Below are 71,222 nucleotides of genomic sequence, written 5' to 3' on the forward strand. Positions count from 1 at the left end.
AATATCTCTCTTTTGCAAAGAGCTGCGCATTGGAAAATTCAGGGCTATGTCGTGTAGATGATGGCCTAACAGGAGGCTTTAAAATGTTCTTTCTAGTGTCCTTCGTTTGGGAGAAAAATGCAATGGTACAAGACAGCTTTTCCTTGCCAATATCTCTCTTTTGCAAAGAGCTGCGCATTGGAAAATTCAGGGCTATGTCGTGTAGATGATGGCCTAACAGGAGGCTTTAAAATTTTCTTTCTAGTGACCTTCGTTTGGGAGAAAAATGCAAAGGTACAAGACAGCTTTTCCTTGCCAATATCTCTCTTTTGCAAAGAGCTGCGCATTGGAAAATTCAGGGCTATGTCGTGTAGATGATGGCCTAACAGGAGGCTTTAAAATGTTTTTTCTAGTGTCCTTCGTTTGGGAGAAAAATGCAATGGTACAAGACAGCTTTTCCTTGCCAATATCTCTCTTTTGCAAAGAGCTGCGCATTGGAAAATTCAGGGCTATGTCGTGTAGATGATGGCCTAACAGGAGGCTTTAAAATTTTCTTTCTAGTGTCCTTCGTTTGGGAGAAAAATGCAAAGGTACAAGACAGCTTTTCCTTGCCAATATCTCTCTTTTGCAAAGAGCTGCGCATTGGAAAATTCAGGGCTATGTCGTGTAGATGATGGCCTAACAGGAGGCTTTAAAATTTTCTTTCTAGTGTCCTTCGTTTGGGAGAAAAATGCAAAGGTACAAGACAGATTTTCCTTGCCAATATCTCTCTTTTGCAAAGAGCTACGCATTGGAAAATTCAGGGCTATGTCGTGTAGATGATGGCCTAACAGGAGGCTTTAAAATTTTCTTTCTAGTGTCCTTCGTTTGGGAGAAAAATGCAAAGGTACAAGACAGCTTTTCCTTGCCAATATCTCTCTTTTGCAAAGAGCTACGCATTGGAAAATTCAGGGCTATGTCGTGTAGATGATGGCCTAACAGGAGGCTTTAAAATTTTCTTTCTAGTGACCTTCGTTTGGGAGAAAAATGCAAAGGTACAAGACAGCTTTTCCTTGCCAATATCTCTCTTTTGCAAAGAGCTGCGCATTGGAAAATTCAGGGCTATGTCGTGTAGATGATGGCCTAACAGGAGGCTTTAAAATTTTCTTTCTAGTGTCCTTCGTTTGGGAGAAAAATGCAAAGGTACAAGACAGCTTTTCCTTGCCAATATCTCTCTTTTGCAAAGAGCTACGCATTGGAAAATTCAGGGCTATGTCGTGTAGATGATGGCCTAACAGGAGGCTTTAAAATTTTCTTTCTAGTGACCTTCGTTTGGGAGAAAAATGCAAAGGTACAAGACAGCTATTCCTTGCCAATATCTCTCTTTTGCAAAGAGCTGCGCATTGGAAAATTCAGGGCTATGTCGTGTAGATGATGGCCTAACAGGAGGCTTTAAAATTTTCTTTCTAGTGTCCTTCGTTTGGGAGAAAAATGCAATGGTACAAGACAGCTTTTCCTTGCCAATATCTCTCTTTTGCAAAGAGCTGCGCATTGGAAAATTCAGGGCTATGTCGTGTAGATGATGGCCTAACAGGAGGCTTTAAAATGTTCTTTCTAGTGTCCTTCGTTTGGGAGAAAAATGCAATGGTACAAGACAGCTTTTCCTTGCCAATATCTCTCTTTTGCAAAGAGCTGCGCATTGGAAAATTCAGGGCTATGTCGTGTAGATGATGGCCTAACAGGAGGCTTTAAAATGTTCTTTCTAGTGTCCTTCGTTTGGGAGAAAAATGCAATGGTACAAGACAGCTTTTCCTTGCCAATATCTCTCTTTTGCAAAGAGCTGCGCATTGGAAAATTCAGGGCTATGTCGTGTAGATGATGGCCTAACAGGAGGCTTTAAAATGTTCTTTCTAGTGTCCTTCGTTTGGGAGAAAAATGCAATGGTACAAGACAGCTTTTCCTTGCCAATATCTCTCTTTTGCAAAGAGCTGCGCATTGGAAAATTCAGGGCTATGTCGTGTAGATGATGGCCTAACAGGAGGCTTTAAAATGTTCTTTCTAGTGTCCTTCGTTTGGGAGAAAAATGCAATGGTACAAGACAGCTTTTCCTTGCCAATATCTCTCTTTTGCAAAGAGCTGCGCATTGGAAAATTCAGGGCTATGTCGTGTAGATGATGGCCTAACAGGAGGCTTTAAAATTTTCTTTCTAGTGACCTTCGTTTGGGAGAAAAATGCAAAGGTACAAGACAGCTTTTCCTTGCCAATATCTCTCTTTTGCAAAGAGCTGCGCATTGGAAAATTCAGGGCTATGTCGTGTAGATGATGGCCTAACAGGAGGCTTTAAAATGTTCTTTCTAGTGTCCTTCGTTTGGGAGAAAAATGCAATGGTACAAGACAGCTTTTCCTTGCCAATATCTCTCTTTTGCAAAGAGCTGCGCATTGGAAAATTCAGGGCTATGTCGTGTAGATGATGGCCTAACAGGAGGCTTTAAAATGTTCTTTCTAGTGTCCTTCGTTTGGGAGAAAAATGCAATGGTACAAGACAGATTTTCCTTGCCAATATCTCTCTTTTGCAAAGAGCTGCGCATTGGAAAATTCAGGGCTATGTCGTGTAGATGATGGCCTAACAGGAGGCTTTAAAATTTTCTTTCTAGTGACCTTCGTTTGGGAGAAAAATGCAAAGGTACAAGACAGCTTTTCCTTGCCAATATCTCTCTTTTGCAAAGAGCTGCGCATTGGAAAATTCAGGGCTATGTCGTGTAGATGATGGCCTAACAGGAGGCTTTAAAATTTTCTTTCTAGTGTCCTTCGTTTGGGAGAAAAATGCAAAGGTACAAGACAGCTTTTCCTTGCCAATATCTCTCTTTTGCAAAGAGCTACGCATTGGAAAATTCAGGGCTATGTCGTGTAGATGATGGCCTAACAGGAGGCTTTAAAATTTTCTTTCTAGTGACCTTCGTTTGGGAGAAAAATGCAAAGGTACAAGACAGCTATTCCTTGCCAATATCTCTCTTTTGCAAAGAGCTGCGCATTGGAAAATTCAGGGCTATGTCGTGTAGATGATGGCCTAACAGGAGGCTTTAAAATTTTCTTTCTAGTGTCCTTCGTTTGGGAGAAAAATGCAATGGTACAAGACAGCTTTTCCTTGCCAATATCTCTCTTTTGCAAAGAGCTGCGCATTGGAAAATTCAGGGCTATGTCGTGTAGATGATGGCCTAACAGGAGGCTTTAAAATGTTCTTTCTAGTGTCCTTCGTTTGGGAGAAAAATGCAATGGTACAAGACAGCTTTTCCTTGCCAATATCTCTCTTTTGCAAAGAGCTGCGCATTGGAAAATTCAGGGCTATGTCGTGTAGATGATGGCCTAACAGGAGGCTTTAAAATGTTCTTTCTAGTGTCCTTCGTTTGGGAGAAAAATGCAATGGTACAAGACAGCTTTTCCTTGCCAATATCTCTCTTTTGCAAAGAGCTGCGCATTGGAAAATTCAGGGCTATGTCGTGTAGATGATGGCCTAACAGGAGGCTTTAAAATGTTCTTTCTAGTGTCCTTCGTTTGGGAGAAAAATGCAATGGTACAAGACAGCTTTTCCTTGCCAATATCTCTCTTTTGCAAAGAGCTGCGCATTGGAAAATTCAGGGCTATGTCGTGTAGATGATGGCCTAACAGGAGGCTTTAAAATGTTCTTTCTAGTGTCCTTCGTTTGGGAGAAAAATGCAATGGTACAAGACAGCTTTTCCTTGCCAATATCTCTCTTTTGCAAAGAGCTGCGCATTGGAAAATTCAGGGCTATGTCGTGTAGATGATGGCCTAACAGGAGGCTTTAAAATGTTCTTTCTAGTGTCCTTCGTTTGGGAGAAAAATGCAATGGTACAAGACAGCTTTTCCTTGCCAATATCTCTCTTTTGCAAAGAGCTGCGCATTGGAAAATTCAGGGCTATGTCGTGTAGATGATGGCCTAACAGGAGGCTTTAAAATTTTCTTTCTAGTGACCTTCGTTTGGGAGAAAAATGCAAAGGTACAAGACAGCTTTTCCTTGCCAATATCTCTCTTTTGCAAAGAGCTGCGCATTGGAAAATTCAGGACTATGTCGTGTAGATGATGGCCTAACAGGAGGCTTTAAAATGTTCTTTCTAGTGTCCTTCGTTTGGGAGAAAAATGCAATGGTACAAGACAGCTTTTCCTTGCCAATATCTCTCTTTTGCAAAGAGCTGCGCATTGGAAAATTCAGGGCTATGTCGTGTAGATGATGGCCTAACAGGAGGCTTTAAAATGTTCTTTCTAGTGTCCTTCGTTTGGGAGAAAAATGCAATGGTACAAGACAGATTTTCCTTGCCAATATCTCTCTTTTGCAAAGAGCTGCGCATTGGAAAATTCAGGGCTATGTCGTGTAGATGATGGCCTAACAGGAGGCTTTAAAATTTTCTTTCTAGTGACCTTCGTTTGGGAGAAAAATGCAAAGGTACAAGACAGCTTTTCCTTGCCAATATCTCTCTTTTGCAAAGAGCTGCGCATTGGAAAATTCAGGGCTATGTCGTGTAGATGATGGCCTAACAGGAGGCTTTAAAATGTTTTTTCTAGTGTCCTTCGTTTGGGAGAAAAATGCAATGGTACAAGACAGCTTTTCCTTGCCAATATCTCTCTTTTGCAAAGAGCTGCGCATTGGAAAATTCAGGGCTATGTCGTGTAGATGATGGCCTAACAGGAGGCTTTAAAATTTTCTTTCTAGTGTCCTTCGTTTGGGAGAAAAATGCAAAGGTACAAGACAGCTTTTCCTTGCCAATATCTCTCTTTTGCAAAGAGCTGCGCATTGGAAAATTCAGGGCTATGTCGTGTAGATGATGGCCTAACAGGAGGCTTTAAAATTTTCTTTCTAGTGTCCTTCGTTTGGGAGAAAAATGCAAAGGTACAAGACAGATTTTCCTTGCCAATATCTCTCTTTTGCAAAGAGCTACGCATTGGAAAATTCAGGGCTATGTCGTGTAGATGATGGCCTAACAGGAGGCTTTAAAATTTTCTTTCTAGTGTCCTTCGTTTGGGAGAAAAATGCAAAGGTACAAGACAGCTTTTCCTTGCCAATATCTCTCTTTTGCAAAGAGCTACGCATTGGAAAATTCAGGGCTATGTCGTGTAGATGATGGCCTAACAGGAGGCTTTAAAATTTTCTTTCTAGTGACCTTCGTTTGGGAGAAAAATGCAAAGGTACAAGACAGCTTTTCCTTGCCAATATCTCTCTTTTGCAAAGAGCTGCGCATTGGAAAATTCAGGGCTATGTCGTGTAGATGATGGCCTAACAGGAGGCTTTAAAATTTTCTTTCTAGTGTCCTTCGTTTGGGAGAAAAATGCAAAGGTACAAGACAGCTTTTCCTTGCCAATATCTTCTCTTTGCAAAGAGCTACGCATTGGAAAATTCAGGGCTATGTCGTGTAGATGATGGCCTAACAGGAGGCTTTAAAATTTTCTTTCTAGTGACCTTCGTTTGGGAGAAAAATGCAAAGGTACAAGACAGCTATTCCTTGCCAATATCTCTCTTTTGCAAAGAGCTGCGCATTGGAAAATTCAGGGCTATGTCGTGTAGATGATGGCCTAACAGGAGGCTTTAAAATTTTCTTTCTAGTGTCCTTCGTTTGGGAGAAAAATGCAAAGGTACAAGACAGCTTTTCCTTGCCAATATCTCTCTTTTGCAAAGAGCTACGCATTGGAAAATTCAGGGCTATGTCGTGTAGATGATGGCCTAACAGGAGGCTTTAAAATTTTCTTTCTAGTGTCCTTCGTTTGGGAGAAAAATGCAATGGTACAAGACAGCTTTTCCTTGCCAATATCTCTCTTTTGCAAAGAGCTGCGCATTGGAAAATTCAGGGCTATGTCGTGTAGATGATGGCCTAACAGGAGGCTTTAAAATTTTCTTTCTAGTGTCCTTCGTTTGGGAGAAAAATGCAAAGGTACAAGACAGCTTTTCCTTGCCAATATCTCTCTTTTGCAAAGAGCTGTGCATTGGAAAATTCAGGGCTATGTCGTGTAGATGATGGCCTAACAGGAGGCTTTAAAATTTTCTTTCTAGTGTCCTTCGTTTGGGAGAAAAATGCAATGGTACAAGACAGCTTTTCCTTGCCAATATCTCTCTTTTGCAAAGAGCTGCGCATTGGAAAATTCAGGGCTATGTCGTGTAGATGATGGCCTAACAGGAGGCTTTAAAATGTTCTTTCTAGTGTCCTTCGTTTGGGAGAAAAATGCAATGGTACAAGACAGCTTTTCCTTGCCAATATCTCTCTTTTGCAAAGAGCTGCGCATTGGAAAATTCAGGGCTATGTCGTGTAGATGATGGCCTAACAGGAGGCTTTAAAATGTTCTTTCTAGTGTCCTTCGTTTGGGAGAAAAATGCAATGGTACAAGACAGCTTTTCCTTGCCAATATCTCTCTTTTGCAAAGAGCTGCGCATTGGAAAATTCAGGGCTATGTCGTGTAGATGATGGCCTAACAGGAGGCTTTAAAATTTTCTTTCTAGTGACCTTCGTTTGGGAGAAAAATGCAAAGGTACAAGACAGCTTTTCCTTGCCAATATCTCTCTTTTGCAAAGAGCTGCGCATTGGAAAATTCAGGGCTATGTCGTGTAGATGATGGCCTAACAGGAGGCTTTAAAATGTTCTTTCTAGTGTCCTTCGTTTGGGAGAAAAATGCAATGGTACAAGACAGCTTTTCCTTGCCAATATCTCTCTTTTGCAAAGAGCTGCGCATTGGAAAATTCAGGGCTATGTCGTGTAGATGATGGCCTAACAGGAGGCTTTAAAATGTTCTTTCTAGTGTCCTTCGTTTGGGAGAAAAATGCAATGGTACAAGACAGATTTTCCTTGCCAATATCTCTCTTTTGCAAAGAGCTGCGCATTGGAAAATTCAGGGCTATGTCGTGTAGATGATGGCCTAACAGGAGGCTTTAAAATGTTCTTTCTAGTGTCCTTCGTTTGGGAGAAAAATGCAATGGTACAAGACAGCTTTTCCTTGCCAATATCTCTCTTTTGCAAAGAGCTGCGCATTGGAAAATTCAGGGCTATGTCGTGTAGATGATGGCCTAACAGGAGGCTTTAAAATTTTCTTTCTAGTGACCTTCGTTTGGGAGAAAAATGCAAAGGTACAAGACAGCTTTTCCTTGCCAATATCTCTCTTTTGCAAAGAGCTGCGCATTGGAAAATTCAGGGCTATGTCGTGTAGATGATGGCCTAACAGGAGGCTTTAAAATGTTTTTTCTAGTGTCCTTCGTTTGGGAGAAAAATGCAATGGTACAAGACAGCTTTTCCTTGCCAATATCTCTCTTTTGCAAAGAGCTGCGCATTGGAAAATTCAGGGCTATGTCGTGTAGATGATGGCCTAACAGGAGGCTTTAAAATTTTCTTTCTAGTGTCCTTCGTTTGGGAGAAAAATGCAAAGGTACAAGACAGCTTTTCCTTGCCAATATCTCTCTTTTGCAAAGAGCTGCGCATTGGAAAATTCAGGGCTATGTCGTGTAGATGATGGCCTAACAGGAGGCTTTAAAATTTTCTTTCTAGTGTCCTTCGTTTGGGAGAAAAATGCAAAGGTACAAGACAGATTTTCCTTGCCAATATCTCTCTTTTGCAAAGAGCTACGCATTGGAAAATTCAGGGCTATGTCGTGTAGATGATGGCCTAACAGGAGGCTTTAAAATTTTCTTTCTAGTGTCCTTCGTTTGGGAGAAAAATGCAAAGGTACAAGACAGCTTTTCCTTGCCAATATCTCTCTTTTGCAAAGAGCTACGCATTGGAAAATTCAGGGCTATGTCGTGTAGATGATGGCCTAACAGGAGGCTTTAAAATTTTCTTTCTAGTGACCTTCGTTTGGGAGAAAAATGCAAAGGTACAAGACAGCTTTTCCTTGCCAATATCTCTCTTTTGCAAAGAGCTGCGCATTGGAAAATTCAGGGCTATGTCGTGTAGATGATGGCCTAACAGGAGGCTTTAAAATTTTCTTTCTAGTGTCCTTCGTTTGGGAGAAAAATGCAAAGGTACAAGACAGCTTTTCCTTGCCAATATCTCTCTTTTGCAAAGAGCTACGCATTGGAAAATTCAGGGCTATGTCGTGTAGATGATGGCCTAACAGGAGGCTTTAAAATTTTCTTTCTAGTGACCTTCGTTTGGGAGAAAAATGCAAAGGTACAAGACAGCTATTCCTTGCCAATATCTCTCTTTTGCAAAGAGCTGCGCATTGGAAAATTCAGGGCTATGTCGTGTAGATGATGGCCTAACAGGAGGCTTTAAAATTTTCTTTCTAGTGTCCTTCGTTTGGGAGAAAAATGCAAAGGTACAAGACAGCTTTTCCTTGCCAATATCTCTCTTTTGCAAAGAGCTACGCATTGGAAAATTCAGGGCTATGTCGTGTAGATGATGGCCTAACAGGAGGCTTTAAAATTTTCTTTCTAGTGTCCTTCGTTTGGGAGAAAAATGCAATGGTACAAGACAGCTTTTCCTTGCCAATATCTCTCTTTTGCAAAGAGCTGCGCATTGGAAAATTCAGGGCTATGTCGTGTAGATGATGGCCTAACAGGAGGCTTTAAAATTTTCTTTCTAGTGTCCTTCGTTTGGGAGAAAAATGCAAAGGTACAAGACAGCTTTTCCTTGCCAATATCTCTCTTTTGCAAAGAGCTGTGCATTGGAAAATTCAGGGCTATGTCGTGTAGATGATGGCCTAACAGGAGGCTTTAAAATTTTCTTTCTAGTGTCCTTCGTTTGGGAGAAAAATGCAATGGTACAAGACAGCTTTTCCTTGCCAATATCTCTCTTTTGCAAAGAGCTGCGCATTGGAAAATTCAGGGCTATGTCGTGTAGATGATGGCCTAACAGGAGGCTTTAAAATGTTCTTTCTAGTGTCCTTCGTTTGGGAGAAAAATGCAATGGTACAAGACAGCTTTTCCTTGCCAATATCTCTCTTTTGCAAAGAGCTGCGCATTGGAAAATTCAGGGCTATGTCGTGTAGATGATGGCCTAACAGGAGGCTTTAAAATGTTCTTTCTAGTGTCCTTCGTTTGGGAGAAAAATGCAATGGTACAAGACAGCTTTTCCTTGCCAATATCTCTCTTTTGCAAAGAGCTGCGCATTGGAAAATTCAGGGCTATGTCGTGTAGATGATGGCCTAACAGGAGGCTTTAAAATTTTCTTTCTAGTGACCTTCGTTTGGGAGAAAAATGCAAAGGTACAAGACAGCTTTTCCTTGCCAATATCTCTCTTTTGCAAAGAGCTGCGCATTGGAAAATTCAGGGCTATGTCGTGTAGATGATGGCCTAACAGGAGGCTTTAAAATGTTCTTTCTAGTGTCCTTCGTTTGGGAGAAAAATGCAATGGTACAAGACAGCTTTTCCTTGCCAATATCTCTCTTTTGCAAAGAGCTGCGCATTGGAAAATTCAGGGCTATGTCGTGTAGATGATGGCCTAACAGGAGGCTTTAAAATGTTCTTTCTAGTGTCCTTCGTTTGGGAGAAAAATGCAATGGTACAAGACAGATTTTCCTTGCCAATATCTCTCTTTTGCAAAGAGCTGCGCATTGGAAAATTCAGGGCTATGTCGTGTAGATGATGGCCTAACAGGAGGCTTTAAAATGTTCTTTCTAGTGTCCTTCGTTTGGGAGAAAAATGCAAAGGTACAAGACAGCTTTTCCTTGCCAATATCTCTCTTTTGCAAAGAGCTGCGCATTGGAAAATTCAGGGCTATGTCGTGTAGATGATGGCCTAACAGGAGGCTTTAAAATTTTCTTTCTAGTGTCCTTCGTTTGGGAGAAAAATGCAAAGGTACAAGACAGATTTTCCTTGCCAATATCTCTCTTTTGCAAAGAGCTACGCATTGGAAAATTCAGGGCTATGTCGTGTAGATGATGGCCTAACAGGAGGCTTTAAAATTTTCTTTCTAGTGTCCTTCGTTTGGGAGAAAAATGCAAAGGTACAAGACAGCTTTTCCTTGCCAATATCTCTCTTTTGCAAAGAGCTACGCATTGGAAAATTCAGGGCTATGTCGTGTAGATGATGGCCTAACAGGAGGCTTTAAAATTTTCTTTCTAGTGACCTTCGTTTGGGAGAAAAATGCAAAGGTACAAGACAGCTTTTCCTTGCCAATATCTCTCTTTTGCAAAGAGCTGCGCATTGGAAAATTCAGGGCTATGTCGTGTAGATGATGGCCTAACAGGAGGCTTTAAAATTTTCTTTCTAGTGTCCTTCGTTTGGGAGAAAAATGCAAAGGTACAAGACAGCTTTTCCTTGCCAATATCTCTCTTTTGCAAAGAGCTACGCATTGGAAAATTCAGGGCTATGTCGTGTAGATGATGGCCTAACAGGAGGCTTTAAAATTTTCTTTCTAGTGACCTTCGTTTGGGAGAAAAATGCAAAGGTACAAGACAGCTATTCCTTGCCAATATCTCTCTTTTGCAAAGAGCTGCGCATTGGAAAATTCAGGGCTATGTCGTGTAGATGATGGCCTAACAGGAGGCTTTAAAATTTTCTTTCTAGTGTCCTTCGTTTGGGAGAAAAATGCAAAGGTACAAGACAGCTTTTCCTTGCCAATATCTCTCTTTTGCAAAGAGCTACGCATTGGAAAATTCAGGGCTATGTCGTGTAGATGATGGCCTAACAGGAGGCTTTAAAATTTTCTTTCTAGTGTCCTTCGTTTGGGAGAAAAATGCAATGGTACAAGACAGCTTTTCCTTGCCAATATCTCTCTTTTGCAAAGAGCTGCGCATTGGAAAATTCAGGGCTATGTCGTGTAGATGATGGCCTAACAGGAGGCTTTAAAATTTTCTTTCTAGTGTCCTTCGTTTGGGAGAAAAATGCAAAGGTACAAGACAGCTTTTCCTTGCCAATATCTCTCTTTTGCAAAGAGCTGTGCATTGGAAAATTCAGGGCTATGTCGTGTAGATGATGGCCTAACAGGAGGCTTTAAAATTTTCTTTCTAGTGTCCTTCGTTTGGGAGAAAAATGCAATGGTACAAGACAGCTTTTCCTTGCCAATATCTCTCTTTTGCAAAGAGCTGCGCATTGGAAAATTCAGGGCTATGTCGTGTAGATGATGGCCTAACAGGAGGCTTTAAAATGTTCTTTCTAGTGTCCTTCGTTTGGGAGAAAAATGCAATGGTACAAGACAGCTTTTCCTTGCCAATATCTCTCTTTTGCAAAGAGCTGCGCATTGGAAAATTCAGGGCTATGTCGTGTAGATGATGGCCTAACAGGAGGCTTTAAAATGTTCTTTCTAGTGTCCTTCGTTTGGGAGAAAAATGCAATGGTACAAGACAGCTTTTCCTTGCCAATATCTCTCTTTTGCAAAGAGCTGCGCATTGGAAAATTCAGGGCTATGTCGTGTAGATGATGGCCTAACAGGAGGCTTTAAAATTTTCTTTCTAGTGTCCTTCGTTTGGGAGAAAAATGCAATGGTACAAGACAGCTTTTCCTTGCCAATATCTCTCTTTTGCAAAGAGCTGCGCATTGGAAAATTCAGGGCTATGTCGTGTAGATGATGGCCTAACAGGAGGCTTTAAAATTTTCTTTCTAGTGACCTTCGTTTGGGAGAAAAATGCAATGGTACAAGACAGCTTTTCCTTGCCAATATCTCTCTTTTGCAAAGAGCTGCGCATTGGAAAATTCAGGGCTATGTCGTGTAGATGATGGCCTAACAGGAGGCTTTAAAATTTTCTTTCTAGTGTCTTTCGTTTGGGAGAAAAATGCAAAGGTACAAGACAGCTTTTCCTTGCCAATATCTCTCTTTTGCAAAGAGCTACGCATTGGAAAATTCAGGGCTATGTCGTGTAGATGATGGCCTAACAGGAGGCTTTAAAATTTTCTTTCTAGTGTCCTTCGTTTGGGAGAAAAATGCAAAGGTACAAGACAGCTTTTCCTTGCCAATATCTCTCTTTTGCAAAGAGCTGCGCATTGGAAAATTCAGGGCTATGTCGTGTAGATGATGGCCTAACAGGAGGCTTTAAAATTTTCTTTCTAGTGTCCTTCGTTTGGGAGAAAAATGCAATGGTACAAGACAGCTTTTCCTTGCCAATATCTCTCTTTTGCAAAGAGCTGCGCATTGGAAAATTCAGGGCTATGTCGTGTAGATGATGGCCTAACAGGAGGCTTTAAAATGTTCTTTCTAGTGTCCTTCGTTTGGGAGAAAAATGCAATGGTACAAGACAGCTTTTCCTTGCCAATATCTCTCTTTTGCAAAGAGCTGCGCATTGGAAAATTCAGGGCTATGTCGTGTAGATGATGGCCTAACAGGAGGCTTTAAAATTTTCTTTCTAGTGACCTTCGTTTGGGAGAAAAATGCAATGGTACAAGACAGCTTTTCCTTGCCAATATCTCTCTTTTGCAAAGAGCTGCGCATTGGAAAATTCAGGGCTATGTCGTGTAGATGATGGCCTAACAGGAGGCTTTAAAATTTTCTTTCTAGTGTCTTTCGTTTGGGAGAAAAATGCAAAGGTACAAGACAGCTTTTCCTTGCCAATATCTCTCTTTTGCAAAGAGCTACGCATTGGAAAATTCAGGGAAATGTCGTGTAGATGATGGCCTAACAGGAGGCTTTAAAATTTTCTATCTAGTGTCCTTCGTTTGGGAGAAAAATGCAAAGGTACAAGACAGCTTTTCCTTGCCAATATCTCTCTTTTGCAAAGAGCTGCGCATTGGAAAATTCAGGGCTATGTCGTGTAGATGATGGCCTAACAGGAGGCTTTAAAATTTTCTTTCTAGTGTCCTTCGTTTGGGAGAAAAATGCAATGGTACAAGACAGCTTTTCCTTGCCAATATCTCTCTTTTGCAAAGAGCTGCGCATTGGAAAATTCAGGGCTATGTCGTGTAGATGATGGCCTAACAGTAGGCTTTAAAATGTTCTTTCTAGTGTCCTTCGTTTGGGAGAAAAATGCAATGGTACAAGACAGCTTTTCCTTGCCAATATCTCTCTTTTGCAAAGAGCTGCGCATTGGAAAATTCAGGGCTATGTCGTGTAGATGATGGCCTAACAGGAGGCTTTAAAATTTTCTTTCTAGTGTCCTTCGTTTGGGAGAAAAATGCAAAGGTACAAGACAGCTTTTCCTTGCCAATATCTCTCTTTTGCAAAGAGCTGTGCATTGGAAAATTCAGGGCTATGTCGTGTAGATGATGGCCTAACAGGAGGCTTTAAAATTTTCTTTCTAGTGTCCTTCGTTTGGGAGAAAAATGCAATGGTACAAGACAGCTTTTCCTTGCCAATATCTCTCTTTTGCAAAGAGCTGCGCATTGGAAAATTCAGGGCTATGTCGTGTAGATGATGGCCTAACAGGAGGCTTTAAAATGTTCTTTCTAGTGTCCTTCGTTTGGGAGAAAAATGCAATGGTACAAGACAGCTTTTCCTTGCCAATATCTCTCTTTTGCAAAGAGCTGCGCATTGGAAAATTCAGGGCTATGTCGTGTAGATGATGGCCTAACAGGAGGCTTTAAAATGTTCTTTCTAGTGTCCTTCGTTTGGGAGAAAAATGCAATGGTACAAGACAGCTTTTCCTTGCCAATATCTCTCTTTTGCAAAGAGCTGCGCATTGGAAAATTCAGGGCTATGTCGTGTAGATGATGGCCTAACAGGAGGCTTTAAAATTTTCTTTCTAGTGTCCTTCGTTTGGGAGAAAAATGCAATGGTACAAGACAGCTTTTCCTTGCCAATATCTCTCTTTTGCAAAGAGCTGCGCATTGGAAAATTCAGGGCTATGTCGTGTAGATGATGGCCTAACAGGAGGCTTTAAAATTTTCTTTCTAGTGACCTTCGTTTGGGAGAAAAATGCAATGGTACAAGACAGCTTTTCCTTGCCAATATCTCTCTTTTGCAAAGAGCTGCGCATTGGAAAATTCAGGGCTATGTCGTGTAGATGATGGCCTAACAGGAGGCTTTAAAATTTTCTTTCTAGTGTCTTTCGTTTGGGAGAAAAATGCAAAGGTACAAGACAGCTTTTCCTTGCCAATATCTCTCTTTTGCAAAGAGCTACGCATTGGAAAATTCAGGGCTATGTCGTGTAGATGATGGCCTAACAGGAGGCTTTAAAATTTTCTTTCTAGTGTCCTTCGTTTGGGAGAAAAATGCAAAGGTACAAGACAGCTTTTCCTTGCCAATATCTCTCTTTTGCAAAGAGCTGCGCATTGGAAAATTCAGGGCTATGTCGTGTAGATGATGGCCTAACAGGAGGCTTTAAAATTTTCTTTCTAGTGTCCTTCGTTTGGGAGAAAAATGCAATGGTACAAGACAGCTTTTCCTTGCCAATATCTCTCTTTTGCAAAGAGCTGCGCATTGGAAAATTCAGGGCTATGTCGTGTAGATGATGGCCTAACAGGAGGCTTTAAAATGTTCTTTCTAGTGTCCTTCGTTTGGGAGAAAAATGCAATGGTACAAGACAGCTTTTCCTTGCCAATATCTCTCTTTTGCAAAGAGCTGCGCATTGGAAAATTCAGGGCTATGTCGTGTAGATGATGGCCTAACAGGAGGCTTTAAAATTTTCTTTCTAGTGACCTTCGTTTGGGAGAAAAATGCAATGGTACAAGACAGCTTTTCCTTGCCAATATCTCTCTTTTGCAAAGAGCTGCGCATTGGAAAATTCAGGGCTATGTCGTGTAGATGATGGCCTAACAGGAGGCTTTAAAATTTTCTTTCTAGTGTCTTTCGTTTGGGAGAAAAATGCAAAGGTACAAGACAGCTTTTCCTTGCCAATATCTCTCTTTTGCAAAGAGCTACGCATTGGAAAATTCAGGGAAATGTCGTGTAGATGATGGCCTAACAGGAGGCTTTAAAATTTTCTTTCTAGTGTCCTTCGTTTGGGAGAAAAATGCAAAGGTACAAGACAGCTTTTCCTTGCCAATATCTCTCTTTTGCAAAGAGCTGCGCATTGGAAAATTCAGGGCTATGTCGTGTAGATGATGGCCTAACAGGAGGCTTTAAAATTTTCTTTCTAGTGTCCTTCGTTTGGGAGAAAAATGCAATGGTACAAGACAGCTTTTCCTTGCCAATATCTCTCTTTTGCAAAGAGCTGCGCATTGGAAAATTCAGGGCTATGTCGTGTAGATGATGGCCTAACAGTAGGCTTTAAAATGTTCTTTCTAGTGTCCTTCGTTTGGGAGAAAAATGCAATGGTACAAGACAGCTTTTCCTTGCCAATATCTCTCTTTTGCAAAGAGCTGCGCATTGGAAAATTCAGGGCTATGTCGTGTAGATGATGGCCTAACAGGAGGCTTTAAAATGTTCTTTCTAGTGTCCTTCGTTTGGGAGAAAAATGCAATGGTACAAGACAGCTTTTCCTTGCCAATATCTCTCTTTTGCAAAGAGCTGCGCATTGGAAAATTCAGGGCTATGTCGTGTAGATGATGGCCTAACAGGAGGCTTTAAAATTTTCTTTCTAGTGTCCTTCGTTTGGGAGAAAAATGCAATGGTACAAGACAGCTTTTCCTTGCCAATATCTCTCTTTTGCAAAGAGCTGCGCATTGGAAAATTCAGGGCTATGTCGTGTAGATGATGGCCTAACAGGAGGCTTTAAAATTTTCTTTCTAGTGACCTTCGTTTGGGAGAAAAATGCAATGGTACAAGACAGCTTTTCCTTGCCAATATCTCTCTTTTGCAAAGAGCTGCGCATTGGAAAATTCAGGGCTATGTCGTGTAGATGATGGCCTAACAGGAGGCTTTAAAATTTTCTTTCTAGTGTCCTTCGTTTGGGAGAAAAATGCAAAGGTACAAGACAGCTTTTCCTTGCCAATATCTCTCTTTTGCAAAGAGCTGCGCATTGGAAAATTCAGGGCTATGTCGTGTAGATGATGGCCTAACAGGAGGCTTTAAAATTTTCTTTCTAGTGTCCTTCGTTTGGGAGAAAAATGCAATGGTACAAGACAGCTTTTCCTTGCCAATATCTCTCTTTTGCAAAGAGCTGCGCATTGGAAAATTCAGGGCTATGTCGTGTAGATGATGGCCTAACAGGAGGCTTTAAAATGTTCTTTCTAGTGTCCTTCGTTTGGGAGAAAAATGCAATGGTACAAGACAGCTTTTCCTTGCCAATATCTCTCTTTTGCAAAGAGCTGCGCATTGGAAAATTCAGGGCTATGTCGTGTAGATGATGGCCTAACAGGAGGCTTTAAAATTTTCTTTCTAGTGTCCTTCGTTTGGGAGAAAAATGCAAAGGTACAAGACAGCTTTTCCTTGCCAATATCTCTCTTTTGCAAAGAGCTGCGCATTGGAAAATTCAGGGCTATGTCGTGTAGATGATGGCCTAACAGGAGGCTTTAAAATTTTCTTTCTAGTGTCCTTCGTTTGGGAGAAAAATGCAATGGTACAAGACAGCTTTTCCTTGCCAATATCTCTCTTTTGCAAAGAGCTGCGCATTGGAAAATTCAGGGCTATGTCGTGTAGATGATGGCCTAACAGGAGGCTTTAAAATGTTCTTTCTAGTGTCCTTCGTTTGGGAGAAAAATGCAATGGTACAAGACAGCTTTTCCTTGCCAATATCTCTCTTTTGCAAAGAGCTGCGCATTGGAAAATGCAGGGCTATGTCGTGTAGATGATGGCCTAACAGGAGGCTTTAAAATTTTCTTTCTAGTGACCTTCGTTTGGGAGAAAAATGCAATGGTACAAGACAGCTTTTCCTTGCCAATATCTCTCTTTTGCAAAGAGCTGCGCATTGGAAAATTCAGGGCTATGTCGTGTAGATGATGGCCTAACAGGAGGCTTTAAAATTTTCTTTCTAGTGTCTTTCGTTTGGGAGAAAAATGCAAAGGTACAAGACAGCTTTTCCTTGCCAATATCTCTCTTTTGCAAAGAGCTACGCATTGGAAAATTCAGGGCTATGTCGTGTAGATGATGGCCTAACAGGAGGCTTTAAAATTTTCTTTCTAGTGTCCTTCGTTTGGGAGAAAAATGCAAAGGTACAAGACAGCTTTTCCTTGCCAATATCTCTCTTTTGCAAAGAGCTGCGCATTGGAAAATTCAGGGCTATGTCGTGTAGATGATGGCCTAACAGGAGGCTTTAAAATTTTCTTTCTAGTGTCCTTCGTTTGGGAGAAAAATGCAATGGTACAAGACAGCTTTTCCTTGCCAATATCTCTCTTTTGCAAAGAGCTGCGCATTGGAAAATTCAGGGCTATGTCGTGTAGATGATGGCCTAACAGGAGGCTTTAAAATGTTCTTTCTAGTGTCCTTCGTTTGGGAGAAAAATGCAATGGTACAAGACAGCTTTTCCTTGCCAATATCTCTCTTTTGCAAAGAGCTGCGCATTGGAAAATTCAGGGCTATGTCGTGTAGATGATGGCCTAACAGGAGGCTTTAAAATGTTCTTTCTAGTGTCCTTCGTTTGGGAGAAAAATGCAATGGTACAAGACAGCTTTTCCTTGCCAATATCTCTCTTTTGCAAAGAGCTGCGCATTGGAAAATTCAGGGCTATGTCGTGTAGATGATGGCCTAACAGGAGGCTTTAAAATTTTCTTTCTAGTGTCCTTCGTTTGGGAGAAAAATGCAATGGTACAAGACAGCTTTTCCTTGCCAATATCTCTCTTTTGCAAAGAGCTGCGCATTGGAAAATTCAGGGCTATGTCGTGTAGATGATGGCCTAACAGGAGGTTTTAAAATGTTCTTTCTAGTGTCCTTCGTTTGGGAGAAAAATGCAAAGGTACAAGACAGCTTTTCCTTGCCAATATCTCTCTTTTGCAAAGAGCTGCGCATTGGAAAATTCAGGGCTATGTCGTGTAGATGATGGCCTAACAGGAGGCTTTAAAATTTTCTTTCTAGTGTCCTTCGTTTGGGAGAAAAATGCAATGGTACAAGACAGCTTTTCCTTGCCAATATCTCTCTTTTGCAAAGAGCTGCGCATTGGAAAATTCAGGGCTATGTCGTGTAGATGATGGCCTAACAGGAGGCTTTAAAATGTTCTTTCTAGTGTCCTTCGTTTGGGAGAAAAATGCAATGGTACAAGACAGCTTTTCCTTGCCAATATCTCTCTTTTGCAAAGAGCTGCGCATTGGAAAATTCAGGGCTATGTCGTGTAGATGATGGCCTAACAGGAGGCTTTAAAATGTTCTTTCTAGTGTCCTTCGTTTGGGAGAAAAATGCAATGGTACAAGACAGCTTTTCCTTGCCAATATCTCTCTTTTGCAAAGAGCTGCGCATTGGAAAATTCAGGGCTATGTCGTGTAGATGATGGCCTAACAGGAGGCTTTAAAATTTTCTTTCTAGTGTCCTTCGTTTGGGAGAAAAATGCAATGGTACAAGACAGCTTTTCCTTGCCAATATCTCTCTTTTGCAAAGAGCTGCGCATTGGAAAATTCAGGGCTATGTCGTGTAGATGATGGCCTAACAGGAGGCTTTAAAATTTTCTTTCTAGTGACCTTCGTTTGGGAGAAAAATGCAAAGGTACAAGACAGCTTTTCCTTGCCAATATCTCTCTTTTGCAAAGAGCTGCGCATTGGAAAATTCAGGGCTATGTCGTGTAGATGATGGCCTAACAGGAGGCTTTAAAATTTTCTTTCTAGTGTCCTTCGTTTGGGAGAAAAATGCAAAGGTACAAGACAGCTTTTCCTTGCCAATATCTCTCTTTTGCAAAGAGCTACGCATTGGAAAATTCAGGGCTATGTCGTGTAGATGATGGCCTAACAGGAGGCTTTAAAATTTTCTTTCTAGTGACCTTCGTTTGGGAGAAAAATGCAAAGGTACAAGACAGCTTTTCCTTGCCAATATCTCTCTTTTGCAAAGAGCTGCGCATTGGAAAATTCAGGGCTATGTCGTGTAGATGATGACCTAACAGGAGGCTTTAAAATTTTCTTTCTAGTGTCTTTCGTTTGGGAGAAAAATGCAAAGGTACAAGACAGCTTTTCCTTGCCAATATCTCTCTTTTGCAAAGAGCTACGCATTGGAAAATTCAGGGCTATGTCGTGTAGATGATGGCCTAACAGGAGGCTTTAAAATTTTCTTTCTAGTGTCCTTCGTTTGGGAGAAAAATGCAATGGTACAAGACAGCTTTTCCTTGCCAATATCTCTCTTTTGCAAAGAGCTGCGCATTGGAAAATTCAGGGCTATGTCGTGTAGATGATGGCCTAACAGGAGGCTTTAAAATTTTCTTTCTAGTGTCCTTCGTTTGGGAGAAAAATGCAAAGGTACAAGACAGATTTTCCTTGCCAATATCTCTCTTTTGCAAAGAGCTACGCATTGGAAAATTCAGGGCTATGTCGTGTAGATGATGGCCTAACAGGAGGCTTTAAAATTTTCTTTCTAGTGTCCTTCGTTTGGGAGAAAAATGCAAAGGTACAAGACAGCTTTTCCTTGCCAATATCTCTCTTTTGCAAAGAGCTACGCATTGGAAAATTCAGGGCTATGTCGTGTAGATGATGGCCTAACGGGAGGCTTTAAAATTTTCTTTCTAGTGACCTTCGTTTGGGAGAAAAATGCAAAGGTACAAGACAGCTTTTCCTTGCCAATATCTCTCTTTTGCAAAGAGCTGCGCATTGGAAAATTCAGGGCTATGTCGTGTAGATGATGGCCTAACAGGAGGCTTTAAAATTTTCTTTCTAGTGTCCTTCGTTTGGGAGAAAAATGCAAAGGTACAAGACAGCTTTTCCTTGCCAATATCTCTCTTTTGCAAAGAGCTACGCATTGGAAAATTCAGGGCTATGTCGTGTAGATGATGGCCTAACAGGAGGCTTTAAAATTTTCTTTCTAGTGACCTTCGTTTGGGAGAAAAATGCAAAGGTACAAGACAGCTATTCCTTGCCAATATCTCTCTTTTGCAAAGAGCTGCGCATTGGAAAATTCAGGGCTATGTCGTGTAGATGATGGCCTAACAGGAGGCTTTAAAATTTTCTTTCTAGTGTCCTTCGTTTGGGAGAAAAATGCAAAGGTACAAGACAGCTTTTCCTTGCCAATATCTATCTTTTGCAAAGAGCTACGCATTGGAAAATTCAGGGCTATGTCGTGTAGATGATGGCCTAACAGGAGGCTTTAAAATTTTCTTTCTAGTGTCCTTCGTTTGGGAGAAAAATGCAATGGTACAAGACAGCTTTTCATTGCCAATATCTCTCTTTTGCAAAGAGCTGCGCATTGGAAAATTCAGGGCTATGTCGTGTAGATGATGGCCTAACAGGAGGCTTTAAAATTTTCTTTCTAGTGTCCTTCGTTTGGGAGAAAAATGCAAAGGTACAAGACAGCTTTTCCTTGCCAATATCTCTCTTTTGCAAAGAGCTGTGCATTGGAAAATTCAGGGCTATGTCGTGTAGATGATGGCCTAACAGGAGGCTTTAAAATTTTCTTTCTAGTGTCCTTCGTTTGGGAGAAAAATGCAATGGTACAAGACAGCTTTTCCTTGCCAATATCTCTCTTTTGCAAAGAGCTGCGCATTGGAAAATTCAGGGCTATGTCGTGTAGATGATGGCCTAACAGGAGGCTTTAAAATGTTCTTTCTAGTGTCCTTCGTTTGGGAGAAAAATGCAATGGTACAAGACAGCTTTTCCTTGCCAATATCTCTCTTTTGCAAAGAGCTGCGCATTGGAAAATTCAGGGCTATGTCGTGTAGATGATGGCCTAACAGGAGGCTTTAAAATGTTCTTTCTAGTGTCCTTCGTTTGGGAGAAAAATGCAATGGTACAAGACAGCTTTTCCTTGCCAATATCTCTCTTTTGCAAAGAGCTGCGCATTGGAAAATTCAGGGCTATGTCGTGTAGATGATGGCCTAACAGGAGGCTTTAAAATTTTCTTTCTAGTGTCCTTCGTTTGGGAGAAAAATGCAATGGTACAAGACAGCTTTTCCTTGCCAATATCTCTCTTTTGCAAAGAGCTGCGCATTGGAAAATTCAGGGCTATGTCGTGTAGATGATGGCCTAACAGGAGGCTTTAAAATTTTCTTTCTAGTGACCTTCGTTTGGGAGAAAAATGCAATGGTACAAGACAGCTTTTCCTTGCCAATATCTCTCTTTTGCAAAGAGCTGCGCATTGGAAAATTCAGGGCTATGTCGTGTAGATGATGGCCTAACAGGAGGCTTTAAAATTTTCTTTCTAGTGTCTTTCGTTTGGGAGAAAAATGCAAAGGTACAAGACAGCTTTTCCTTGCCAATATCTCTCTTTTGCAAAGAGCTACGCATTGGAAAATTCAGGGCTATGTCGTGTAGATGATGGCCTAACAGGAGGCTTTAAAATTTTCTTTCTAGTGTCCTTCGTTTGGGAGAAAAATGCAAAGGTACAAGACAGCTTTTCCTTGCCAATATCTCTCTTTTGCAAAGAGCTGCGCATTGGAAAATTCAGGGCTATGTCGTGTAGATGATGGCCTAACAGGAGGCTTTAAAATTTTCTTTCTAGTGTCCTTCGTTTGGGAGAAAAATGCAATGGTACAAGACAGCTTTTCCTTGCCAATATCTCTCTTTTGCAAAGAGCTGCGCATTGGAAAATTCAGGGCTATGTCGTGTAGATGATGGCCTAACAGGAGGCTTTAAAATGTTCTTTCTAGTGTCCTTCGTTTGGGAGAAAAATGCAATGGTACAAGACAGCTTTTCCTTGCCAATATCTCTCTTTTGCAAAGAGCTGCGCATTGGAAAATTCAGGGCTATGTCGTGTAGATGATGGCCTAACAGGAGGCTTTAAAATTTTCTTTCTAGTGTCTTTCGTTTGGGAGAAAAATGCAAAGGTACAAGACAGCTTTTCCTTGCCAATATCTCTCTTTTGCAAAGAGCTACGCATTGGAAAATTCAGGGCTATGTCGTGTAGATGATGGCCTAACAAGGAGGCTTTAAAATTTTCTTTCTAGTGTCCTTCGTTTGGGAGAAAAATGCAAAGGTACAAGACAGCTTTTCCTTGCCAATATCTCTCTTTTGCAAAGAGCTGCGCATTGGAAAATTCAGGGCTATGTCGTGTAGATGATGGCCTAACAGGAGGCTTTAAAATTTTCTTTCTAGTGTCCTTCGTTTGGGAGAAAAATGCAATGGTACAAGACAGCTTTTCCTTGCCAATATCTCTCTTTTGCAAAGAGCTGCGCATTGGAAAATTCAGGGCTATGTCGTGTAGATGATGGCCTAACAGGAGGCTTTAAAATGTTCTTTCTAGTGTCCTTCGTTTGGGAGAAAAATGCAATGGTACAAGACAGCTTTTCCTTGCCAATATCTCTCTTTTGCAAAGAGCTGCGCATTGGAAAATTCAGGGCTATGTCGTGTAGATGATGGCCTAACAGGAGGCTTTAAAATGTTCTTTCTAGTGTCCTTCGTTTGGGAGAAAAATGCAATGGTACAAGACAGCTTTTCCTTGCCAATATCTCTCTTTTGCAAAGAGCTGCGCATTGGAAAATTCAGGGCTATGTCGTGTAGATGATGGCCTAACCGGAGGCTTTAAAATTTTCTTTCTAGTGTCCTTCGTTTGGGAGAAAAATGCAATGGTACAAGACAGCTTTTCCTTGCCAATATCTCTCTTTTGCAAAGAGCTGCGCATTGGAAAATTCAGGGCTATGTCGTGTAGATGATGGCCTAACAGGAGGCTTTAAAATGTTCTTTCTAGTGTCCTTCGTTTGGGAGAAAAATGCAATGGTACAAGACAGCTTTTCCTTGCCAATATCTCTCTTTTGCAAAGAGCTGCGCATTGGAAAATTCAGGGCTATGTCGTGTAGATGATGGCCTAACCGGAGGCTTTAAAATTTTCTTTCTAGTGTCCTTCGTTTGGGAGAAAAATGCAATGGTACAAGACAGCTTTTCCTTGCCAATATCTCTCTTTTGCAAAGAGCTGCGCATTGGAAAATTCAGGGCTATGTCGTGTAGATGATGGCCTAACAGGAGGCTTTAAAATTTTCTTTCTAGTGACCTTCGTTTGGGAGAAAAATGCAAAGGTACAAGACAGCTTTTCCTTGCCAATATCTCTCTTTTGCAAAGAGCTGCGCATTGGAAAATTCAGGGCTATGTCGTGTAGATGATGGCCTAACAGGAGGCTTTAAAATTTTCTTTCTAGTGTCCTTCGTTTGGGAGAAAAATGCAAAGGTACAAGACAGCTTTTCCTTGCCAATATCTCTCTTTTGCAAAGAGCTACGCATTGGAAAATTCAGGGCTATGTCGTGTAGATGATGGCCTAACAGGAGGCTTTAAAATTTTCTTTCTAGTGACCTTCGTTTGGGAGAAAAATGCAAAGGTACAAGACAGCTTTTCCTTGCCAATATCTCTCTTTTGCAAAGAGCTGCGCATTGGAAAATTCAGGGCTATGTCGTGTAGATGATGGCCTAACAGGAGGCTTTAAAATTTTCTTTCTAGTGTCTTTCGTTTGGGAGAAAAATGCAAAGGTACAAGACAGCTTTTCCTTGCCAATATCTCTCTTTTGCAAAGAGCTACGCATTGGAAAATTCAGGGCTATGTCGTGTAGATGATGGCCTAACAGGAGGCTTTAAAATTTTCTTTCTAGTGTCCTTCGTTTGGGAGAAAAATGCAATGGTACAAGACAGCTTTTCCTTGCCAATATCTCTCTTTTGCAAAGAGCTGCGCATTGGAAAATTCAGGGCTATGTCGTGTAGATGATGGCCTAACAGGAGGCTTTAAAATTTTCTTTCTAGTGTCCTTCGTTTGGGAGAAAAATGCAAAGGTACAAGACAGCATTTCCTTGCCAATATCTCTCTTTTGCAAAGAGCTACGCATTGGAAAATTCAGGGCTATGTCGTGTAGATGATGGCCTAACAGGAGGCTTTAAAATTTTCTTTCTAGTGACCTTCGTTTGGGAGAAAAATGCAAAGGTACAAGACAGCTTTTCCTTGCCAATATCTCTCTTTTGCAAAGAGCTGCGCATTGGAAAATTCAGGGCTATGTCGTGTAGATGATGGCCTAACAGGAGGCTTTAAAATTTTCTTTCTAGTGTCCTTCGTTTGGGAGAAAAATGCAAAGGTACAAGACAGCTTTTCCTTGCCAATATCTCTCTTTTGCAAAGAGCTACGCATTGGAAAATTCAGGGTTATGTCGTGTAGATGATGGCCTAACAGGAGGCTTTAAAATTTTCTTTCTAGTGTCCTTCGTTTGGGAGAAAAATGCAATGGTACAAGACAGCTTTTCCTTGCCAATATCTCTCTTTTGCAAAGAGCTGCGCATTGGAAAATTCAGGGCTATGTCGTGTAGATGATGGCCTAACAGGAGGCTTTAAAATTTTCTTTCTAGTGTCCTTCGTTTGGGAGAAAAATGCAAAGGTACAAGACAGCTTTTCCTTGCCAATATCTCTCTTTTGCAAAGAGCTGCGCATTGGAAAATTCAGGGCTATGTCGTGTAGATGATGGCCTAACAGGAGGCTTTAAAATTTTCTTTCTAGTGTCCTTCGTTTGGGAGAAAAATGCAATGGTACAAGACAGCTTTTCCTTGCCAATATCTCTCTTTTGCAAAGAGCTGCGCATTGGAAAATTCAGGGCTATGTCGTGTAGATGATGGCCTAACAGGAGGCTTTAAAATTTTCTTTCTAGTGTCCTTCGTTTGGGAGAAAAATGCAAAGGTACAAGACAGCTTTTCCTTGCCAATATCTCTCTTTTGCAAAGAGCTACGCATTGGAAAATTCAGGGCTATATCGTGTAGATGATGGCCTAACAGGAGGCTTTAAAATTTTCTTTCTAGTGTCCTTCGTTTGGGAGAAAAATGCAATGGTACAAAACAGCTTTTCCTTGCCAATATCTCTCTTTTGCAAAGAGCTGCGCATTGGAAAATTCAGGGCTATGTCGTGTAGATGATGGCCTAACAGGAGGCTTTAAAATTTTCTTTCTAGTGTCCTTCGTTTGGGAGAAAAATGCAAAGGTACAAGACAGCTTTTCCTTGCCAATATCTCTCTTTTGCAAAGAGCTGCGCATTGGAAAATTCAGGGCTATGTCGTGTAGATGATGGCCTAACAGGGGGCTTTAAAATTTTCTTTCTAGTGACCTTCGTTTGGGAGAAAAATGCAAAGGTACAAGACAGCTTTTCCTTGCCAATATCTCTCTTTTGCAAAGAGCTGCGCATTGGAAAATTCAGGGCTATGTCGTGTAGATGATGGCCTAACAGGAGGCTTTAAAATTTTCTTTCTAGTGTCCTTCGTTTGGGAGAAAAATGCAATGGTACAAGACAGCTTTTCCTTGCCAATATCTCTCTTTTGCAAAGAGCTGCGCATTGGAAAATTCAGGGCTATGTCGTGTAGATGATGGCCTAACAGGAGTCTTTAAAATTTTCTTTCTAGTGTCCTTCGTTTGGGAGAAAAATTGAAAGGTACAAGACAGCTTTTCCTTGCCAATATCTCTCTTTTGCAAAGAGCTACGCATTGGAAAATTCAGGGCTATGTCGTGTAGATAATGGCCTAACAGGAGGCTTTAAAATTTTCTTTCTAGTGTCCTTCGTTTGGGAGAAAAATGCAATGGTACAAGACAGCTTTTCATTGCCAATATCTCTCTTTTGCAAAGAGCTGCGCATTGGAAAATTCAGGGCTATGTCGTGTAGATGATGGCCTAACAGGAGGCTTTAAAATTTTCTTTCTAGTGTCCTTCGTTTGGGAGAAAAATGCAAAGGTACAAGACAGCTTTTCCTTGCCAATATCTCTCTTTTGCAAAGAGCTACGCATTGGAAAATTCAGGGCTATGTCGTGTAGATGATGGCCTAACAGGAGGCTTTAAAATTTTCTTTCTAGTGTCCTTCGTTTGGGAGAAAAATGCAATGGTACAAGACAGCTTTTCCTTGCCAATATCTCTCTTTTGCAAAGAGCTGCGCATTGGAAAATTCAGGGCTATGTCGTGTAGATGATGGCCTAACAGGAGGCTTTAAAATTTTCTTTCTAGTGTCCTTCGTTTGGGAGAAAAATGCAAAGGTACAAGACAGCATTTCCTTGCCAATATCTCTCTTTTGCAAAGAGCTACGCATTGGAAAATTCAGGGCTATGTCGTGTAGATGATGGCCTAACAGGAGGCTTTAAAATTTTCTTTCTAGTGACCTTCGTTTGGGAGAAAAATGCAAAGGTACAAGACAGCTTTTCCTTGCCAATATCTCTCTTTTGCAAAGAGCTGCGCATTGGAAAATTCAGGGCTATGTCGTGTAGATGATGGCCTAACAGGAGGCTTTAAAATTTTCTTTCTAGTGTCCTTCGTTTGGGAGAAAAATGCAAAGGTACAAGACAGCTTTTCCTTGCCAATATCTCTCTTTTGCAAAGAGCTACGCATTGGAAAATTCAGGGCTATGTCGTGTAGATGATGGCCTAACAGGAGGCTTTAAAATTTTCTTTCTAGTGTCCTTCGTTTGGGAGAAAAATGCAATGGTACAAGACAGCTTTTCCTTGCCAATATCTCTCTTTTGCAAAGAGCTGCGCATTGGAAAATTCAGGGCTATGTCGTGTAGATGATGGCCTAACAGGAGGCTTTAAAATTTTCTTTCTAGTGTCCTTCGTTTGGGAGAAAAATGCAAAGGTACAAGACAGCTTTTTCTTGCCAATATCTCTCTTTTGCAAAGAGCTGCGCATTGGAAAATTCAGGGCTATGTCGTGTAGATGATGGCCTAACAGGAGGCTTTAAAATTTTCTTTCTAGTGTCCTTCGTTTGGGAGAAAAATGCAATGGTACAAGACAGCTTTTCCTTGCCAATATCTCTCTTTTGCAAAGAGCTGCGCATTGGAAAATTCAGGGCTATGTCGTGTAGATGATGGCCTAACAGGAGGCTTTAAAATTTTCTTTCTAGTGTCCTTCGTTTGGGAGAAAAATGCAAAGGTACAAGACAGCTTTTCCTTGCCAATATCTCTCTTTTGCAAAGAGCTACGCATTGGAAAATTCAGGGCTATATCGTGTAGATGATGGCCTAACAGGAGGCTTTAAAATTTTCTTTCTAGTGACCTTCGTTTGGGAGAAAAATGCAAAGGTACAAGACAGCTTTTCCTTGCCAATATCTCTCTTTTGCAAAGAGCTGCGCATTGGAAAATTCAGGGCTATGTCGTGTAGATGATGGCCTAACAGGAGGCTTTAAAATTTTCTTTCTAGTGTCCTTCGTTTGGGAGAAAAATGCAAAGGTACAAGACAGCTTTTCCTTGCCAATATCTCTCTTTTGCAAAGAGCTACGCATTGGAAAATTCAGAGCTATGTCGTGTAGATGATGGCCTAACAGGAGGCTTTAAAATTTTCTTTCTAGTGTCCTTCGTTTGGGAGAAAAATGCAATGGTACAAAACAGCTTTTCCTTGCCAATATCTCTCTTTTGCAAAGAGCTGCGCATTGGAAAATTCTGGGCTATGTCGTGTAGATGATGGCCTAACAGGAGGCTTTAAAATTTTCTTTCTAGTGTCCTTCGTTTGGGAGAAAAATGCAAAGGTACAAGACAGCTTTTCCTTGCCAATATCTCTCTTTTGCAAAGAGCTGCGCATTGGAAAATTCAGGGCTATGTCGTGTAGATGATGGCCTAACAGGAGGCTTTAAAATTTTCTTTCTAGTGTCCTTCGTTTGGGAGAAAAATGCAATGGTACAAGACAGCTTTTCCTTGCCAATTTCTCTCTTTTGCAAAGAGCTGCGCATTGGAAAATTCAGGGCTATGTCGTGTAGATGATGGCCTAACAGGAGGCTTTAAAATTTTCTTTCTAGTGTCCTTCGTTTGGGAGAAAAATGCAAAGGTACAAGACAGCTTTTCCTTGCCAATATCTCTCTTTTGCAAAGAGCTGCGCATTGGAAAATTCAGGGCTATGTCGTGTAGATAATGGCCTAACAGGAGGCTTTAAAATTTTCTTTCTAGTGTCCTTCGTTTGGGAGAGAAATGCAATGGTACAATACAGCTTTTCCTTGCCAATATCTCTCTTTTGCAAAGAGCTGCGCATTGGAAAATTCAGGGCTATGTCGTGTAGATGATGGCCTAACAGGAGGCTTTAAAATTTTCTTTCTAGTGACCTTCGTTTGGGTGAAAAATGCAAAGGTACAAGACAGCTTTTCCTTGCCAATATCTCTCTTTTGCAAAGAGCTGCGCATTGGAAAATTCAGGGCTATGTCGTGTAGATGATGGCCTAACAGGAGGCTTTAAAATTTTCTTTCTAGTGTCCTTCGTTTGGGAGAAAAATGCAAAGGTACAAGACAGCTTTTCCTTGCCAATATCTCTCTTTTGCAAAGAGCTGCGCATTGGAAAATTCAGGGCTATGTCGTGTAGATGATGGCCTAACAGGAGGCTTTAAAATTTTCTTTCTAGTGTCCTTCGTTTGGGAGAAAAATGCAATGGTACAAGACAGCTTTTCCTTGCCAATATCTCTCTTTTGCAAAGAGCTGCGCATTGGAAAATTCAGGGCTATGTCGTGTAGATGATGGCCTAACAGGAGGCTTTAAAATTTTCTTTCTAGTGTCCTTCGTTTGGGAGAAAAATGCAAAGGTACAAGACAGCTTTTTCTTGCCAATATCTCTCTTTTGCAAAGAGCTGCGCATTGGAAAATTCAGGGCTATGTCGTGTAGATGATGGCCTAACAGGAGGCTTTAAAATTTTCTTTCTAGTGTCCTTCGTTTGGGAGAAAAATGCAATGGTACAAGACAGCTTTTCCTTGCCAATATCTCTCTTTTGCAAAGAGCTGCGCATTGGAAAATTCAGGGCTATGTCGTGTAGATGATGGCCTAACAGGAGGCTTTAAAATTTTCTTTCTAGTGTCCTTCGTTTGGGAGAAAAATGCAATGGTACAAGACAGCTTTTCCTTGCCAATATCTCTCTTTTGCAAAGAGCTGACATTGGAAAATTCAGGGCTATGTCGTGTAGATGATGGCCTAACAGGAGGCTTTAAAATTTTCTTTCTAGTGTCCTTCGTTTGGGAGAAAAATGCAAAGGTACAAGACAGCTTTTTCTTGCCAATATCTCTCTTTTGCAAAGAGCTGCGCATTGGAAAATTCAGGGCTATGTCGTGTAGATGATGGCCTAACAGGAGGCTTTAAAATTTTCTTTCTAGTGTCCTTCGTTTGGGAGAAAAATGCAATGGTACAAGACAGCTTTTCCTTGCCAATATCTCTCTTTTGCAAAGAGCTGCGCATTGGAAAATTCAGGGCTATGTCGTGTAGATGATGGCCTAACAGGAGGCTTTAAAATTTTCTTTCTAGTGTCCTTCGTTTGGGAGAAAAATGCAAAGGTACAAGACAGCTTTTCCTTGCCAATATCTCTCTTTTGCAAAGAGCTACGCATTGGAAAATTCAGGGCTATATCGTGTAGATGATGGCCTAACAGGAGGCTTTAAAATTTTCTTTCTAGTGACCTTCGTTTGGGAGAAAAATGCAAAGGTACAAGACAGCTTTTCCTTGCCAATATCTCTCTTTTGCAAAGAGCTGCGCATTGGAAAATTCAGGGCTATGTCGTGTAGATGATGGCCTAACAGGAGGCTTTAAAATTTTCTTTCTAGTGTCCTTCGTTTGGGAGAAAAATGCAAAGGTACAAGACAGCTTTTCCTTGCCAATATCTCTCTTTTGCAAAGAGCTACGCATTGGAAAATTCTGGGCTATGTCGTGTAGATGATGGCCTAACAGGAGGCTTTAAAATTTTCTTTCTAGTGTCCTTCGTTTGGGAGAAAAATGCAAAGGTACAAGACAGCTTTTCCTTGCCAATATCTCTCTTTTGCAAAGAGCTGCGCATTGGAAAATTCAGGGCTATGTCGTGTAGATGATGGCCTAACAGGAGGCTTTAAAATTTTCTTTCTAGTGTCCTTCGTTTGGGAGAAAAATGCAATGGTACAAGACAGCTTTTCCTTGCCAATTTCTCTCTTTTGCAAAGAGCTGCGCATTGGAAAATTCAGGGCTATGTCGTGTAGATGATGGCCTAACAGGAGGCTTTAAAATTTTCTTTCTAGTGTCGTTCGTTTGGGAGAAAAATGCAAAGGTACAAGACAGCTTTTCCTTGCCAATATCTCTCTTTTGCAAAGAGCTGCGCATTGGAAAATTCAGGGCTATGTCGTGTAGATAATGGCCTAACAGGAGGCTTTAAAATTTTCTTTCTAGTGTCCTTCGTTTGGGAGAGAAATGCAATGGTACAAGACAGCTTTTCCTTGCCAATATCTCTCTTTTGCAAAGAGCTGCGCATTGGAAAATTCAGGGCTATGTCGTGTAGATGATGGCCTAACAGGAGGCTTTAAAATTTTCTTTCTAGTGACCTTCGTTTGGGTGAAAAATGGAAAGGTACAAGACAGCTTTTCCTTGCCAATATCTCTCTTTTGCAAAGAGCTGCGCATTGGAAAATTCAGGGCTATGTCGTGTAGATGATGGCCTAACAGCAGGCTTTAAAATGTTCTTTCTAGTGTCCTTCGTTTGGGAGAAAAATGCAATGGTACAAGACAGCTTTTCCTTGCCAATATCTCTCTTTTGCAAAGAGCTGCGCATTGGAAAATTCAGGGCTATGTCGTGTAGATGATGGCCTAACAGGGGGCTTTAAAATTTTCTTTCTAGTGACCTTCGTTTGGGAGAAAAATGCAAAGGTACAAGACAGCTTTTCCTTGCCAATATCTCTCTTTTGCAAAGAGCTGCGCATTGGAAAATTCAGGGCTATGTCGTGTAGATGATGGCCTAACAGGAGGCTTTAAAATTTTCTTTCTAGTGTCCTTCGTTTGGGAGAAAAATGCAAAGGTACAAGACAGCTTTTCCTTGCCAATATCTCTCTTTTGCAAAGAGCTGCGCATTGGAAAATTCAGGGCTATGTCGTGTAGATAATGGCCTAACAGGAGGCTTTAAAATTTTCTTTCTAGTGTCCTTCGTTTGGGAGAAAAATGCAATGGTACAAGACAGCTTTTCCTTGCCAATATCTCTCTTTTGCAAAGAGCTGCGCATTGGAAAATTCAGGGCTATGTCGTGTAGATGATGGCCTAACAGGAGGCTTTAAAATTTTCTTTCTAGTGTCCTTCGTTTGGGAGAAAAATGCAATGGTACAAGACAGCTTTTCCTTGCCAATATCTCTCTTTTGCAAAGAGCTGCGCATTGGAAAATTCAGGGCTATGTCGTGTAGATGATGGCCTAACAGGAGGCTTTAAAATGTTCTTTCTAGTGTCCTTCGTTTGGGAGAAAAATGCAATGGTACAAGACAGCTTTTCCTTGCCAATATCTCTCTTTTGCAAAGAGCTGCGCATTGGAAAATTCAGGGCTATGTCGTGTAAATGATGGCCTAACAGGAGGCTTTAACATTTTCTTTCTAGTGACCTTCGTTTGGGAGAAAAATGCAAAGGTACAAGACAGCTTTTCCTTGCCAATATCTCTCTTTTGCAAAGAGCTGCGCATTGGAAAATTCAGGGCTATGTCGTGTAGACGATGGCCTAACAGGAGGCTTTAAAATTTTCTTTCTAGTGTCCTTCGTTTGGGAGAAAAATGCAATGGTACAAGACAGCTTTTCCTTGCCAATATCTCTCTTCTGCAAAGAGCTGCGCATTGGAAAATTCAGGGCTATGTCGTGTAGATGATGGCCTAACAGGAGGCTTTAAAATTTTCTTTCTAGTGTCCTTCGTTTGGGAGAAAAATGCAAAGGTACAAGACAGCTTTTCCTTGCCAATATCTCTCTTTTGCAAAGAGCTGCGCATTGGAAAATTCAGGGCTATGTCGTGTAGATAATGGCCTAACAGGAGGCTTTAAAATTTTCTTTCTAGTGTCCTTCGTTTGGGAGAAAAATGCAATGGTACAAGACAGCTTTTCCTTGCCAATATCTCTCTTTTGCAAAGAGCTGCGCATTGGAAAATTCAGGGCTATGTCGTGTAGATGATGGCCTAACAGGAGGCTTTAAAATTTTCTTTCTAGTGTCCTTCGTTTGGGAGAAAAATGCAATGGTACAAGACAGCTTTTCCTTGCCAATATCTCTCTTTTGCAAAGAGCTGCGCATTGGAAAATTCAGGGCTATGTCGTGTAGATGATGGCCTAACAGGAGGCTTTAAAAAATTTTTTCTAGTGACCTTCGTTTGGGAGAAAAATGCAAAGGTACAAGACAGCTTTTCCTTGCCAATATCTCTCTTTTGCAAAGAGCTGCGCATTGGAAAATTCAGGGCTATGTCGTGTAGATGATGGCCTAACAGGGGGCTTTAAAATTTTCTTTCTAGTGACCTTCGTTTGGGAGAAAAATGCAAAGGTACAAGACAGCTTTTCCTTGCCAATATCTCTCTTTTGCAAAGAGCTGCGCATTGGAAAATTCTGGGCTATGTCGTGTAGATGATGGCCTAACAGGAGGCTTTAAAATTTTCTTTCTAGTGTCCTTCGTTTGGGAGAAAAATGCAATGGTACAAGACAGCTTTTCCTTGCCAATATCTCTCTTTTGCAAAGAGCTGCGCATTGGAAAATTCAGGGCTATGTCGTGTAGATGATGGCCTAACAGGAGGCTTTAAAATTTTCTTTCTAGTGTCCTTCGTTTGGGAGAAAAATGCAATGGTACAAGACAGCTTTTCCTTGCCAATATCTCTCTTTTGCAAAGAGCTGCGCATTGGAAAATTCAGGGCTATGTCGTGTAGATGATGGCCTAACAGGAGGCTTTAAAATTTTCTTTCTAGTGACCTTCGTTTGGGAGAAAAATGCAAAGGTACAAGACAGCTTTTCCTTGCCAATATCTCTCTTTTGCAAAGAGCTGCGCATTGGAAAATTCAGGGCTATGTCGTGTAGATGATGGCCTAACAGCAGGCTTTAAAATGTTCTTTCTAGTGTCCTTCGTTTGGGAGAAAAATGCAATGGTACAAGACAGCTTTTCCTTGCCAATATCTCTCTTTTGCAAAGAGCTGCGCATTGGAAAATTCAGGGCTATGTCGTGTAGATGATGGCCTAACAGGGGGCTTTAAAATTTTCTTTCTAGTGACCTTCGTTTGGGAGAAAAATGCAAAGGTACAAGACAGCCTTTCCTTGCCAATATCTCTCTTTTGCAAAGAGCTGCGCATTGGAAAATTCAGGGCTATGTCGTGTAGATGATGGCCTAACAGGAGGCTTTAACATTTTCTTTCTAGTGTCCTTCGTTTGGGAGAAAAATGCAATGGTACAAGACAGCTTTTCCTTGCCAATATCTCTCTTTTGCAAAGAGCTGCGCATTGGAAAATTCAGGGCTATGTCGTGTAGATGATGGCCTAACAGGAGGCTTTAAAATTTTCTTTCTAGTGTCCTTCGTTTGGGAGAAAAATGCAATGGTACAAGACAGCTTTTCCTTGCCAATATCTCTCTTTTGCAAAGAGCTGCGCATTGGAAAATTCAAGGCTATGTCGTGTAGATGATGGACTAACAGGAGGCTTTAAAATTTTCTTTCTAGTGTCCTTCGTTTGGGAGAAAAATGCAAAGGTACAAGACAGCTTTTCCTTGCCAATATCTCTCTTTTGCAAAGAGCTGCGCATTGGAAAATTCAGGGCTATGTCGTGTAGATGATGGCCTAACAGGAGGCTTTAAAATTTTCTTTCTAGTGTCCTTCGTTTGGGAGAAAAATGCAAAGGTACAAGACAGCTTTTCCTTGCAAATATCTCTCTTTTGCAAAGAGCTACGCATTGGAAAATTCAGGGCTATGTCGTGTAGATGATGGCCTAACAGGAGGCTTTAAAATTTTCTTTCTAGTGTCCTTCGTTTGGGAGAAAAATGCAAAGGTACAAGACAGCTTTTCCTTGCCAATATCTCTCTTTTGCAAAGAGCTGCGCATTGGAAAATTCTGGGCTATGTCGTGTAGATGATGGCCTAACAGCAGGCTTTAAAATGTTCTTTCTAGTGTCCTTCGTTTGGGAGAAAAATGCAATGGTACAAGACAGCTTTTCCTTGCCAATATCTCTCTTTTGCAAAGAGCTGCGCATTGGAAAATTCAGGGCTATGTCGTGTAGATGATGGTCTAACAGGAGGCTTTAAAATTTTCTTTCTAGTGTCCTTCGTTTGGGAGAAAAATGCAAAGGTACAAGACAGCTTTTCCTTGCCAATATCTCTCTTTTGCAAAGAGCTACGCATTGGAAAATTCAGGGCTATGTCGTGTAGATGATGGCCTAACAGGAGGCTTTAAAATTTTCTTTCTAGTGTCCTTCGTTTGGGAGAAAAATGCAATGGTACAAGACAGCTTTTCCTTGCCAATATCTCTCTTTTGCAAAGAGCTGCGCATTGGAAAATTCAGGGCTATGTCGTGTAGATGACGGCCTAACAGGAGGCTTTAAAATTTTCTTTCTAGTTTCCTTCGTTTGGGAGAAAAATGCAAAGGTACAAGACAGCTTTTCCTTGCCAATATCTCTCTTTTGCAAAGAGCTGCGCATTGGAAAATTCAGGGCTATGTCGTGTAGATGATGGCCTAACAGGGGGCTTTAAAATTTTCTTTCTAGTGACCTTCGTTTGGGAGAAAAATGCAAAGGTACAAGACAGCTTTTCCTTGCCAATATCTCTCTTTTGCAAAGAGCTGCGCATTGGAAAACTCAGGGCTATGTCGTGTAGATGATGGCCTAACAGGAGGCTTTAACATTTTCTTTCTAGTGTCCTTCGTTTGGGAGAAAAATGCAATGGTACAAGACAGCTTTTCCTTGCCAATATCTCTCTTTTGCAAAGAGCTGCGCATTGGAAAATTCAGGGCTATGTCGTGTAGATGATGGCCTAACAGGAGGCTTTAAAATTTTCTTTCTAGTGTCCTTCGTTTGGGAGAAAAATGCAATGGTACAAGACAGCTTTTCCTTGCCAATATCTCTATTTTGCAAAGAGCTGCGCATTGGAAAATTCAGGGCTATGTCGTGTAGATGATGGCCTAACAGGAGGCTTTAAAATTTTCTTTCTAGTGTCCTTCGTTTGGGAGAAAAATGCAAAGGTACAAGACAGCTTTTCCTTGCCAATATCTCTCTTTTGCAAAGAGCTGCGCATTGGAAAATTCAGGGCTATGTCGTGTAGATGATGGCCTAACAGGAGGCTTTAAAATTTTCTTTCTAGTGTCCTTCGTTTGGGAGAAAAATGCAAAGGTACAAGACAGCTTTTCCTTGCAAATATCTCTCTTTTGCAAAGAGCTACGCATTGGAAAATTCAGGGCTATGTCGTGTAGATGATGGCCTAACAGGAGGCTTTAAAATTTTCTTTCTAGTGACCTTCGTTTGGGAGAAAAATGCAAAGGTACAAGACAGCTTTTCCTTGCCAATATCTCTCTTTTGCAAAGAGCTGCGCATTGGAAAATTCAAGGCTATGTCGTGTAGATGATGGACTAACAGGAGGCTTTAAAATTTTCTTTCTAGTGTCCTTCGTTTGGGAGAAAAATGCAAAGGTACAAGACAGCTTTTCCTTGCCAATATCTCTCTTTTGCAAAGAGCTGCGCATTGGAAAATTCAGGGCTATGTCGTGTAGATGATGGCCTAACAGGAGGCTTTAAAATTTTCTTTCTAGTGTCCTTCGTTTGGGAGAAAAATGCAAAGGTACAAGACAGCTTTTCCTTGCAAATATCTCTCTTTTGCAAAGAGCTACGCATTGGAAAATTCAGGGCTATGTCGTGTAGATGATGGCCTAACAGGAGGCTTTAAAATTTTCTTTCTAGTGTCCTTCGTTTGGGAGAAAAATGCAAAGGTACAAGACAGCTTTTCCTTGCCAATATCTCTCTTTTGCAAAGAGCTGCGCATTGGAAAATTCTGGGCTATGTCGTGTAGATGATGGCCTAACAGCAGGCTTTAAAATGTTCTTTCTAGTGTCCTTCGTTTGGGAGAAAAATGCAATGGTACAAGACAGCTTTTCCTTGCCAATATCTCTCTTTTGCAAAGAGCTGCGCATTGGAAAATTCAGGGCTATGTCGTGTAGATGATGGTCTAACAGGAGGCTTTAAAATTTTCTTTCTAGTGTCCTTCGTTTGGGAGAAAAATGCAAAGGTACAAGACAGCTTTTCCTTGCCAATATCTCTCTTTTGCAAAGAGCTACGCATTGGAAAATTCAGGGCTATGTCGTGTAGATGATGGCCTAACAGGAGGCTTTAAAATTTTCTTTCTAGTGTCCTTCGTTTGGGAGAAAAATGCAATGGTACAAGACAGCTTTTCCTTGCCAATATCTCTCTTTTGCAAAGAGCTGCGCATTGGAAAATTCAGGGCTATGTCGTGTAGATGACGGCCTAACAGGAGGCTTTAAAATTTTCTTTCTAGTTTCCTTCGTTTGGGAGAAAAATGCAAAGGTACAAGACAGCTTTTCCTTGCCAATATCTCTCTTTTGCAAAGAGCTGCGCATTGGAAAATTCAGGGCTATGTCGTGTAGATGATGGCCTAACAGGGGGCTTTAAAATTTTCTTTCTAGTGACCTTCGTTTGGGAGAAAAATGCAAAGGTACAAGACAGCTTTTCCTTGCCAATATCTCTCTTTTGCAAAGAGCTGCGCATTGGAAAACTCAGGGCTATGTCGTGTAGATGATGGCCTAACAGGAGGCTTTAACATTTTCTTTCTAGTGTCCTTCGTTTGGGAGAAAAATGCAATGGTACAAGACAGCTTTTCCTTGCCAATATCTCTCTTTTGCAAAGAGCTGCGCATTGGAAAATTCAGGGCTATGTCGTGTAGATGATGGCCTAACAGGAGGCTTTAAAATTTTCTTTCTAGTGTCCTTCGTTTGGGAGAAAAATGCAATGGTACAAGACAGCTTTTCCTTGCCAATATCTCTCTTTTGCAAAGAGCTGCGCATTGGAAAATTCAGGGCTATGTCGTGTAGATGATGGCCTAACAGGAGGCTTTAAAATTTTCTTTCTAGTGTCCTTCGTTTGGGAGAAAAATGCAAAGGTACAAGACAGCTTTTCCTTGCCAATATCTCTCTTTTGCAAAGAGCTGCGCATTGGAAAATTCAGGGCTATGTCGTGTAGATGATGGCCTAACAGGAGGCTTTAAAATTTTCTTTCTAGTGTCCTTCGTTTGGGAGAAAAATGCAAAGGTACAAGACAGCTTTTCCTTGCAAATATCTCTCTTTTGCAAAGAGCTACGCATTGGAAAATTCAGGGCTATGTCGTGTAGATGATGGCCTAACAGGAGGCTTTAAAATTTTCTTTCTAGTGACCTTCGTTTGGGAGAAAAATGCAAAGGTACAAGACAGCTTTTCCTTGCCAATATCTCTCTTTTGCAAAGAGCTGCGCATTGGAAAATTCAGGGCTATGTCGTGTAGATGATGGCCTAACAGGAGGCTTTAACATTTTCTTTCTAGTGTCCTTCGTTTGGGAGAAAAATGCAATGGTACAAGACAGCTTTTCCTTGCCAATATCTCTCTTTTGCAAAGAGCTGCGCATTGGAAAATTCAGGGCTATGTCGTGTAGATGATGGCCTAACAGGAGGCTTTAAAATTTTCTTTCTAGTGACCTTCGTTTGGGAGAAAAATGCAAAGGTACAAGACAGCTTTTCCTTGCCAATATCTCTCTTTTGCAAAGAGCTGTGCATTGGAAAATTCAGGGCTATGTCGTGTAGATGATGGCCTAACAGCAGGCTTTAAAATGTTCTTTCTAGTGTCCTTCGTTTGGGAGAAAAATGCAATGGTACAAGACAGCTTTTCCTTGCCAATATCTCTCTTTTGCAAAGAGCTGCGCATTGGAAAATTCAGGGCTATGTCGTGTAGATGATGGTCTAACAGGAGGCTTTAAAATTTTCTTTCTAGTGTCCTTCGTTTGGGAGAAAAATGCAAAGGTACAAGACAGCTTTTCCTTGCCAATATCTCTCTTTTGCAAAGAGCTACGCATTGGAAAATTCAGGGCTATGTCGTGTAGATGATGGCCTAACAGGAGGCTTTAAAATTTTCTTTCTAGTGACCTTCGTTTGGGAGAAAAATGCAAAGGTACAAGACAGCTTTTCCTTGCCAATATCTCTCTTTTGCAAAGAGCTGCGCATTGGAAAATTCAGGGCTATGTCGTGTAGATGATGGCCTAACAGGAGGCTTTAAAATTTTCTTTCTAGCGTCCTTCGTTTATGAGAAAAATGCAAAGGTACAAGACAGCTTTTCCTTGCCAATATCTCTCTTTTGCAAAGAGCTACGCATTGGAAAATTCAGGGCTATGTCGTGTAGATGATGGCCTAACAGGAGGCTTTAAAATTTTCTTTCTAGTGTCCTTCGTTTGGGAGAAAAATGCAATGGTACAAGACAGCTTTTCCTTGCCAATATCTCTCTTTTGCAAAGAGCTGCGCATTGGAAAATTCAGGGCTATGTCGTGTAGATGACGGCCTAACAGGAGGCTTTAAAATTTTCTTTCTAGTTTCCTTCGTTTGGGAGAAAAATGCAAAGGTACAAGACAGCTTTTCCTTGCCAATATCTCTCTTTTGCAAAGAGCTGCGCATTGGAAAATTCAGGGCTATGTCGTGTAGATGATGGCCTAACAGGGGGCTTTAAAATTTTCTTTCTAGTGACCTTCGTTTGGGAGAAAAATGCAAAGGTACAAGACAGCTTTTCCTTGCCAATATCTCTCTTTTGCAAAGAGCTGCGCATTGGAAAACTCAGGGCTATGTCGTGTAGATGATGGCCTAACAGGAGGCTTTAACATTTTCTTTCTAGTGTCCTTCGTTTGGGAGAAAAATGCAATGGTACAAGACAGCTTTTCCTTGCCAATATCTCTCTTTTGCAAAGAGCTGCGCATTGGAAAATTCAGGGCTATGTCGTGTAGATGATGGCCTAACAGGAGGCTTTAAAATTTTCTTTCTAGTGTCCTTCGTTTGGGAGAAAAATGCAATGGTACAAGACAGCTTTTCCTTGCCAATATCTCTCTTTTGCAAAGAGCTGCGCATTGGAAAATTCAGGGCTATGTCGTGTAGATGATGGCCTAACAGGAGGCTTTAAAATTTTCTTTCTAGTGTCCTTCGTTTGGGAGAAAAATGCAAAGGTACAAGACAACTTTTCCTTGCCAATATCTCTCTTTTGCAAAGAGCTGCGCATTGGAAAATTCAGGGCTATGTCGTGTAGATGATGGCCTAACAGGAGGCTTTAAAATTTTCTTTCTAGTGTCCTTCGTTTGGGAGAAAAATGCAAAGGTACAAGACAGCTTTTCCTTGCAAATATCTCTCTTTTGCAAAGAGCTACGCATTGGAAAATTCAGGGCTATGTCGTGTAGATGATGGCCTAACAGGAGGCTTTAAAATTTTCTTTCTAGTGACCTTCGTTTGGGAGAAAAATGCAAAGGTACAAGACAGCTTTTCCTTGCCAATATCTCTCTTTTGCAAAGAGCTGCGCATTGGAAAATTCAGGGCTATGTCGTGTAGATGATGGCCTAACAGGAGGCTTTAACATTTTCTTTCTAGTGTCCTTCGTTTGGGAGAAAAATGCAATGGTACAAGACAGCTTTTCCTTGCCAATATCTCTCTTTTGCAAAGAGCTGCGCATTGGAAAATTCAGGGCTATGTCGTGTAGATGATGGCCTAACAGGAGGCATTAAAATTTTCTTTCTAGAGTCCTTCGTTTGGGAGAAAAATGCAATGGTACAAGACAGCTTTTCCTTGCCAATATCTCTCTTTTGCAAAGAGCTGCGCATTGGAAAATTCAGGGCTATGTCGTGTAGATGATGGCCTAACAGGAGGCTTTAAAATTTTCTTTCTAGTGTCCTTCGTTTGGGAGAAAAATGCAAAGGTACAAGACAGCTTTTCCTTGCCAATATCTCTCTTTTGCAAAGAGCTGCGCATTGGAAAATTCAGGGCTATGTCGTGTAGATGATGGCCTAACAGGAGGCTTTAAAATTTTCTTTCTAGTGTCCTTCGTTTGGGAGAAAAATGCAAAGGTACAAGACAGCTTTTCCTTGCAAATATCTCTCTTTTGCAAAGAGCTACGCATTGGAAAATTCAGGGCTATGTCGTGTAGATGATGGCCTAACAGGAGGCTTTAAAATTTTCTTTCTAGTGACCTTCGTTTGGGAGAAAAATGCAAAGGTACAAGACAGCTTTTCCTTGCCAATATCTCTCTTTTGCAAAGAGCTGTGCATTGGAAAATTCAGGGCTATGTCGTGTAGATGATGGCCTAACAGCAGGCTTTAAAATGTTCTTTCTAGTGTCCTTCGTTTGGGAGAAAAATGCAATGGTACAAGACAGCTTTTCCTTGCCAATATCTCTCTTTTGCAAAGAGCTGCGCATTGGAAAATTCAGGGCTATGTCGTGTAGATGATGGCCTAACAGGAGGCTTTAAAATTTTCTTTCTAGTGTCCTTCGTTTGGGAGAAAAATGCAAAGGTACAAGACAGCTTTTCCTTGCCAATATCTCTCTTTTGCAAAGAGCTACGCATTGGAAAATTCAGGGCTATGTCGTGTAGATGATGGCCTAACAGGAGGCTTTAACATTTTCTTTCTAGTGACCTTCGTTTGGGAGAAAAATGCAAAGGTACAAGACAGCTTTTCCTTGCCAATATCTCTCTTTTGCAAAGAGCTGCGCATTGGAAAATTCAGGGCTATGTCGTGTAGATGATGGCCTAACAGGAGGCTTTAAAATTTTCTTTCTAGTGTCCTTCGTTTGGGAGAAAAATGCAATGGTACAAGACAGCTTTTCCTTGCCAATATCTCTCTTTTGCAAAGAGCTGCGCATTGGAAAATTCAGGGCTATGTCGTGTAGATGATGGCCTAACAGGAGGCTTTAAAATTTTCTTTCTAGTGACCTTCGTTTGGGAGAAAAATGCAAAGGTACAAGACAGCTTTTCCTTGCCAATATCTCTCTTTTGCAAAGAGCTGCGCATTGGAAAATTCAGGGCTATGTCGTGTAGATGATGGCCTAACAGGAGGCTTTAAAATTTTCTTTCTAGTGTCCTTCGTTTGGGAGAAAAATGCAATGGTACAAGACAGCTTTTCCTTGCCAATATCTCTCTATTGCAAAGAGCTGCGCATTGGAAAATTCAGGGCTATGTCGTGTAGATGATGGCCTAGCAGGAGGCTTTAAAATGTTCTTTCTAGTGTCCTTCGTTTGGGAGAAAAATGCAATGGTACAAAACAGCTTTTCCTTGCCAATATCTCTCTTTTGCAAAGAGCTGCGCATTGGAAAATTCAGGGCTATGTCGTGTAGATGATGGCCTAACAGGAGGCTTTAAAATGTTCTTTCTAGTGTCCTTCGTTTGGGAGAAAAATGCAATGGTACAAGACAGCTTTTCCTTGCCAATATCTCTCTTTTGCAAAGAGCTGCGCATTGGAAAATTCAGGGCTATGTCGTGTAAATGATGGCCTAACAGGAGGCTTTAACATTTTCTTTCTAGTGACCTTCGTTTGGGAGAAAAATGCAAAGGTACAAGACAGCTTTTCCTTGCCAATATCTCTCTTTTGCAAAGAGCTGCGCATTGGAAAATTCAGGGCTATGTCGTGTAGATGATGGCCTAACAGGAGGCTTTAAAATTTTCTTTCTAGTGTCCTTCGTTTGGGAGAAAAATGCAATGGTACAAGACAGCTTTTCCTTGCCAATATCTCTCTTTTGCAAAGAGCTGCGCATTGGAAAATTCAGGGCTATGTCGTGTAGATGATGGCCTAACAGGAGGCTTTAAAATTTTCTTTCTAGTTTCCTTCGTTTGGGAGAAAAATGCAAAGGTACAAGACAGCTTTTCCTTGCCAATATCTCTCTTTTGCAAAGAGCTGCGCATTGGAAAATTCAGGGCTATGTCGTGTAGATGATGGCCTAACAGGAGGCTTTAAAATTTTCTTTCTAGCGTCCTTCGTTTGGGAGAAAAATGCAAAGGTACAAGACAGCTTTTCCTTGCCAATATCTCTCTTTTGCAAAGAGCTACGCATTGGAAAATTCAGGGCTATGTCGTGTAAATGATGGCCTAACAGGAGGCTTTAAAATTTTCTTTCTAGTGTCCTTCGTTTGGGAGAAAAATGCAATGGTACAAGACAGCTTTTCCTTGCCAATATCTCTCTTTTGCAAAGAGCTGCGCATTGGAAAATTCAGGGCTATGTCGTGTAGATGATGGCCTAACAGGAGGCTTTAAAATTTTCTTTCTAGTTTCCTTCGTTTGGGAGAAAAATGCAAAGGTACAAGACAGCTTTTCCTTGCCAATATCTCTCTTTTGCAAAGAGCTGCGCATTGGAAAATTCAGGGCTATGTCGTGTAGATGATGGCCTAACAGGAGGCTTTAAAATTTTCATTCTAGTGTCCTTCGTTTGGGAGAAAAATGCAAAGGTACAAGACAGCTTTTCCTTGCCAATATCTCTCTATTGCAAAGAGCTGCGCATTGGAAAATTCAGGGCTATGTCGTGTAGATGATGGCCTAACAGGAGGCTTTAAAATGTTCTTTCTAGTGTCCTTCGTTTGGGAGAAAAATGCAATGGTACAAGACAGCTTTTCCTTGCCAATATCTCTCTTTTGCAAAGAGCTGCGCATTGGAAAATTCAGGGCTATGTCGTGTAGATGATGGCCTAACAGGAGGCTTTAAAATTTTCTTTCTAGTGTCCTTCGTTTGGGAGAAAAATGCAAAGGTACAAGACAGCTTTTCCTTGCCAATATCTCTCTTTTGCAAAGAGCTACGCATTGGAAAATTCAGGGCTATGTCGTGTAGATGATGGCCTAACAGGAGGCTTTAAAATTTTCTTTCTAGTGACCTTCGTTTGGGAGAAAAATGCAAAGGTACAAGACAGCTTTTCCTTGCCAATATCTCTCTTTTGCAAAGAGCTGCGCATTGGAAAATTCAGGTCTATGTCGTGTAGATGATGGCCTAACAGGAGGCTTTAAAATTTTCTTTCTAGTGTCCTTCGTTTGGGAGAAAAATGCAAAGGTACAAGACAGCTTTTCCTTGCCAATATCTCTCTTTTGCAAAGAGCTGCGCATTGGAAAATTCAGGGCTATGTCGTGTAGATGATGGCCTAACAGGAGGCTTTAAAATTTTCTTTCTAGTTTCCTTCGTTTGGGAGAAAAATGCAAAGGTACAAGACAGCTTTTCCTTGCCAATATCTCTCTTTTGCAAAGAGCTGCGCATTGGAAAATTCAGGGCTATGTCGTGTAGATGATGGCCTAACAGGAGGCTTTAAAATTTTCTTTCTAGTGTCCTTCGTTTGGGAGAAAAATGCAATGGTACAAGACAGCTTTTCCTTGCCAATATCTCTCTATTGCAAAGAGCTGCGCATTGGAAAATTCAGGGCTATGTCGTGTAGATGATGGCCTAACAGGAGGCTTTAAAATGTTCTTTCTAGTGTCCTTCGTTTGGGAGAAAAATGCAATGGTACAAGACAGCTTTTCCTTGCCAATATATCTCTTTTGCAAAGAGCTGCGCATTGGAAAATCAGGGCTATGTCGTGTAGATGATGGCCTAACAGGAGGCTTTAAAATGTTCTTTCTAGTGTCCTTCGTTTGGGAGAAAAATGCAATGGTACAAGACAGCTTTTCCTTGCCAATATCTCTCTTTTGCAAAGAGCTGCGCTTTGGAAAATTCAGGGCTATGTCGTGTAGATGATGGCCTAACAGGAGGCTTTAAAATTTTCTTTCTAGTGTCCTTCGTTTGGGAGAAAAATGCAATGGTACAAGACAGCTTTTCCTTGCCAATATCTCTCTTTTGCAAAGAGCTGCGCATTGGAAAATTCAGGGCTATGTCGTGTAGATGATGGCCTAACAGGAGGCTTTAAAATTTTCTTTCTAGTGACCTTCGTTTGGGAGAAAAATGCAAAGGTACAAGACAGCTTTTCCTTGCCAATATCTCTCTTTTGCAAAGAGCTGCGCATTGGAAAATTCAGGGCTATGTCGTGTAGATGATGGCCTAACAGGAGGCTTTAAAATGTTCTTTCTAGTGTCCTTCGTTTGGGAGAAAAATGCAATGGTACAAGACAGCTTTTCCTTGCCAATATCTCTCTTTTGCAAAGAGCTGCGCATTGGAAAATTCAGGGCTATGTCGTGTAGATGATGGCCTAACAGGAGGCTTTAAAATTTTCTTTCTAGTGTCCTTCGTTTGGGAGAAAAATGCAAAGGTACAAGACAGCTTTTCCTTGCCAATATCTCTCTTTTTCAAAGAGCTACGCATTGGAAAATTCAGGGCTATGTCGTGTAGATGATGGCCTAACAGGAGGCTTTAAAATTTTCTTTCTAGTGACCTTCGTTTGGGAGAAAAATGCAAAGGTACAAGACAGCTTTTCCTTGCCAATATCTCTCTTTTGCAAAGAGCTGCGCATTGGAAAATTCAGGGCTATGTCGTGTAGATGATGGCCTAACAGGAGGCTTTAAAATTTTCTTTCTAGTGTCCTTCGTTTGGTAGAAAAATGCAAAGGTACAAGACAGCTTTTCCTTGCCAATATCTCTCTTTTGCAAAGAGCTACGCATTGGAAAATTCAGGGCTATGTCGTGTAGATGATGGCCTAACAGGAGGCTTTAAAAATTTCTTTCTAGTGTCCTTCGTTTGGGAGAAAAATGCAATGGTACAAGACAGCTTTTCCTTGCCAATATCTCTCTTTTGCAAAGAGCTGCGCATTGGAAAATTCAGGGCTATGTCGTGTAGATGATGGCCTAACAGGAGGCTTTAAAATTTTCTTTCTAGTGTCCTTCGTTTGGGAGAAAAATGCAAAGGTACAAGACAGCTTTTCCTTGCCAATATCTCTCTTTTGCAAAGAGCTACGCATTGGAAAATTCAGGGCTATGTCGTGTAGATGATGGCCTAACAGGAGGCTTTAAAATTTTCTTTCTAGTGACCTTCGTTTGGGAGAAAAATGCAAAGGTACAAGACAGCTTTTCCTTGCCAATATCTCTCTTTTGCAAAGAGCTGCGCTTTGGAAAATTCAGGGCTATGTCGTGTAGATGATGGCCTAACAGGAGGCTTTAAAATTTTCTTTCTAGTGTCCTTCGTTTGGGAGAAAAATGCAAAGGTACAAGACAGCTTTTCCTTGCCAATATCTCTCTTTTGCAAAGAGCTGCGCATTGGAAAATTCAGGGCTATGTCGTGTAGATGATGGCCTAACAGGAGGCTTTAAAATTTTCTTTCTAGTTTCCTTCGTTTGGGAGAAAAATGCAAAGGTACAAGACAGCTTTTCCTTGCCAATATCTCTCTTTTGCAAAGAGCTGCGCATTGGAAAATTCAGGGCTATGTCGTGTAGATGATGGCCTAACAGGAGGCTTTAAAATTTTCTTTCTAGTGTCCTTCGTTTGGGAGAAAAATGCAATGGTACAAGACAGCTTTTCCTTGCCAATATCTCTCTATTGCAAAGAGCTGCGCATTGGAAAATTCAGGGCTATGTCGTGTAGATGATGGCCTAACAGGAGGCTTTAAAATGTTCTTTCTAGTGTCCTTCGTTTGGGAGAAAAATGCAATGGTACAAGACAGCTTTTCCTTGCCAATATATCTCTTTTGCAAAGAGCTGCGCATTGGAAAATCAGGGCTATGTCGTGTAGATGATGGCCTAACAGGAGGCTTTAAAATGTTCTTTCTAGTGTCCTTCGTTTGGGAGAAAAATGCAATGGTACAAGACAGCTTTTCCTTGCCAATATCTCTCTTTTGCAAAGAGCTGCGCATTGGAAAATTCAGGGCTATGTCGTGTAGATGATGGCCTAACAGGAGGCTTTAAAATTTTCTTTCTAGTGACCTTCGTTTGGGAGAAAAATGCAAAGGTACAAGACAGCTTTTCCTTGCCAATATCTCTCTTTTGCAAAGAGCTGCGCATTGGAAAATTCAGGGCTATGTCGTGTAGATGATGGCCTAACAGGAGGCTTTAAAATGTTCTTTCTAGTGTCCTTCGTTTGGGAGAAAAATGCAATGGTACAAGACAGCTTTTCCTTGCCAATATCTCTCTTTTGCAAAGAGCTGCGCATTGGAAAATTCAGGGCTATGTCGTGTAGATGATGGCCTAACAGGAGGCTTTAAAATTTTCTTTCTAGTGACCTTCGTTTGGGAGAAAAATGCAAAGGTACAAGACAGCTTTTCCTTGCCAATATCTCTCTTTTGCAAAGAGCTGCGCATTGGAAAATTCAGGGCTATGTCGTGTAGATGATGGCCTAACAGGAGGCTTTAAAATTTTCTTTCTAGTGTCCTTCGTTTGGGAGAAAAATGCAAAGGTACAAGACAGCTTTTCCTTGCCAATATCTCTCTTTTTCAAAGAGCTACGCATTGGAAAATTCAGGGCTATGTCGTGTAGATGATGGCCTAACAGGAGGCTTTAAAATTTTCTTTCTAGTGACCTTCGTTTGGGAGAAAAATGCAAAGGTACAAGACAGCTTTTCCTTGCCAATATCTCTCTTTTGCAAAGAGCTGCGCATTGGAAAATTCAGGGCTATGTCGTGTAGATGATGGCCTAACAGGAGGCTTTAAAATTTTCTTTCTAGTGTCCTTCGTTTGGTAGAAAAATGCAAAGGTACAAGACAGCTTTTCCTTGCCAATATCTCTCTTTTGCAAAGAGCTACGCATTGGAAAATTCAGGGCTATGTCGTGTAGATGATGGCCTAACAGGAGGCTTTAAAATTTTCTTTCTAGTGTCCTTCGTTTGGGAGAAAAATGCAATGGTACAAGACAGCTTTTCCTTGCCAATATCTCTCTTTTGCAAAGAGCTGCGCATTGGAAAATTCAGGGCTATGTCGTGTAGATGATGGCCTAACAGGAGGCTTTAAAATTTTCTTTCTAGTGTCCTTCGTTTGGGAGAAAAATGCAAAGGTACAAGACAGCTTTTCCTTGCCAATATCTCTCTTTTGCAAAGAGCTGCGCATTGGAAAATTCAGGGCTATGTCGTGTAGATGATGGCCTAACAGGAGGCTTTAAAATTTTCTTTCTAGTGTCCTTCGTTTGGGAGAAAAATGCAAAGGTACAAGACAGCTTTTCCTTGCCAATATCTCTCTTTTGCAAAGAGCTGCGCATTGGAAAATTCAGGGCTATGTCGTGTAGATGATGGCCTAACAGGAGGCTTTAAAATTTTCTTTCTAGTGTCCTTCGTTTGGGAGAAAAATGCAAAGGTACAAGACAGCTTTTCCTTGCAAATATCTCTCTTTTGCAAAGAGCTACGCATTGGAAAATTCAGGGCTATGTCGTGTAGATGATGGCCTAACAGGAGGCTTTAAAATTTTCTTTCTAGTGACCTTCGTTTGGGAGAAAAATGCAAAGGTACAAGACAGCTTTTCCTTGCCAATATCTCTCTTTTGCAAAGAGCTGCGCATTGGAAAATTCAGGGCTATGTCGTGTAGATGATGGCCTAACAGCAGGCTTTAAAATGTTCTTTCTAGTGTCCTTCGTTTGGGAGAAAAATGCAATGGTACAAGACAGCTTTTCCTTGCCAATATCTCTCTTTTGCAAAGAGCTGCGCATTGGAAAATTCAGGGCTATGTCGTGTAGATGATGGCCTAACAGGAGGCTTTAAAATTTTCTTTCTAGTGTCCTTCGTTTGGGAGAAAAATGCAAAGGTACAAGACAGCTTTTCCTTGCCAATATCTCTCTTTTGCAAAGAGCTGCGCATTGGAAAATTCAGGGCTATGTCGTGTAGATGATGGCCTAACAGGAGGCTTTAAAATTTTCTTTCTAGTTTCCTTCGTTTGGGAGAAAAATGCAAAGGTACAAGACAGCTTTTCCTTGCCAATATCTCTCTTTTGCAAAGAGCTGCGCATTGGAAAATTCAGGGCTATGTCGTGTAGATGATGGCCTAACAGGAGGCTTTAAAATTTTCTTTCTAGCGTCCTTCGTTTGGGAGAAAAATGCAAAGGTACAAGACAGCTTTTCCTTGCCAATATCTCTCTTTTGCAAAGAGCTACGCATTGGAAAATTCAGGGCTATGTCGTGTAGATGATGGCCTAACAGGAGGCTTTAAAATTTTCTTTCTAGTGTCCTTCGTTTGGGAGAAAAATGCAATGGTACAAGACAGCTTTTCCTTGCCAATATCTCTCTTTTGCAAAGAGCTGCGCATTGGAAAATTCAGGGCTATGTCGTGTAGATGATGGCCTAACAGGAGGCTTTAAAATTTTCTTTCTAGTTTCCTTCGTTTGGGAGAAAAATGCAAAGGTACAAGACAGCTTTTCCTTGCCAATATCTCTCTTTTGCAAAGAGCTGCGCATTGGAAAATTCAGGGCTATGTCGTGTAGATGATGGCCTAACAGGAGGCTTTAAAATTTTCTTTCTAGTGTCCTTCGTTTGGGAGAAAAATGCAAAGGTACAAGACAGCTTTTCCTTGCCAATATCTCTCTTTTGCAAAGAGCTACGCATTGGAAAATTCAGGTCTATGTCGTGTAGATGATGGCCTAACAGGAGGCTTTAAAATTTTCTTTCTAGTGACCTTCGTTTGGGAGAAAAATGCAAAGGTACAAGACAGCTTTTCCTTGCCAATATCTCTCTTTTGCAAAGAGCTGCGCATTGGAAAATTCAGGTCTATGTCGTGTAGATGATGGCCTAACAGGAGGCTTTAAAATTTTCTTTCTAGTGTCCTTCGTTTGGGAGAAAAATGCAAAGGTACAAGACAGCTTTTCCTTGCCAATATCTCTCTTTTGCAAAGAGCTGCGCATTGGAAAATTCAGGGCTATGTCGTGTAGATGATGGCCTAACAGGAGGCTTTAAAATTTTCTTTCTAGTTTCCTTCGTTTGGGAGAAAAATGCAAAGGTACAAGACAGCTTTTCCTTGCCAATATCTCTCTTTTGCAAAGAGCTGCGCATTGGAAAATTCAGGGCTATGTCGTGTAGATGATGGCCTAACAGGAGGCTTTAAAATTTTCTTTCTAGTGTCCTTCGTTTGGGAGAAAAATGCAATGGTACAAGACAGCTTTTCCTTGCCAATATCTCTCTATTGCAAAGAGCTGCGCATTGGAAAATTCAGGGCTATGTCGTGTAGATGATGGCCTAACAGGAGGCTTTAAAATGTTCTTTCTAGTGTCCTTCGTTTGGGAGAAAAATGCAATGGTACAAGACAGCTTTTCCTTGCCAATATATCTCTTTTGCAAAGAGCTGCGCATTGGAAAATCAGGGCTATGTCGTGTAGATGATGGCCTAACAGGAGGCTTTAAAATGTTCTTTCTAGTGTCCTTCGTTTGGGAGAAAAATGCAATGGTACAAGACAGCTTTTCCTTGCCAATATCTCTCTTTTGCAAAGAGCTGCGCTTTGGAAAATTCAGGGCTATGTCGTGTAGATGATGGCCTAACAGGAGGCTTTAAAATTTTCTTTCTAGTGTCCTTCGTTTGGGAGAAAAATGCAATGGTACAAGACAGCTTTTCCTTGCCAATATCTCTCTTTTGCAAAGAGCTGCGCATTGGAAAATTCAGGGCTATGTCGTGTAGATGATGGCCTAACAGGAGGCTTTAAAATTTTCTTTCTAGTGACCTTCGTTTGGGAGAAAAATGCAAAGGTACAAGACAGCTTTTCCTTGCCAATATCTCTCTTTTGCAAAGAGCTGCGCATTGGAAAATTCAGGGCTATGTCGTGTAGATGATGGCCTAACAGGAGGCTTTAAAATGTTCTTTCTAGTGTCCTTCGTTTGGGAGAAAAATGCAATGGTACAAGACAGCTTTTCCTTGCCAATATCTCTCTTTTGCAAAGAGCTGCGCATTGGAAAATTCAGGGCTATGTCGTGTAGATGATGGCCTAACAGGAGGCTTTAAAATTTTCTTTCTAGTGTCCTTCGTTTGGGAGAAAAATGCAAAGGTACAAGACAGCTTTTCCTTGCCAATATCTCTCTTTTTCAAAGAGCTACGCATTGGAAAATTCAGGGCTATGTCGTGTAGATGATGGCCTAACAGGAGGCTTTAAAATTTTCTTTCTAGTGACCTTCGTTTGGGAGAAAAATGCAAAGGTACAAGACAGCTTTTCCTTGCCAATATCTCTCTTTTGCAAAGAGCTGCGCATTGGAAAATTCAGGGCTATGTCGTGTAGATGATGGCCTAACAGGAGGCTTTAAAATTTTCTTTCTAGTGTCCTTCGTTTGGTAGAAAAATGCAAAGGTACAAGACAGCTTTTCCTTGCCAATATCTCTCTTTTGCAAAGAGCTACGCATTGGAAAATTCAGGGCTATGTCGTGTAGATGATGGCCTAACAGGAGGCTTTAAAAATTTCTTTCTAGTGTCCTTCGTTTGGGAGAAAAATGCAATGGTACAAGACAGCTTTTCCTTGCCAATATCTCTCTTTTGCAAAGAGCTGCGCATTGGAAAATTCAGGGCTATGTCGTGTAGATGATGGCCTAACAGGAGGCTTTAAAATTTTCTTTCTAGTGTCCTTCGTTTGGGAGAAAAATGCAAAGGTACAAGACAGCTTTTCCTTGCCAATATCTCTCTTTTGCAAAGAGCTACGCATTGGAAAATTCAGGGCTATGTCGTGTAGATGATGGCCTAACAGGAGGCTTTAAAATTTTCTTTCTAGTGACCTTCGTTTGGGAGAAAAATGCAAAGGTACAAGACAGCTTTTCCTTGCCAATATCTCTCTTTTGCAAAGAGCTGCGCTTTGGAAAATTCAGGGCTATGTCGTGTAGATGATGGCCTAACAGGAGGCTTTAAAATTTTCTTTCTAGTGTCCTTCGTTTGGGAGAAAAATGCAAAGGTACAAGACAGCTTTTCCTTGCCAATATCTCTCTTTTGCAAAGAGCTGCGCATTGGAAAATTCAGGGCTATGTCGTGTAGATGATGGCCTAACAGGAGGCTTTAAAATTTTCTTTCTAGTTTCCTTCGTTTGGGAGAAAAATGCAAAGGTACAAGACAGCTTTTCCTTGCCAATATCTCTCTTTTGCAAAGAGCTGCGCATTGGAAAATTCAGGGCTATGTCGTGTAGATGATGGCCTAACAGGAGGCTTTAAAATTTTCTTTCTAGTGTCCTTCGTTTGGGAGAAAAATGCAATGGTACAAGACAGCTTTTCCTTGCCAATATCTCTCTATTGCAAAGAGCTGCGCATTGGAAAATTCAGGGCTATGTCGTGTAGATGATGGCCTAACAGGAGGCTTTAAAATGTTCTTTCTAGTGTCCTTCGTTTGGGAGAAAAATGCAATGGTACAAGACAGCTTTTCCTTGCCAATATATCTCTTTTGCAAAGAGCTGCGCATTGGAAAATCAGGGCTATGTCGTGTAGATGATGGCCTAACAGGAGGCTTTAAAATGTTCTTTCTAGTGTCCTTCGTTTGGGAGAAAAATGCAATGGTACAAGACAGCTTTTCCTTGCCAATATCTCTCTTTTGCAAAGAGCTGCGCATTGGAAAATTCAGGGCTATGTCGTGTAGATGATGGCCTAACAGGAGGCTTTAAAATTTTCTTTCTAGTGACCTTCGTTTGGGAGAAAAATGCAAAGGTACAAGACAGCTTTTCCTTGCCAATATCTCTCTTTTGCAAAGAGCTGCGCATTGGAAAATTCAGGGCTATGTCGTGTAGATGATGGCCTAACAGGAGGCTTTAAAATGTTCTTTCTAGTGTCCTTCGTTTGGGAGAAAAATGCAATGGTACAAGACAGCTTTTCCTTGCCAATATCTCTCTTTTGCAAAGAGCTGCGCATTGGAAAATTCAGGGCTATGTCGTGTAGATGATGGCCTAACAGGAGGCTTTAAAATTTTCTTTCTAGTGACCTTCGTTTGGGAGAAAAATGCAAAGGTACAAGACAGCTTTTCCTTGCCAATATCTCTCTTTTGCAAAGAGCTGCGCATTGGAAAATTCAGGGCTATGTCGTGTAGATGATGGCCTAACAGGAGGCTTTAAAATTTTCTTTCTAGTGTCCTTCGTTTGGGAGAAAAATGCAAAGGTACAAGACAGCTTTTCCTTGCCAATATCTCTCTTTTTCAAAGAGCTACGCATTGGAAAATTCAGGGCTATGTCGTGTAGATGATGGCCTAACAGGAGGCTTTAAAATTTTCTTTCTAGTGACCTTCGTTTGGGAGAAAAATGCAAAGGTACAAGACAGCTTTTCCTTGCCAATATCTCTCTTTTGCAAAGAGCTGCGCATTGGAAAATTCAGGGCTATGTCGTGTAGATGATGGCCTAACAGGAGGCTTTAAAATTTTCTTTCTAGTGTCCTTCGTTTGGTAGAAAAATGCAAAGGTACAAGACAGCTTTTCCTTGCCAATATCTCTCTTTTGCAAAGAGCTACGCATTGGAAAATTCAGGGCTATGTCGTGTAGATGATGGCCTAACAGGAGGCTTTAAAATTTTCTTTCTAGTGTCCTTCGTTTGGGAGAAAAATGCAATGGTACAAGACAGCTTTTCCTTGCCAATATCTCTCTTTTGCAAAGAGCTGCGCATTGGAAAATTCAGGGCTATGTCGTGTAGATGATGGCCTAACAGGAGGCTTTAAAATTTTCTTTCTAGTGTCCTTCGTTTGGGAGAAAAATGCAAAGGTACAAGACAGCTTTTCCTTGCCAATATCTCTCTTTTGCAAAGAGCTGCGCATTGGAAAATTCAGGGCTATGTCGTGTAGATGATGGCCTAACAGGAGGCTTTAAAATTTTCTTTCTAGTGTCCTTCGTTTGGGAGAAAAATGCAAAGGTACAAGACAGCTTTTCCTTGCCAATATCTCTCTTTTGCAAAGAGCTGCGCATTGGAAAATTCAGGGCTATGTCGTGTAGATGATGGCCTAACAGGAGGCTTTAAAATTTTCTTTCTAGTGTCCTTCGTTTGGGAGAAAAATGCAAAGGTACAAGACAGCTTTTCCTTGCAAATATCTCTCTTTTGCAAAGAGCTACGCATTGGAAAATTCAGGGCTATGTCGTGTAGATGATGGCCTAACAGGAGGCTTTAAAATTTTCTTTCTAGTGACCTTCGTTTGGGAGAAAAATGCAAAGGTACAAGACAGCTTTTCCTTGCCAATATCTCTCTTTTGCAAAGAGCTGCGCATTGGAAAATTCAGGGCTATGTCGTGTAGATGATGGCCTAACAGCAGGCTTTAAAATGTTCTTTCTAGTGTCCTTCGTTTGGGAGAAAAATGCAATGGTACAAGACAGCTTTTCCTTGCCAATATCTCTCTTTTGCAAAGAGCTGCGCATTGGAAAATTCAGGGCTATGTCGTGTAGATGATGGCCTAACAGGAGGCTTTAAAATTTTCTTTCTAGTGTCCTTCGTTTGGGAGAAAAATGCAAAGGTACAAGACAGCTTTTCCTTGCCAATATCTCTCTTTTGCAAAGAGCTGCGCATTGGAAAATTCAGGGCTATGTCGTGTAGATGATGGCCTAACAGGAGGCTTTAAAATTTTCTTTCTAGTTTCCTTCGTTTGGGAGAAAAATGCAAAGGTACAAGACAGCTTTTCCTTGCCAATATCTCTCTTTTGCAAAGAGCTGCGCATTGGAAAATTCAGGGCTATGTCGTGTAGATGATGGCCTAACAGGAGGCTTTAAAATTTTCTTTCTAGCGTCCTTCGTTTGGGAGAAAAATGCAAAGGTACAAGACAGCTTTTCCTTGCCAATATCTCTCTTTTGCAAAGAGCTACGCATTGGAAAATTCAGGGCTATGTCGTGTAGATGATGGCCTAACAGGAGGCTTTAAAATTTTCTTTCTAGTGTCCTTCGTTTGGGAGAAAAATGCAATGGTACAAGACAGCTTTTCCTTGCCAATATCTCTCTTTTGCAAAGAGCTGCGCATTGGAAAATTCAGGGCTATGTCGTGTAGATGATGGCCTAACAGGAGGCTTTAAAATTTTCTTTCTAGTTTCCTTCGTTTGGGAGAAAAATGCAAAGGTACAAGACAGCTTTTCCTTGCCAATATCTCTCTTTTGCAAAGAGCTGCGCATTGGAAAATTCAGGGCTATGTCGTGTAGATGATGGCCTAACAGGAGGCTTTAAAATTTTCTTTCTAGTGTCCTTCGTTTGGGAGAAAAATGCAAAGGTACAAGACAGCTTTTCCTTGCCAATATCTCTCTTTTGCAAAGAGCTACGCATTGGAAAATTCAGGTCTATGTCGTGTAGATGATGGCCTAACAGGAGGCTTTAAAATTTTCTTTCTAGTGACCTTCGTTTGGGAGAAAAATGCAAAGGTACAAGACAGCTTTTCCTTGCCAATATCTCGATTTTGCAAAGAGCTGCGCATTGGAAAATTCAGGGCTATGTCGTGTAGATGATGGCCTAACAGGAGGCTTTAAAATTTTCTTTCTAGTGTCCTTCGTTTGGGAGAAAAATGCAATGGTACAAGACAGCTTTTCCTTGCCAATATCTCTCTTTTGCAAACAGCTGCGCATTGGAAAATTCAGGGCTATGTCGTGTAGATGATGGCCTAACAGGAGGCTTTAAAATTTTCTTTCTAGTGTCCTTCGTTTGGGAGAAAAATGCAAAGGTACAAGACAGCTTTTCCTTGCCAATATCTCTCTTTTGCAAAGAGCTGCGCATTGGAAAATTCAGGGCTATGTCGTGTAGATGACGGCCTAACAGGAGGCTTTAAAATTTTCTTTCTAGTGTCCTTCGTTTGGGAGAAAAATGCAAAGGTACAAGACAGCTTTTCCTTGCCAATATCTCTCTTTTGCAAAGAGCTGCGCATTGGAAAATTCAGGGCTATGTCGTGTAGATGATGGCCTAACAGGAGGCTTTAAAATTTTCTTTCTAGTGTCCTTCGTTTGGGAGAAAAATGCAAAGGTACAAGACAGCTTTTCCTTGCAAATATATCTCTTTTGCAAAGAGCTACGCATTGGAAAATTCAGGGCTATGTCGTGTAGATGATGGCCTAACAGGAGGCTTTAAAATTTTCTTTTTAGTGACCTTCGTTTGGGAGAAAAATGCAAAGGTACAAGACAGCTTTTCCTTGCCAATATCTCTCTTTTGCAAAGAGCTGCGCATTGGAAAATTCAGGGCTATGTCGTGTAGATGATGGCCTAACAGCAGGCTTTAAAATGTTCTTTCTAGTGTCCTTCGTTTGGGAGAAAAATGCAATGGTACAAGACAGCTTTTCCTTGCCAATATCTCTCTTTTGCAAAGAGCTGCGCATTGGAAAATTCAGGGCTATGTCGTGTAGATGATGGCCTAACAGGAGGCTTTAAAATTTTCTTTCTAGTGTCCTTCGTTTGGGAGAAAAATGCAAAGGTACAAGACAGCTTTTCCTTGCCAATATCTCTCTTTTGCAAAGAGCTACGCATTGGAAAATTCAGGGCTATGTCGTGTAGATGATGGCCTAACAGGAGGCTTTAAAATGTTCTTTCTAGTGTCCTTCGTTTGGGAGAAAAATGCAATGGTACAAGACAGCTTTTCCTTGCCAATATCTCTCTTTTGCAAAGAGCTGCGCATTGGAAAATTCAGGGCTATGTCGTGTAGATGATGGCCTAACAGGAGGCTTTAAAATTTTCTTTCTAGTGACCTTCGTTTGGGAGAAAAATGCAAAGGTACAAGACAGCTTTTCCTTGCCAATATCTCTCTTTTGCAAAGAGCTGCGCATTGGAAAATTCAGGGCTATGTCGTGTAGATGATGGCCTAACAGGAGGCTTTAAAATGTTCTTTCTAGTGTCCTTCGTTTGGGAGAAAAATGCAATGGTACAAGACAGCTTTTCCTTGCCAATATCTCTCTTTTGCAAAGAGCTGCGCATTGGAAAATTCAGGGCTATGTCGTGTAGATGATGGCCTAACAGGAGGCTTTAAAATTTTCTTTCTAGTGTCCTTCGTTTGGGAGAAAAATGCAATGGTACAAGACAGCTTTTCCTTGCCAATATCTCTCTTTTGCAAAGAGCTGCGCATTGGAAAATTCAGGGCTATGTCGTGTAGATGATGGCCTAACAGGAGGCTTTAAAATTTTCTTTCTAGTGTCCTTCGTTTGGGAGAAAAATGCAATGGTACAAGAAAGCTTTTCCTTGCCAATATCTCTCTTTTGCAAAGAGCTGCGCATTGGAAAATTCAGGGCTATGTCGTGTAGATGATGGCCTAACAGGAGGCTTTAAAATTTTCTTTCTAGTTTCCTTCGTTTGGGAGAAAAATGCAAAGGTACAAGACAGCTTTTCCTTGCCAATATCTCTCTTTTGCAAAGAGCTGCGCATTGGAAAATTCAGGGCTATGTCGTGTAGATGATGGCCTAACAGGAGGCTTTAAAATTTTCTTTCTAGTGTCCTTCGTTTGGGAGAAAAATGCAATGGTACAAGACAGCTTTTCCTTGCCAATATCTCTCTATTGCAAAGAGCTGCGCATTGGAAAATTCAGGGCTATGTCGTGTAGATGATGGCCTAACAGGAGGCTTTAAAATGCCCTGAATTTTCCAATGCGCAGCTCTTTGCAAAAGAGAGATATTGGCAAGGAAAAGCTGTCTTGTACCATTGCATTTTTCTCCCAAACGAAGGACACTAGAAAGAAAATTTTAAAGCCTCCTGTTAGGCCATCATCTACACGACATAGCCCTGAATTTTCCAATGCGCAGCTCTTTGCAAAAGAGAGATATTGGCAAGGAAAAGCTGTCTTGTACCTTTGCATTTTTCTCCCAAACGAAGGTCACTAGAAAGAAAATTTTAAAGCCTCCTGTTAGGCCATCATCTACACGACATAGCCCTGAATTTTCCAATGCGTAGCTCTTTGCAAAAGAGAGATATTGGCAAGGAAAAGCTGTCTTGTACCTTTGCATTTTTCTCCCAAACGAAGGACACTAGAAAGAAAATTTTAAAGCCTCCTGTTAGGCCATCATCTACACGACATAGCCCTGAATTTTCCAATGCGCAGCTCTTTGCAAAAGAGAGATATTGGCAAGGAAAAGCTGTTTTGTACCATTGCATTTTTCTCCCAAACGAAGGACACTAGAAAGAAAATTTTAAAGCCTCCTGTTAGGCCATCATCTACACGACATAGCCCTGAATTTTCCAATGCGTAGCTCTTTGCAAAAGAGAGATATTGGCAAGGAAAAGCTGTCTTGTACCTTTGCATTTTTCTCCCAAACGAAGGACACTAGAAAGAAAATTTTAAAGCCTCCTGTTAGGCCATCATCTACACGACATAGCCCTGAATTTTCCAATGCGTAGCTCTTTGCAAAAGAGAGATATTGGCAAGGAAAAGCTGTCTTGTACCATTGCATTTTTCTCCCAAACGAAGGACACTAGAAAGAACATTTTAAAGCCTCCTGTTAGGCCATCATCTACACGACATAGCCCTGAATTTTCCAATGCGCAGCTCTTTGCAAAAGAGAGATATTGGCAAGGAAAAGCTGTCTTGTACCTTTGCATTTTTCTCCCAAACGAAGGTCACTAGAAAGAAAATTTTAAAGCCTCCTGTTAGGCCATCATCTACACGACATAGCCCTGAATTTTCCAATGCGCAGCTCTTTGCAAAAGAGAGATATTGGCAAGGAAAAGCTGTCTTGTACCATTGCATTTTTCTCCCAAACGAAGGACACTAGAAAGAACATTTTAAAGCCTCCTGTTAGGCCATCATCTACACGACATAGCCCTGAATTTTCCAATGCGCAGCTCTTTGCAAAAGAGATATATTGGCAAGGAAAAGCTGTCTTGTACCATTGCATTTTTCTCCCAAACGAAGGACACTAGAAAGAACATTTTAAAGCCTCCTGTTAGGCCATCATCTACACGACATAGCCCTGAATTTTCCAATGCGCAGCTCTTTGCAATAGAGAGATATTGGCAAGGAAAAGCTGTCTTGTACCATTGCATTTTTCTCCCAAACGAAGGACACTAGAAAGAAAATTTTAAAGCCTCCTGTTAGGCCATCATCTACACGACATAGCCCTGAATTTTCCAATGCGCAGCTCTTTGCAAAAGAGAGATATTGGCAAGGAAAAGCTGTCTTGTACCTTTGCATTTTTCTCCCAAACGAAGGAAACTAGAAAGAAAATTTTAAAGCCTCCTGTTAGGCCATCATCTACACGACATAGCCCTGAATTTTCCAATGCGCAGCTCTTTGCAAAAGAGAGATATTGGCAAGGAAAAGCTGTCTTGTACCATTGCATTTTTCTCCCAAACGAAGGACACTAGAAAGAAAATTTTAAAGCCTCCTGTTAGGCCATCATCTACACGACATAGCCCTGAATTTTCCAATGCGCAGCTCTTTGCAAAAGAGAGATATTGGCAAGGAAAAGCTGTCTTGTACCTTTGCATTTTTCTCCCAAACGAAGGTCACTAGAAAGAAAATTTTAAAGCCTCCTGTTAGGCCATCATCTACACGACATAGCCCTGAATTTTCCAATGCGTAGCTCTTTGCAAAAGAGAGATATTGGCAAGGAAAAGCTGTCTTGTACCTTTGCATTTTTCTCCCAAACGAAGGACACTAGAAAGAAAATTTTAAAGCCTCCTGTTAGGCCATCATCTACACGACATAGCCCTGAATTTTCCAATGCGCAGCTCTTTGCAAAAGAGAGATATTGGCAAGGAAAAGCTGTCTTGTACCATTGCATTTTTCTCCCAAACGAAGGACACTAGAAAGAAAATTTTAAAGCCTCCTGTTAGGCCATCATCTACACGACATAGCCCTGAATTTTCCAATGCGTAGCTCTTTGCAAAAGAGAGATATTGGCAAGGAAAAGCTGTCTTGTACCTTTGCATTTTTCTCCCAAACGAAGGACACTAGAAAGAAAATTTTAAAGCCTCCTGTTAGGCCATCATCTACACGACATAGCCCTGAATTTTCCAATGCGCAGCTCTTTGCAAAAGAGAGATATTGGCAAGGAAAAGCTGTCTTGTACCTTTGCATTTTTCTCCCAAACGAAGGTCACTAGAAAGAAAATTTTAAAGCCTCCTGTTAGGCCATCATCTACACGACATAGCCCTGAATTTTCCAATGCGTAGCTCTTTGCAAAAGAGAGATATTGGCAAGGAAAAGCTGTCTTGTACCTTTGCATTTTTCTCCCAAACGAAGGAAACTAGAAAGAACATTTTAAAGCCTCCTGTTAGGCCATCATCTACACGACATAGCCCTGAATTTTCCAATGCGCAGCTCTTTGCAAAAGAGAGATATTGGCAAGGAAAAGCTGTCTTGTACCTTTGCATTTTTCTCCCAAACGAAGGACACTAGAAAGAAAATTTTAAAGCCTCCTGTTAGGCCATCATCTACACGACATAGCCCTGAATTTTCCAATGCGTAGCTCTTTGCAAAAGAGAGATATTGGCAAGGAAAAGCTGTCTTGTACCTTTGCATTTTTCTCCCAAACGAAGGACACTAGAAAGAAAATTTTAAAGCCTCCTGTTAGGCCATCATCTACACGACATAGCCCTGAATTTTCCAATGCGTAGCTCTTTGCAAAAGAGAGATATTGGCAAGGAAAAGCTGTCTTGTACCTTTGCATTTTTCTCCCAAACGAAGGACACTAGAAAGAAAATTTTAAAGCCTCCTGTTAGGCCATCATCTACACGACATAGCCCTGAATTTTCCAATGCGCAGCTCTTTGCAAAAGAGAGATATTGGCAAGGAAAAGCTGTCTTGTACCTTTGCATTTTTCTCCCAAACGAAGGTCACTAGAAAGAAAATTTTAAAGCCTCCTGTTAGGCCATCATCTACACGACATAGCCCTGAATTTTCCAATGCGTAGCTCTTTGCAAAAGAGAGATATTGGCAAGGAAAAGCTGTCTTGTACCTTTGCATTTTTCTCCCAAACGAAGGACACTAGAAAGAAAATTTTAAAGCCTCCTGTTAGGCCATCATCTACACGACATAGCCCTGAATTTTCCAATGCGCAGCTCTTTGCAAAAGAGAGATATTGGCAAGGAAAAGCTGTTTTGTACCATTGCATTTTTCTCCCAAACGAAGGACACTAGAAAGAAAATTTTAAAGCCTCCTGTTAGGCCATCATCTACACGACATAGCCCTGAATTTTCCAATGCGTAGCTCTTTGCAAAAGAGAGATATTGGCAAGGAAAAGCTGTCTTGTACCTTTGCATTTTTCTCCCAAACGAAGGACACTAGAAAGAAAATTTTAAAGCCTCCTGTTAGGCCATCATCTACACGACATAGCCCTGAATTTTCCAATGCGCAGCTCTTTGCAAAAGAGAGATATTGGCAAGGAAAAGCTGTCTTGTACCATTGCATTTTTCTCCCAAACGAAGGTCACTAGAAAGAAAATTTTAAAGCCTCCTGTTAGGCCATCATCTACACGACATAGCCCTGAATTTTCCAATGCGTAGCTCTTTGCAAAAGAGAGATATTGGCAAGGAAAAGCTGTCTTGTACCTTTGCATTTTTCTCCCAAACGAAGGACACTAGAAAGAAAATTTTAAAGCCTCCTGTTAGGCCATCATCTACACGACATAGCCCTGAATTTTCCAATGCGCAGCTCTTTGCAAAAGAGAGATATTGGCAAGGAAAAGCTGTCTTGTACCATTGCATTTTTCTCCCAAACGAAGGACACTAGAAAGAACATTTTAAAGCCTCCTGTTAGGCCATCATCTACACGACATAGCCCTGAATTTTCCAATGCGCAGCTCTTTGCAAAAGAGAGATATTGGCAAGGAAAAGCTGTCTTGTACCTTTGCATTTTTCTCCCAAACGAAGGTCACTAGAAAGAAAATTTTAAATCCTCCTGTTAGGCCATCATCTACACGACATAGCCCTGAATTTTCCAATGCGCAGCTCTTTGCAAAAGAGAGATATTGGCAAGGAAAAGCTGTCTTGTACCATTGCATTTTTCTCCCAAACGAAGGACACTAGAAAGAACATTTTAAAGCCTCCTGTTAGGCCATCATCTACACGACATAGCCCTGAATTTTCCAATGCGCAGCTCTTTGCAAAAGAGATATATTGGCAAGGAAAAGCTGTCTTGTACCATTGCATTTTTCTCCCAAACGAAGGACACTAGAAAGAACATTTTAAAGCCTCCTGTTAGGCCATCATCTACACGACATAGCCCTGAATTTTCCAATGCGCAGCTCTTTGCAATAGAGAGATATTGGCAAGGAAAAGCTGTCTTGTACCATTGCATTTTTCTCCCAAACGAAGGACACTAGAAAGAAAATTTTAAAGCCTCCTGTTAGGCCATCATCTACACGACATAGCCCTGAATTTTCCAATGCGCAGCTCTTTGCAAAAGAGAGATATTGGCAAGGAAAAGCTGTCTTGTACCTTTGCATTTTTCTCCCAAACGAAGGAAACTAGAAAGAAAATTTTAAAGCCTCCTGTTAGGCCATCTTCTACATGACATAGCCCTGAATTTTCCAATGCGCAGCTCTTTGCAAAAGAGAGATATTGGCAAGGAAAAGCTGTCTTGTACCATTGCATTTTTCTCCCAAACGAAGGACACTAGAAAGAAAATTTTAAAGCCTCCTGTTAGGCCATCATCTACACGACATAGCCCTGAATTTTCCAATGCGTAGCTCTTTGCAAAAGAGAGATATTGGCAAGGAAAAGCTGTCTTGTACCTTTGCATTTTTCTCCCAAACGAAGGACACTAGAAAGAAAATTTTAAAGCCTCCTGTTAGGCCATCATCTACACGACATAGCCCTGAATTTTCCAATGCGCAGCTCTTTGCAAAAGAGAGATATTGGCAAGGAAAAGCTGTCTTGTACCTTTGCATTTTTCTCCCAAACGAAGGTCACTAGAAAGAAAATTTTAAAGCCTCCTGTTAGGCCATCATCTACACGACATAGCCCTGAATTTTCCAATGCGTAGCTCTTTGCAAAAGAGAGATATTGGCAAGGAAAAGCTGTCTTGTACCTTTGCATTTTTCTCCCAAACGAAGGACACTAGAAAGAAAATTTTAAAGCCTCCTGTTAGGCCATCATCTACACGACATAGCTCTGAATTTTCCAATGCGCAGCTCTTTGCAAAAGAGAGATATTGGCAAGGAAAAGCTGTCTTGTACCATTGCATTTTTCTCCCAAACGAAGGAAACTAGAAAGAACATTTTAAAGCCTCCTGTTAGGCCATCATCTACACGACATAGCCCTGAATTTTCCAATGCGCAGCTCTTTGCAAAAGAGAGATATTGGCAAGGAAAAGCTGTCTTGTACCTTTGCATTTTTCTCCCAAACGAAGGTCACTAGAAAGAAAATTTTAAAGCCTCCTGTTAGGCCATCATCTACACGACATAGCCCTGAATTTTCCAATGCGCAGCTCTTTGCAAAAGAGAGACATTGGCAAGGAAAAGCTGTCTTGTACCATTGCATTTTTCTCCCAAACGAAGGACACTAGAAAGAAAATTTTAAAGCCTCCTGTTAGGCATTACATGGTATAGAGCCACAAACCACAATGTAGTAAAATAAAAACAAACTTACATGTGTATCAAACCTATGTGAGGCTTACATTGATAGTGCAAGATCAACACTCTATCAACTGTGCAAACTAGACTGCACATAAATGCCATAAAATTTATCTGAGATTTTAGTAAATAAGGCCCGTTGCTGTCCGGGTCACGCAGCCGTCACGGCCCGCCCCCATACGGTCCGGTCATGTCTGCGTTGTCCTGACTGTGCCCCCAAAATGGCGGCACAACGCCGCTGGCCCGACTCCTCCTGCCCAGTGACCGCCTCTGCCTGTCAATCAGGCAGAGGCGCTCACTGGGCAGAGATGCTGATCGCATCTCTGGCATGTGCCGGTGCACTGCGGCACCAGCACACACGCACTTCAGACCTGATCTCCTGTTGTGTGAATATGCACAGCAGGGATCAGGTCTGAATTAGGCCCTATATACAGCTGTCAGTAAGGCAGGGATGTGCTGCTGCCAGTGAGGCAGGGATGTGCTGCTGGTAGTGAAGCAGTGATGTGCTGCTGTCAGCGAAGCAGTGCTGTGCTGCTGTCAGCGAGACAGGGATGTGCTGCTGTTAGCGAGGCAGGGATGTGCTGCTGTCAGCGAAGCAGGGATGTGCTGCTGTCAGCGAAGCAGGGATGTGCTGCTGTCAGCGAAGCAGGGATGTGCTGCTGTCAGTGAAGCAGGGATGTGCTGCTGTCAGCGAGGCAGGGATGTGCTGCTGTCAGCGAGGCAGGGATGTGCTGCTGTCAGCGAGGCAGGGATGTGCTGCTATAAGTGAGGTAGGGATGTGCTGCTGTCATTGAAGCAGGAATGTGCTGCTGCAGTGAGGCAGAGATATGCAGCCCACTATCTCCCTATCACCCCTGCCTGAGTCACACACTTTCCCTGTCACCCCTGCCTCAGTTACCCACTATCTCCCAGTCACCGCTGCCTCAGTCAACCACTATATCTGCGATCCCTGCCTCAGTCACCCACTATACCAGTCACCCCTGCTTTAGTCACCCACTGTCACCCTATCACCCCTGCTTCAGTCACCCACTATCCCTGTCAACCCTGCCTCAGTCACCCACTATCTCCCAGTCACCCCTGCCTCAGTCAGCCACTATCCCTGTCACCCCTGCCTCAGTCTCTTACTGTCCCTGTCACCCCTGCCACAGTCATCCACTATCTCCCTATCACCCCTGCCTTAGTCATTTATTATACCTGTCACCCACTTTCTTCCCATACTTACCCAACCCCTTCCTATCACCCCTCCCTCAGTAACCCACTATCTCCCTGTCACCCACTATCTCCCAGTCACCCCGGCCTCAGTCACCCACTATCTCCCACTCATACATGCTTCAGTCACCCACTATCTCCCAGTCATCCCTGCCTCAGTCACCTACTGACACCAGTGCAGACATTTCTGCTGCGGCCTCTCCACTCTCCAGCGTGAACGTCCTGACGACTGAGGAAATCCGCTTCCTAGTTGAGGACTCCGGGAATGAACACTGCCGATATTGCTGTCAGATGACTTTCTACCCAACGGAGGATTTTTGATACTTCCAGCTTTGCCATGCAGTTTCGAGTGCCGCCTTGATGATTTGTGTACACTACCGTGGTGGCGTTGTCAGATTGTACTTGAACAGGCCTGTTCTGTACTAGAGGCAGGGCCAGTGTCAATTAATTGAACACTGCCTGCAATTCCAGAATGTATATCAGGAGGAGAGATTCCTCCCTGGTCCACCGACCCTGGAGAAAGTGTTGCTCCAACACCATGGCCCAGCCCAAAAGACTGGCATCCATTGTCAGGAGGACACAGTTGGAGATCCAGAAGGGATGGCCCCTGCTCAACTGTTGGTCCTGTAGCCACCAGCTCAGTGTCAGACGAACCTCCGGAGTCAAGGAGATCATTTGAGACATCATCCGATGAGGCAGGCCGTCCCACTTGGAGAGGATTAACCTCTGCAGAGGGCGGTAATGAAATTGAGCGTACTCTACCATATCGAAAGCCGACACCATGAGGTCTAGTACTTGCATCGCTGTGTGTATCAACACTCTTGGGCGAGAGAGGACGATACTGTCCTGAATTTTCAGGACTTTCTCTGGAGACAGAAACAATTGTTGGCTGTGTGTGTCCAGCAGTGCCCCTAGGTGCACAATGTTCCGAGCAGGGACCAGCGAGGACTTTTTTCAGTTGATGAGCCACCCGTGGACTTTTAGGAATTGGACCGCCAGTTCCAGATAACTGTGGAGAACCTCTTGGGAGTTCACCAGGATCAGCAAGTCGTCCAGATTTGGCAGGATCCTGATTCTCTGATGGTGAAGGGTCGTCATCACGGCCATGACCTTGGTGAATATCCGAGGTGCCGTGGCCAAACCAGAAGGCAGGACTTGAAATCCAAAAACAAACCAGGCACAACACTGCTTAGCTTCCATCATCAGATGAGATTGGACCAGTGGCGTAACTACTGCCCCCGCAGTCCTCGCGGTGGCTTGGGGGCGAGGGGCTGCGGGGGCGCCACTGATTTACAGCAGACTGACATGCGGACGAGCGTCCGCATGTCAGTCTGCAGTCTCCTTCCCTCCGCCGCTTTTTGGAGGGACACGGAGGGCACACAGCGCGCCTCCCTGTGTCCCTCCTGCTGCATCATCTCCGGCGGCCGCGGGTCTAATAGGGGGAAGTGCCGTCCGTGAGCTCTAATTGGCTCACGAACCGGCACTTCCCCCTATTAGACCGGCGGCCGCCGGAGATGATGCAGCAGGAGGGACACAGGAGAGACGAGCTGTGCCCTCCGTGTCCCTCCAAAAAGCGACGGCGGGGGGGGGGGGTAAATATCTGGCACTGGGGGCATATATGGCACGGGGGGGGGAGGGAGGAATATCTGGCACTGGGGCATTTCTGGCACTGGGGGGAATATCTGGCACTGGGGGCATATCTGGCACTGGGGGGGATATCTGGCACTGGGGCATATATGGCACTGGGGGGGAATATCTGGCACTGGGGGCATATATGGCACTCGGGGGGGGATCTGGCACTGGGGGCATATATGGCACGGGGGGCATATATGGCACTGGGGGGAATATCTGGCACTGGGGGCATATATGGCACAGGGGGGGAATATCTGGCACTGGGGGCATATGTGTACCTGGCACATGGGGACGACGACTATATTTGGCACTGGGGCATGTAAGTACCTGGCACCGTGGGGGAATATCTGGCACTGGGGACATATGTGGCACTGGGAGCACAGCCCTAGCAACAAGGACTACCTCCTAGCAACGAGCATGACACCCAGTGCATGAAACATCTGGCAACGAGCATGACACCCAGTGCATGAAACACCTGGCAACGAGCATGACACCCAGTGCATGAAACCCCTGGCAACGAGCATGACACCCTGAGCATGAAAACCCCTGGCACCGTGCATGGAACCAAGAGCATGAAACCCCTGGCAACGAGCATGACACCCAGTGCATGAAACCCCTGACAACGAGCAGGTAATTGAAAAGTAATTAGAAGCCTTACTGTAGGACTTAATGTGTAATGGGCATTACGGTGTGTGGCATAATGTATCACGGACATTGCGGTGTGTGTCATAATGTGTCGCAGGCATTACGGTGTATGGTATACTATATCGCGGGCATTGTGATATGTGGTATAATGTCTCAGGGTCATTGCAGTGTGTGGCATAATGTATCACGGACATTGCGGTGTGTGTCATAATGTGTCAGGCATTACGGTGTGTGGTATACTATATCACGGGCATTGTGGTATGTGGTATAATGTCTCAGGGTCATTGCAGTGTGGCATAATACATAACGGGCATTGCGATGTGTGGCATAGGGTATAACGGGCAGGTCATTGCGGTATGTGTCACAGGCATTACGGTGTATGGTATACTATATCACGGGCATTGTGGTATAATGTCTCAAGGTCATTGCAGTGTGTGGCATAATGTGTCACAGGCATTGTATGTGCTATAATGTATCGGGCATTGCAGTGTGTGGCATAATGTATCACGGACATTGCGGTGTGTGTCATAATGTGTCACAGACATTGTATGTGCTATAATGTATCAGGGGCATTGCAGTGTGTAGCATAATGTATAACGGGCATTGCGATTCCTGTCATAATGTGTCACAGGCATTACGGTGTGTGGCATAATGTGTCACAGACATTACGGTGTGTGGCATAATGTGTCGGGGGCATTACAGTGTGTGCATATTGTGTCGTGCATTATTGTGTGCGGCATAATGTCTAAGGGCCATTGCAGTATGTGGCATAATGTATACTGGGCATTACTATAAGGAGGAAAAATGACAAATAATGTAAGGGGCATGAATCAGGATTATTTTTCTTTCCTGTGGTGGCCAACGTATGGGCGTGCAGGTTGCAAAACTGGGGTATAAGGTAGTCTTTTCCTGCAATGCCACGCCCCTTTATGTGAAACCACGCCCACTCCAACAAAACCACGCCCCTTTTTTGACGCGCGCGCCTTAGGCGCGCGCATATTTATCCCTTTCTTGCTCCCAATTATGAAGCATGAAGGGGGGGGGGGGGGGGCGCCGAAGAATTTCTTGGCTTGGGGGAGAAAAATTTCTAGTTACGCCACTGGATTGGACATATCCAGTGTGGTGCGGCTGTAGATGATTTTTGCTGTTTCTAACTTCTACATCAATGAATAAGTTTCAAAATAGAATGCATCAAGAGAACGGTGTTGGTAGTATAAAACTACCTACAGCACCTGGTATTCCCAGGTGGTCTCACATCCAAGAACAAACCAGGCCTAAGATCAGGTGATATTGGGCATATACAGTGTGGTGTGGCTGTAGATGAGCTTAGTGGTTTCTGTTAGAGTTCTTCTACTTCTAACTACTCGTACATAAATGAATAAGTGGACGATTTATTAAACCTGGTGAAATGATAATTTGCATGGTGATAAAGTACCAGCCAATCAGCTCCTAATTGCCATGTCACAGGCTGGGTTTGAAAAATGACAGTTAGGAGCTGACTGGCTGGTACTTTATCACCTTGCACTTTATCAGTTCACCAGGCTTAATAGATCTGCCCCAATGTTTCAAAATGGAATGCATCAAGAGAACGGTGTTGGTATTGTAAAAATACACACAACTCCTGGTATTTCCTGGTGGTCTCCCATCCAAGTACTAAAACCAGGACCAACACTGCTCAGCTTCCATGATCAGGAGAGATTGGGCAAATCCAGTGTGCTGTGGCTGTAGATGAGCTCGTGGTTTCTGTTAGAGCTCTTCTACTTCTAACTTCTGGTACATAAAAGAATATGTGTAAAAATTAAATGTACAGTACCAAGAAAAGGGTGTTGATAGTTTAAAAACACCTAAAGAATCTGATAATACATGGATGGGAGACTGCTTGGTAGTAACAAAGTCCAATACTGCTTTGCTTCAAAGATCAAATGAGATTGGGCATATCCAGTGTGGTGTGGCTTTAGATAAGCTTTGTGGTTTCTGTTAGAGCTCTTCTACTTCTAACTACTGGTACATTAATGAATATGTATAAGGTTGTAGTTTATCCAATATCCCTTTACTACCTTACCCCCCCCCCTCCCCTCCCCTCCCCTCCTTATAGCTTCCTTTGTTCTCTCCTCCTCGTGTGTGCGTTATTTGTTTTCTCATACGTCCTAGAGGATGCTGGGATCACATTAAGAACCATGGGGTATAGACGGGATCCGCAGGAGACATGGGCACTTTAAGACTTTCAAAGGGTGTGAACTGTCTCCTCCCTCTATGCCCCTCCTCCAGACTCCAGTTTTAGAATTGTGCCCAGTGAGACTGGATGCACTACAGGGGAGCTCTACTGAGTTTCTCTGAAAAGACTTATGTTAGTTTTTCTTATTTTCAGGGAGGCTGCTGGCAACAGTCTCCCTGCTTCGTGGAACTTAGGGGAGAGAAGTATGACCAACTTCTAGTGAGTTCAATGGCTCTGCTTCTGGCTGACAGGACACCATTAGCTCCTGAGGGTGCTGATCGCTGGGTACGCCTAGATGCCCACTCCCGTAGCCTGCCATCACCCCCTTACAGAGCCAGAAGTCAGAAGACAGGCGAGTAGCAGAAGAACAGAAGACTTCTTCTCCAGTGACGGCATTCTGAGGTACCACGCAGCGAGCGGAATGCTGTGCGCCATGCTTCCACACAAACACAGGCACTGCAGGGTGCAGGGCATGTGGGTGGGTGGGGGGGGGCACCGTGGGCAGCATAAATTCCTCACAAAAGGCTGGCAAAAGTGGACATTAGTGCCTGGGCACTGTCCTTACCCCGCCAGCGTAATTAATTATTTGTTTCTGAGCGGGACAGAAGCGTGCCATTACAGCGGCGGGGCTTCTTCCTCACCTCACCAGCACATCTATAGAGCGTTACAAGTCTATCACTATAGAGTTTATTATTTCCCAGACTGTGTACTTTTGGCGCTGGGTTGTGAGCTGAAAAATCCTCTCTGTCCCTCTGACAGATTTACTGTAGGTCTATCCCCCATAAGCCGATGTGTCTGTGGGTACTTGGTACATGTGTGTCAACATGTCGGTCGCTGAATGTTTTTCCCAAGAGGAAACTATATTAGGAATGCAGACATATGATGGTGGCCCTGTTGGCACCACCAATAACTGACTGGGTGAAAGTTTCAATAATATCAGAGTGAGGTTGGATAAATCTGTGTCCCAGACACAGACGTAGAGAATAGATGTGATGGCGTTACCTATGGAGAAGCTGCGACATGACATCCTAGGACACGATACTGCACCATGCATCACCGTTATATTTCAGTGTGCCTTGTCAATATTTAAATCTTGTTCTGTGAGACGTGAGTTGTAAATTGCTAGGAGGTAGTCCTTGTTGCATGGCTGTTGAACACCGGATCCTGAAGGAAAAGGGCATTCCGGAGGAAGTCATTCCTACGCTGATCAAAGCCAGGAAGGACGTGACCGCAAAACATTATCACCACATATGGCGAAAATATGTTGCTTGGTGTGAGGACAGGAAGGCCCCAACGGAGGAATTTCAACTGGGTCGATTCCTGCACTTCCTACAGTCAGGGGTGAATATGGGCCTCAAATTGGGGTCCATTAAGGTCCAGATTTCGGCTCTGTCGATTTTCTTCCAAAAAGAACTGGCTTCCCTGCCGGAAGTTCAGACTTTTGTTAAAGGAGTGCTGCATATTCAGCCTCCTTTTGTGCCTCCAGTGGCACCTTGGGATCTCAACGTGGTGTTGGATTTCCTTAAATCACATTGGTTTGAGCCACTTAAAACCGTGGAGTTAAAATATCTCACGTCGAAAGTGGTCATGCTATTGGCCCTGGCTTCGGCCAGGCGTGTGTCAGAGTTGGCGGCTTTGTCATGTAAAAGCCCTTATGTGATTTTCCATATGGATAGGGCGGAATTGAGGACTCATCCCCAATTTCTGCCTAAGGTGGTTTCAGCGTTTCATTTGAACCAACCTATTGTGGTGCCTGCGGCTACTCGGAACTTGGAGGATTCCAAGTTGCTGGATGTAGTCAGGGCCCTGAAAATTTATGTTTCCAGAATGGCTGGAGTCAGGAAAACTGACTCGCTGTTTATCCTCTACGCACCAAACAAGATGGGTGCTCCTGCTTCAAAGCAGACTATTGCTCGCTGGATATGTAGCACAATTCAGCTTGCACATTCTGCGGCGGGACTGCCGCATTCTAGATCAGTAAAAGCCCATTCCACGAGGAAGGTGGGCTCTTCTTGGGCGGCTGCCCGAGGGGTCTCTGCTTTACAACTTTGCCGAGCTGCTACTTGGTCGGGGTCAAACACATTTGCAAGATTTTACAAGTTTGACACCCTGGCTGAGGAGGACCTGGAGTTCGCTCATTCGGTGCTGCAGAGTCATCCGCACTCTCCCTCCCGTTTGGGAGCTTTGATATAATCCCCATGGTCCTTACGGAGTCCCAGCATCCACTTAGGACGTCAGAGAAAATAAGATTTTACTCACCGGTAAATCTATTTCTCGTAGTCCGTAGTGGATGCTGGGCGCCCATCCCAAGTACTTGTACATAGTTATTGTTAACAAAAGGGTTATTGTTGAGAGCCATCTGTGCAGAGGCTCCGTTGTTGTCATACTGTTAACTGGGTATAATATCACGAGTTGTACGGTGTGATTGGTGTGGCTGGTATGAGTCTTACCCGGGATTCAAAATCCTTCCTTAGTGTCAGCTCTTCCGGGCACAGTATCCTAACTGAGGTCTGGAGGAGGGTCATAGGGGGAGGAGCCAGTGCACACCAGGTAGTCCTAAAGCTCTCTTTAGTTGTGCCAAGTCTCCTGCGGAGCCGCTATTCCCCATGGTCCTTACGGAGTCCCAGCATCCACTACGGACTACGAGAAATAGATTTACCGGTGAGTAAAATCTTATTATATATATATATATATATATATATATAAAAGAATATACCCTTAATTCGCGCTGTACAACACAGCTGCACCTCAATAGTAGTCACCTTGCTAGACGGTGACAAAAATAGTGATACAAATACAATACTCAGAGGGCGCTCAGTAACAATTTGTTCAAATAAAATCCAAAACCAGCTTGACCTAAATTACACAATTTAATTTATTAAAAATAATATCTAAAATATTGTGTAATAATACATCAATATAGTAATTCATACAGTGAATTCATAAAACAATATTTCATAAAACCCTTTTATGAAATATTGTTTTATGAATTCACTGTATGAATTACTATATTGATGTATTATTACACAATATTTTAGATATTATTTTTAATAAATTAAATTGTGTAATTTAGGTCAAGCTGGTTTTGGATTTTATTTGAACAAATTGTTACTGAGCGCCCTCTGAGTATTGTATTTGTATATATATATATATATATATATATATATGACTTGGGGTTTGTTTTATTAGATAGAGCATGTCCCTGTGAAGTGCCTTTTGGGGTTGTGGTTTTTCAGAAAGTTACAGGTTTTTTTTAATTAAGAGAAATATGCCCCATTATAGAGATCGGGCATTTCAATTTGTTGCGCCTGCGCAGTGGCCGCCAGCAGGGGGTGTACTAGAGTGCCTTCTCTTGAGAGCCGCAATGTGGCCGCCTTCTCCCCGGTTATTCTGTAAATAGGAAAATAACCTCACAGGTTCACATAGGGCAGAGTTGCCACTACTAGTGCAGGGCTGTAACTTACAGTACTAAGGAAAAGCCATATACTAAAGCGGCACGGTGACCTCACCCCTCTCAGAGACACCAGGGCGCAGCACACTGGTACACACACCTGTTAGCTCAGGGCAGCACTATAGGACCCTCCTGTAATGCTGTGCTGGCGGCGTGTAGTGATCAGGGCACTGGGAGACTGGCTGGCTGGTCTCCGTCTCTGTTGCCTATAGAACTTCCACCTCTGTTATATATCAGGGCTGCTCTCCTGTTGTTATGATTCCAATACTCTGGTCTGGGGATATCTTATAGCAAGGACCTGAGTACTGGAACGTAATGCTTGGAAAGGGAGTGGGAACGGGAATAGCCCCTGGCGCCCTATCTCCGTTGTCTCGCCCGTGCTGTCAGAAATCTCTTGCGAG

This window comes from Pseudophryne corroboree, unplaced genomic scaffold, assembly GCF_028390025.1.
Source record: "Pseudophryne corroboree isolate aPseCor3 unplaced genomic scaffold, aPseCor3.hap2 scaffold_392, whole genome shotgun sequence".
Lineage (NCBI taxonomy): Eukaryota > Metazoa > Chordata > Amphibia > Anura > Myobatrachidae > Pseudophryne > Pseudophryne corroboree.